Source organism: Anoplopoma fimbria, chromosome 6, assembly GCF_027596085.1.
Source record: "Anoplopoma fimbria isolate UVic2021 breed Golden Eagle Sablefish chromosome 6, Afim_UVic_2022, whole genome shotgun sequence".
Lineage (NCBI taxonomy): Eukaryota > Metazoa > Chordata > Actinopteri > Perciformes > Anoplopomatidae > Anoplopoma > Anoplopoma fimbria.
This window is the reverse complement of record NC_072454.1, coordinates 8,619,987-8,678,778: the sequence shown is the minus strand read 5'-3', so window position 1 is coordinate 8,678,778 and position 58,792 is coordinate 8,619,987. Positions and strand designations below refer to the sequence as shown.

The 58,792-nt window shown below is 40.1% G+C and overlaps 2 protein-coding genes across 3 annotated transcripts; one reads left to right on the top strand and one right to left on the bottom strand.

The window, feature by feature from the left end:
• The first annotated feature begins 255 nt into the window (after positions 1 to 255).
• rgs17 (regulator of G protein signaling 17) lies at positions 256 to 16,363 on the top strand. Its single transcript, XM_054600623.1, has 6 exons — positions 256 to 391; positions 3,580 to 3,913; positions 8,290 to 8,420; positions 14,775 to 14,849; positions 14,937 to 15,168; positions 16,142 to 16,363. Exons 2-6 carry the CDS (start codon positions 3,911 to 3,913, stop codon positions 16,328 to 16,330), a joined length of 630 nt encoding a protein of 209 aa, XP_054456598.1. The 5' UTR covers positions 256 to 391; positions 3,580 to 3,910; the 3' UTR covers positions 16,331 to 16,363.
• A 10,055-nt stretch (positions 16,364 to 26,418) lies between these two features.
• pcnx2 (pecanex 2) lies at positions 26,419 to 57,664 on the bottom strand. 2 transcript variants are annotated; one of them, XM_054600230.1, is made up of 40 exons: positions 57,512 to 57,664; positions 55,541 to 55,743; positions 54,715 to 54,832; positions 54,522 to 54,603; positions 51,982 to 52,490; positions 51,671 to 51,865; positions 50,521 to 51,003; positions 50,259 to 50,433; positions 48,882 to 49,032; positions 48,634 to 48,776; positions 48,004 to 48,082; positions 47,527 to 47,662; positions 46,843 to 46,985; positions 46,228 to 46,381; positions 45,873 to 45,905; positions 44,820 to 44,991; positions 44,614 to 44,724; positions 43,986 to 44,077; positions 43,459 to 43,568; positions 42,858 to 42,966; positions 42,298 to 42,390; positions 42,032 to 42,182; positions 41,265 to 41,406; positions 40,924 to 41,101; positions 39,893 to 40,001; positions 39,590 to 39,719; positions 38,133 to 38,191; positions 37,682 to 37,897; positions 37,307 to 37,560; positions 35,569 to 35,802; positions 34,951 to 35,054; positions 33,989 to 34,133; positions 33,567 to 33,797; positions 32,373 to 32,530; positions 31,273 to 31,389; positions 29,619 to 29,797; positions 28,484 to 28,650; positions 28,311 to 28,385; positions 27,533 to 27,709; positions 26,419 to 26,592 (listed from the first exon to the last, which is right to left on the bottom strand). In XM_054600230.1, exons 1-40 carry the CDS (start codon positions 57,662 to 57,664, stop codon positions 26,419 to 26,421), a joined length of 6,444 nt encoding a protein of 2,147 aa, XP_054456205.1. The 2 variants fall into 2 exon arrangements, with proteins under 2 accessions (XP_054456205.1, XP_054456206.1); XM_054600231.1 differs by having other exon boundaries at positions 50,241 to 50,433; positions 50,500 to 51,003; positions 51,997 to 52,490; positions 54,564 to 54,603.
• Between the last annotated feature and the right edge of the window lie 1,128 nt (positions 57,665 to 58,792).

Genomic DNA, 58,792 nt, shown 5'->3' with positions numbered 1-58,792 from the left:
ATATTCTGGTTTGTTGAGCATTTGTTTGTTTACCACATAATTCCATATGTGTTCATCATAGTTTGGATGTCTTCAATATTAATCTACATTGTAGAAAAAAATAAAAAGAAAGAAAAACCATTGAAAGAGAAGGTGTGTCCAAACTTTTGACTGGTACTGTACATCAAAACCTTGGCAGTGCATCTTCTCACCGACTCTGCAGCCACTGAGCAGCGGTGGCAGCGCGCATGCGCAGTGCATCCAGGGGCTCGGCGGCGTTCGGTGCTGAAGTGGGGCGGATGGCAGAGAAAAAAACAGCGGCGATGGACGTTTCACCGCAGGATTCACACCCACGATGTCGCTAAACAAGCATCGGGACACCCTGGGACACTGACAGCCCGACACCAAGAGGGTAAGATGCTGATTATTCTGCGCAAATCCTGCACACGGGCTGGCTAGCTGACGTTAGCACAGGCGCTAGCTTTCTGCAGCCGCCTCCTCCTCCTCCTCCTCCTCCTCCTCCTCAGAGATAGCGGATCTCGGACTGCTTTTGCTAAAGCTAGCATGCAGAAAGTGGGTGGTGTTTGATTTCTGTATAACCTAAAAAAATGTGGTGCAATAGTCTGTGCAGCCTCCTCTCTCTCTCTCTCTCTCTGCAGCCGTGGAGGAGGAGGAGGGTCTCCTCCTTCTCCTTCCTCCGGCCGGTCGGAGCTGCAGCTTCTGGGGCTCAGATGGGTCGGACAGCTGCAGGAGAAACCATGCAAAACACCCCCCAACCCCCGAGCAGCTAGCCAGCAGAGCTAGTGCACAGAGAGAGAGAGAGAGAGAGAGAGAGCAGGGTCCGATGAGCCTTTGCTTGCTTGTTATCTGGAGATATGCACAGGCCTGCAGGCAGATGCAACAGAGTACTGCGACAATGCATGCACCATAAAGTGTCCTGTCCACTTTAAAGTTCATTTTGCCACTGCCTTGACCCTTTTCTGTCCCCCTGCTGTCATGCACTGGAGAGAGAGAGAGCTCATGTCGTGCACAGCTGAGGGAGCACCCACACTGCAGGGTCCCATGGGTGTGTTGAGTCAGAGGAGGGTGACCCCTGATGAAGGCCACAAACTCTGAGAGAGAGAAAAGTTGTTCTTTATTGTGCAAGTGTTGCTTGAGTTTAGACACCATGAGTGAGAAGAGAACAGGTTATGTTGCAACAAAAGACTTCCTGGTTCATCTCATTCAGATTTAATACAATACCAGCTGTCTTATCAGCACATTTGAGATGTACAGTACCAGTTAAAAGTTTGGACACACCTTCTCATTCAACTACTTTGAAGAATCTGAAATATACAAAACATATTCTGGTTTGTTGAGCATTTGTTTGTTTACCACATAATTCCATATGTGTTGCTTCATAGTTTGGATGTCTTCAATATTAATCTACAATGTAGAAAGAAATTAAAATACAAATAAAGAAAAACCATTGAATGAGAAGGTGTGTCCAAACTTTTGACTGGTACTGTATGTTATGTGCTTGTGGTTCTATTTTAAGACGTAAACTTCAAACATTGAAACTCTATAGTATTAGTGTCTAAATAGGTTGTTAGGTCAGAGTTAACATGGCTAGAGTGTGTATTTCTTTGATGTTATGTGATGTGGACTCAAGCCTATACCATCATCAATAACATGATTTAACATTTATTAGCTAAACTGTATTCTGGTTCATTCTAGGGCTGCAAATAACGGTTACTTTCATTATTGATTAATTAGCTGGTTATTGCCTCTTTAGCCGATACGATGTCGGACAATAGTGAAAAATCATCGTCCCAGAGTCCAAGCTGACGTCTTCAAATGTCTTGTTTTGTCTGAGGAACAGTCCAAAACCCAAAGATGTCCAGTTTTAAAGTCATTTAAAGCCGATCAAGTCAGCAAATTTTCACTATTGAGAAACTTTTAACAACATTTTTGGTTGAAAAAAATGACTTAAACGATTATCAAAATACTGTAGTTTCCGGATTATTATTATTATGTCAATGTCTTAATTGATTTATTTCAGCTCTTAGCTCAGCGTGTTACTAAAGTGGCCATCTTCCTCCTGGGAACACACAGTAGAAACTCTCACAAGTACGACACAAAAGCCTTATCTTTTTCACACAGCTATGCAAAATCATTCTTCATAGACTAAATACACAAGGGGAAGTTTTGTTTTCAAAGTTATTGATGCCTCTGTCGCTAAGGGAATGGTTTAACAGTGGAACGGTATCGAGGCAGCGTGCTGTGTCATATGAACGGGATCGTGGCTACATGTGAACTATTAGTTTTGATTTGTGCTACAATTTCTCCCGCTTGACATCAAAGTGAAAATGCGCCATGTTCAGGCTACAGAAACAAAAAATTTAATTAAAGTTAGGTGTCACAGAAACATAAAATGCTGTGAACCTTCTGTCAAAATGAATGTTTAATGATATATCATTTTAAATATCACTCAGTTGTTTCATAAAAAATGATCTGTTCTCTCTTCCGGGGTTCTTCAACGTATTCTACTTGCTGGTTTTAGTCACTAATCTGCAGCAGACTGGTGATAGCTCACAACATAAAGAGTCTCCAGTGTTGAGGTCAACATGTGAACACTTCTGCTCTTATGAGGAAGCAAGTTGTTTGAACAGTAATTCCTGTATGAAAACATGCGGCGTGAGAGCGACCCAGGAAGCTCTGTCGCCTTCAGGCTCTCAGTCAGCTTCTGTCAGAGACTGAATCCAGCTAATGGCATCTGACTGTGATTGAGTGTTGGGTCGTGACACCGCCGATCAGCTTCATCCTTTTTTCCTGATGAGTGTTAAAACTACATGAAATGATGATGATACTGCATTTTGGTTCATTTCCTGATATTTTGTCTCGTTTTGACCACACCCCGTAGCTTATCACAGACATATCTGTGTATCAGTGCATGTAAGATGCGATAAGAAATTGCAGTGCAGAAATGCCAAAGATGTGTTTTGAGGTAGTAAAACCACAGTATAGGGCTTCAACAAATTAGTGTTGCCATTATTGATAATATCTTAAAATAACTTGCGTAAAATGTCAAAGAAATTACATTTTCAATAACAAAACAGAAAAGCCCCGAAATATTCACATTTTGAAAAGCAGGAAACAGTGGAGAAATAACTTGCACCAAAACAGTTGGAGAAAAAGAATTGTTGAATTACTTTTTGATTAATCAGCTAATTGTTTCAGCCCTTAAACAGTGTGACCATGACATCATTTGTCCACCATATAGCACTGACAAGTTTATTTTTCAACTTTTAAGTACAGTCCAGTCACAATTAATTTTTTAAAGGTTTCTTATCAAAGGTGTTCATGTTAATAAATTGATATTAGCTGATAGAGCCGATATATTAGATCATACGTGTGCAGTGATAAAGTATGTAGTGGATTTGAAAAGCAGGTCCTTCTCTCACTACAGCATTTGTCAGTGTTGTCACTTAAGTTATAACATAAGCAGCGGATATATTTCCGCACAGTTTTCAACAAAAATAAATTACTGCATTTATATTTTACTTGCTGTTTAAAGTGATCTTGTTGCGATTTTGACCGTTTCCCCTGTTTGCTTTCCAGATGCTGTACCTTCACTGCTCCCTGCACTCTCAAGTCCATAAATGACCCTTTCACCGAGATCTGAGAGGAGCGGGTTCAAATAAGGAAGCAAGGAGAGGAAGAAGTCCCATTTCATCTCCGCTCTCGTGTCCCATTTTGTGCCAGTCCATCAGGGATGGTGAGACCAGCAACCTCTCTTTCCAGTGAGCCAAACAGCCGGTCCGCTAGCCAAACAGACGCCCAGACAGCCCACCAGTCGGTCACTCCGTCAACAAGCCCGCTATCGTCCAGCAACCTATTACCTCACGCCATGACTGCTCTCTCTGACCTGTTTTTAGGAACTCACTAATTCATGGTAAGTTTGACTTCTGTCCAGTGTGATTGTGATGCTTTATTGTTATTAAGCTAATGCCTGAAGGAGACATTGTAGCTCCATGTCAACGTTGTTTGAATGAGAGTCGTTTGAGAGGGAAGTTATGATCACCTTTCTCAGTTTAAAACGTTTTAGATCAAAGACAAAGAATAAAGTTTGATGAAGAGTTGGTTTAAATTTCCTTATTGAGATACGAAATGTCTCAAACATTCATCCAAACCATCAAAGTAAAAACTAGTTTGGTAATTTCGGTACGACAAGTTTGTGATTGAGGTTCTGGAGGTTCTAGTTTTTTGCAGAACAACCAACATTTCTTTAGCGTTTTTCTTCCAGCGCAGAGCTTTTACACTCCCTATAAAGCCCAACTTATCAGATCAAATAAGAAAAAGAAAGAAAGAAACACAGTGGCTATTTGTATCCCTCTTGCTGTAGTCAACCTTCTGTTTAATATCACTTTAACGCTAGTTGAAAATATATAAAATTGCCTCTTCAATGCCTCTGTTGAGTGTGAAAGTGCATTCTTGACCTTGGAAAAAAATAAGTTAACTTTAGGTCCAATAAGATGCTTTTTCTAGAGCTTACAACCACATCTCGCAGTCTTCCTCAGTGGATGGAGTTTGCTTTTTTGTCATGGAGATATCAATAAAAGAATAACCAAAAAAGACCCACCATATCCTGATATATTCTTCGATAGGGAGACACAATCTTTTTCGATTTTCGCTTCTTGTCTGTGAAAGGAAACCGAGACATAAATATCGCTGTGTTTATCTGGTAAAACGTGAGAAGAGGCTGGTTTAGTTAGAAGAGCAGCAAACCGATATTAAAACTTACACGAAAGCATGATCTACTCGCACTAAAAGTCACGGTTCGGGTCGTATCACGGATCAGAGTCACGGATCAGGTAACAAATCGAATCAGCACAGAAGAAAAAAGAGGGCAAGTATCATTTTTGATATTTTTGATATTTTTTTGGGGAACGATACTAATTGCCGATCATTGATGATCCATATTGGCAGATACAGATCCCTTTGTTGTTTGATCAAAAAATAATTTCTACCACTCTGAATTCATTATCCTTTTACTTTGTTAGAGTAATTTATATTGTTGTTTTTTCATAAACATACAATTCAAATAAAAAGGAAATAACTGTTTGTATTTTTATTGATTAAAACAAATGTAGTCATTAGTAGTTTTATTGATGTATTATACGCTGCTTAGAGCTAATGTTAGGAAGTTAAACAGGTCATAGTTCATCTCTTATATCTATTTATCATCTGTACGGATCACAAATCGACAATGGTCCGTTACACCACTAACTCTAACTCATGGTCGCAAAGATACATTGCTGAATAAACCTCTTTTGCAAAGCCCTCTCAGTTCTGTATTCCTCAGTGGACAGGAGTCCTGCTCAGTGAGAGTGTGAAAGAATGTTCCAACCTATCTTCCCTAATTGAAAAAAACTCTGTTTGTGACTAGTACACAATGTTTTTCTGCCCAATTTTGCTACTTTTTGTACCATTTAAGTGGTCTCCACCTACCGCTCTACCGATGGACTATGAACCAAATGAATGTTCACTGTGCACTGTCCCTTTTCAAAAAAATAAACGTGCCTACAAAACTTACGCCTATATTCCAATAAATCTGTACCTCCCCTACAAATTCACTCCCGAGCTGAAAGTTAAAAACAAGGTTACTTTTATTACAACATGCTGGCTTTCATCATGTTTGATAAACAAAACTATAAGATGTTTATCTTTGCGGATCATCTCTTGGCTAATGACGTGATGGTGAAGTTAGGTAGAGGCTTCAAAGTAATGCTGGATGATTTTTATGTGCTTACAAAACAAGTGCAGGCAAGTTCATGAATGTACAAACCGCTAAGCTAAAACATTAGACAGAAACAAAGGGGACAAAAGCAATCTGAGGAGTATAAGCTAGGTTTAGACAGATCGGTATGTGAGTAAAAAAAAATATGATTTTGCCTTCTGAAGCAATTTTGAATTATGTCTTAATTAATAAAGTCTCTAAAAAGTGAGAAGGCGTCGTCTGAATACTTAACCTCTGCATCTCTGGAAGATCTTGTCAGCTCTCTTTTTATTTTTTTCCCCCATCACATCTGGGTGTATTTGTATTTCCACTCTATATTTGCATGTCCTGTCAATGCGGCCTCTTTCTCCTGGGTTTAGAACAAAGCCGTGCCCTCGCTGTCGTTTGCATCTAGCTGCCTGTTATTCCACAGATGCCGTCTGGTCGCTGATTAACTGATGGCCACTCCGGCATTCAGGGGACAACATTTGCATATCAGGCAGGTTGTCTGCTATGCACTGTATCGTGGCTGTAGTAAATGGCATGTGCCTATGCAGAGTAGAGGAAACCAGAGAGAGTACCCCTGTTGGTACTGGAGCGCACTCGTTTTTTTATTTGGATTTTTAAGTGTTTAATTAGGAGATTAATTTGAGCCATGGCTTTGCAGGTAAGAGTTTGTGGTCTGCAAATCATTAGTTCTTTTTTTTTTTTTTTTTATGTCATGCCACCCGGTGAAATTACGCTTAAATAGCCCAAATTGTGGAGTGGAGTAACAGGAGAAGAACTCACTCTGTCATCTGCTTCCTTGCTGATCTTCGCAGTGCTTCCTGGTTTAGACTTTGGCTGTTAAAGTTCTAGCGAGGTGAATGTTTTCCCGGCCTATTTAGAGCATTTAAAGCCAGCCAAGCGTTATCTTCTGCTTGGAGGAAGGTGAAAAATAGCATTATCAGACGATACTCTATGTTATTATCTCAGACATTAGAGTAAGTTCTTGGGAGTGTGGTATTTTTATTTTGAGTAGCCTAAAAAGGGTTGTTTGCCTTTCAGGGCCGTTGTGTGATGTGAAAGTGGCTCTTCACACTCCTTCTACATGCAAGGCCGAAGGCGCTTTCACCTTCAAAGCCTCTCTAAAGGCCAGGGGAAACCCGCGGCAATGACCGGCACAGGATCGTCCACAGGGACTCTTAAGTGAGAACAGACTGGAACTAGTGTGCAGTGCCGTGGCAAAGGAATAGCTCGAGAAAGTCTTTCTGGAAGTTTTTGGTAAACGCTGCTCAGTCCGTACCCATGTTTGTTGAATTGAAGAAGCAGCATTTATAAAATTCTAACAAATGGTTTTTCCCTGGGCACTTTCTTAGTGTTGAAGAACAAAACTGGCCCTCTTTTCCATCTGTAGCACTCAATAACATTATTTTGTATCTGTAATCTATTCAAAGCAACCAGACTCTTTTGACAAAAACATAAAATTGACCTCACAGAACACAGGAGATGCTGCCTTAATCGGTTAGTTTGTATGGTTATTGTGTGACTTTTTGGTAAATCAGAACTAAACCTTTAAAACACCAAACTAACACAAACAAACTAACTGATCAAGGCACTAATGTAAAAAAAACCCGATGTTTTCTCATACAGTCTGTCTTAATATACTGGTATTCATAATATGTCTGAAACTCTCCGATCTAGTGCCTGTCTCTTTAAGCCCTCATCCAGAACAACCCCAGTTTGCTCTGATTGGCTTGTGAGAAAAATATCTTGTATGACTTTGCAAAGGTAGTTTTCAGGCCGTGGGTGGAGATAATCTGATGGTGGTATATATTTTAATAAGCTTGCATCTGCCAAATCTGAATGGCTGATCTTATTTCACAGCTTGTGGGTTGGTAGGGACACCAGATACCTAAATGTTTGTGCACAAGCACTTTAAAAGTGAGTTTTTCATGATACACCCCCTTTAAGTTTTTGTTGTCCCTGCTTAGATCCTCATCTCCTGCCTGTGCAGAGGATGTTGCACATTCTAAGGCATGAGCGGGTTAATATGAGTAAAAAGTGATGATATGATATGTGCGCGTGAATTGGTGTGTATATAATGCAAACACTTGTCTGTCTGCGTGTGTGATTTGTGGACCCCGATTCTCCGTCTGTTTTCTGTGGACGTTGACATGAATGTGTAGTGTCTGTCAAAGCCAAGAGAACGACGGGCTTAATGCCAGAAGCCCTCGTACCGTACAAGGAAGGGAATCCTCGCTGTCCTGCTTGAGTGCTCTCTCTCTCTCTCTCTCTCTCTCTCTCTCTCTCTCTCTCTCTCTCTCTCTCTCTCTCTCTCTCTCTCTCTCTCTCTCTCTCTCTCTCTCTCGCTTCTTTTTCACACACACACACACACACACACACACACACACACACACACAAACACAGTTCCTTCTATTTTTCCCCCCCTCTAATAAGACATATTGCTAGCGAGCCAAAAGTAAAAAAAAAACTGAATTCTCTGTGTATATTATTATTAGTTTGAAGGGTATTTTAACAATGTGTGTTTTCTGTGTGTATCCGTTGTGTAGCCCCGTAGTGTGAGTGGAGTGGAGATGAGAAAAAGGCAGGCGGCGCACATCGAGGCCCCCCCCCAGGCCCCCGGACAACCCCGACCCAACACCTGCTGCCTCTGCTGGTGCGGCTGCTGCAAGTGTCTCTGGTAAGAAAATACTATACTATTATATACTACATTATAATGTCTGTTTCTGCAGAAGTATTTGGTATTTCAGGTAGACTTTGGCCAAGGATGAGAAAACTGTATTTAAAGCTGCTATAATCCAAAATGTTATAGAATATTTGCGTAAATTAATGTTTATTTTGCCCATTGATGACTGCAGTGTAGCCACTTGATGAAGAGTTTTACAAAAACAAGGGCTTGCAGGCTGTAAAAACTGTATGGTGTGATGTCATCTAGTGACTTTTAGCAAAGCATTTTTTATGGCCAGTAACTTTTCTTTAATTGAGAAGAATTGGCAATAATTATTTTGATGCAATAACTGCAGTTGGTCTGCAGCTGCCTTTAAAAAAAATAGAGTGGATGCTTAGAAGCAGGAGCATAAGTATACATTTAACCACCTGGCCAAAGCAACGTCTGAAATGAACTTATTTTATCATAAACATCATACAGATAGAGAGATTACCAGTTAACACCTTTAAGCATCAGCGTCAGTTGACCGGTACATTGCATTTATAGGTACTTTTTTTTTTTTTTTAAGTTTAAAAAAGGGAAATTGGATCTTTTTTCTACTTAACACAATTTTTTTTAATACAATGTTAGTTGCATTAGGATACAAAAAAATAAACCAAGTGCATGAAACAACAGCCAGTTGGTCCTGCAATTGATCCTGTTATCTAATCTGTGATGTTACGATGTTGAATTCTGTAGAATACAGACTTTATTCTGACACAGCACTGGAGCCTGATCTAGTGCTGGGAGGCCTGGGAGAATATATGACTTTCTACAAACCAACTATTATTCTAACAGTTTTCAGAGTTGAACAGTTTAATTAATAATTCTACAAGCCAAAAATAACAAATTTGGCTCAAGGGCTTCTTCTGTCTCAAGGAAAAAAGTCTCAAAATGACTGGGAAGTTGTCTCAACAAAACACAACACAAGCTGTGGTGGATCATGTAATTTTTTTTAAAAAAATCTAATAAAAAATGCCAAATTATACAGCAGTGAAAACTCACAGAGATCATCTGGAAATGTAATCAAGACCAGACACATCACCTGAATCCAGCCATTAAAATAAGCTTCATTCTTTGTATTCTACTTTTTGTTGTTTTAGTATGTTTTCCTGTCTCACCTTGGTTATTGGGAATGTTGGGGTCTTATACAATTTCCAGTCATGGATTCCCATCGGCCCTTCAGATTCAAACCCTGCAGGTTTAAAAAGGCCTTGCCAGATTTTGCAGTAACCAGGTTTTTGGCAGTTGAATGTAGGAAACAGCTCCTGCACGGTCAGCTTGTCTGTGGTAACGTGTCAGTGTTTGAAAGGTAATTATTGGAGTTTACAGGATGATTTTATTTTTTAGCTGTTGGTGGTTTTGTGTACTGGTTGCCGTTCTCCTTTACTGTATATAAACAATACTGCAGCACACAGGCTCTGTGATGTTAGTTTTTAAGTGACATGTTTCTTTGGTTTTTGGAGGAATAAAAATCAAATGCGGAATATATAAAATGTGGCAGCAGCAGCGGTTTGGTGTCTGATGATGTTTATTGGGGGTAAACTTCAGGCAGTCATCCTGAAGACCTCTCACCATTTGTCTCTTGTAGATGAATTAAATGGCCATCCGGCTTGTTTTGTTTCTGGTTTGCATACTCTTCTACTGGGTTTACTGGTGGATTACAGCCATACAAAGCATTAAGTGCCACGTTTTAAACAAACTAAGCTCTAGCTGAGTTTATTTTCTAGAAACCAGTTGATTGAAAGGAGCCTACTTTACATTTATTTTTCAAAAGTTTGTCTTAAATTTGTTTACCAATTGGATGGGTGGCTAAAAAAAGTGGACTATTCCTTCTAGAGATGAAAGAATTTGATAATTAATTGATTAGTGGATTAACAAAATATTGATCTGTAACAATTAGGCACAACTTTTCAAATGCCCAAAATGCTGTGGTTCCCGCTTCTATATTTGCTGTTTTTTCTTAATCCTCTGCCATTGTAAACTGAATATCTTTTGCTTCTGGAAGCGAAACAAGCAATTTAGATATGTCACCTTAGGCTTCAGGAGGTTATGGTTGGCATTTTGTAACATTTATAAAGCAAACTGTGCGGCTGTGGCGTAGTGGAGAGCAAGGTAGTTCTCCAATCAGAGGGTCGGTGGTTCGATACCCGGCTTCGGCAGTCGATGTGTCCTTGGGCAAGACACTTAACCCCAAGTTGCTCCCGAAGGCTTGCCATCGGTGTGGACTGGATGTTGCATGAATGTTAGTTAGAGTCTGATGGTGGCACCTTGCATGGTAGCCTGTCATCAGTGTGTGAATGGGTGAATGATATGTAATATACTACTGATTGTAAGTCGCTTTGGATAAAAGTGTCTGCTAAATGACTGTAATGTAATGTAATGTAAACTTGTTGATTAATCTAGAAAAAAGTGGGGCCGATGATTTATAATTAACTTAATCATTAGTTGCGTCTTACATTTTCAAATTAGAAAGAAAAAAAGGACACAACCAACACAACCAAAATGTCTCTCTGTGTGTTAATACTTACAGGTTACAAACTTTCACTTACTGCCCCTGAGCAAGGCACCGAAACCAGTTACTGCTGCGTAGCTCCTGCCGCTGCCTCTCTGTGGCTTCACTCTGGCCTGGAGAGGAGAGTGAATGAAACATTGTTTTCAGGCAGTGAATGGTGAATGTGCTGCTTCTTTCACACCACTTCATCTGAAGTGGTGGCAGCTTGTGGACGGGGCCTCCGTAGTGAGCGCTCTGTGACTCCGCTGGGTGTTTCTCAATCAAATGCTGGTGTCAGATTTCCAGAATGAGCCTGGAGATTTGTCTTCAGTACCCAAAGTTGTTTCTTTGTTTTAGCGTTAAAGGCTGGGAGTGACGATTTCCCTTTTTCAGTACAGGTTGGTGTGAGTTCCATGTAAATCAGTGAATACTCTCTGTGTCATCAGATTACCATCTGTGTGAGTGTGTTTGAATCACAGGACATGTTGTCTGCCGCTGTAGTAAAGTTTAGGGACTAAAGGAGAACAAAAGTGTTAATTGATCACTGGGCTGTCAAAATAAAGTTCAGATACGGTTCTTGGAAAAACACAGGGAAACACTCCTTTTTTTGTGCATTATGTCCATGGCAACGTGTCCTAATTGGCTGTGAGCAGCACTCCACAGTGAAATGGGCTGTCTTGAGCTTAACTTTCTGTCAGAAGCCTGTTTTCTATTTAGTTTTGTTGTGTTGGTCACTTTGAAATCGCCGCAGCGGACGAGGAACATCTCATTTGTGAAGTTAAAATAAGGAGTAACATATACGATATCTCCTCGTTTTACTAGAAAAACCTGAATAAAGAGGCAGCTAGCTGGAGGGAGATCGCCTCAAAGTTGCTGTCGGCTAAATTGTATTTAATTTCCAGTAAATATCAAAATATAAAACATTGTGTTTTCTGTCTAAAAGGTACAAATGTCAGAAGACAGCAATTATTACTCAACTTTCTTTTAAGTGGTTACGTCTCCAGTCTGATCTAGACATGTTTTATTTACATGACGTAACATAGCTCTAGCTGTTGGGACACGGTGTCTCACTCTCTGTGGGTGAGTTCTCTGCTATCATTACGTAATCATATCTATAATTATTGATCAAGGCTCCCAGTCTGTCCTTTAGCTCGCCTGTTTCAATTCAAGCAGATTCCCCCTCACTCCATTAATCAATACGTGGGCCTGCAACACTTTCCTTCCCCATTGGGCAGACGTTAAAACTATTTTGGTTCGGTAATTGTCTGCTGTCAGTCAGCCTGGTGAAGGAGTCAGTGTTAACGGGATGACAGAACGCTTACGGGCGGTTCACGTCTCTCTTCCAGCGGGGATTCCCAGTAAAACGGTACATTTCATTGACAATTAATGAGAGTGACATTGTTTGACTCCCATCATGCGGTGCATTCAGGGCGCGAGAGGCAGACAGCCGCAGTGGTGCTGTAATTCATTCATGATCACATTTAAAAAAAACTATTCTAATACATTAGTATGTTTGTGTTTGTGTATATATATATATATATATTTAGCATTATGCAACATGACTTTCAATATTAATGCCAATATTGCTCCCAATATCATGCCAAAAGTTTTCTATTTTAGTTTTTCTAATACACTTTATATTTTTACTCTTGTTCTTAATCTTATGTTATTCTATTTCAGTTGGATTTTTTTACTATATCTTCCTCACTCTTATTGTTACTCTATTTTGCAATGGTATCAGTATTACTTCTTATAATACTTATTACTCTTATTGTTCATATGTTTATATTTTGAATATATTGTTTCAATCTTCTCTGGCACAAGGATTTCCTTCTGAATTAATAAGTTTTAAAAGTTTTATTTTATCTTATCATATTTGAATTTAGAATATAAGTCGGCAGCCCTAATGGTTTCACAGCATACTGTTATATTTAGTGTTTTTATCCGTCCTCTTTTCTCTATTTTCTCTCTACTTTTCTAACCCCTCCTCATCCGCCCTCACACAAGGCCCTTATCTAGTTGGGGTGCCTTCTATTTCCATCCACACATCACATGCAAAACAGCTGTGAGGAACAGCCTGTATATTTCGCCGTATTGTGAGGGAGCCCACGGCGTCGGCTAGCTTAGCTTATTACTACGTACAATGGGGACTTTGACAAGAGACGGCAAGAGGAAGGAAAGATCCTCCATGGTGTGACAAAAATAGACAGCTCAGAGTGTGTTGCATTGTGGACTCAGCGTGTGTGACTGAGCTACGATAGACAGAGAGGCTACCGTGTGTGTTTCGAGTGTTTACATAAAGGTTTTCACTGTATGGACTTTGAACGGGTCGTTTCAAGCTCACACTGATGCTTCCGAGTGCAATTGATAGCTGGAAGAGATGAACATGTCTCAGTAGAACTGCATTTAACAGTTGCTTTCATTATTGATTTGTCTGCCCATCATTTTCTTGATCCATCGATTCATTGTTCGGGCTATGAAATGTCCAAAAATTGTAAAATGTGATCACTATCACACAAAATGCAGTCAATACATCCTCAAAAGTAAGTAGCTGTGACTAGGTAATATTTGCAAATTCGCTTGAAAATGACAATTATATAAATGGTTTCTGATAAATTTTCCATTGATCCAATAATTGATTAATCAATCAATAGTTTCATCTCTAGAACAGAGAGAATAGTGCACTCAGCTCTTTGGAATCTCTTATTGAATACCTAATATTAAATAGTGCTGACTCCAGCCCTCCATGACAGGCTGCATATGGTTCTCCAACAATTTAGTATTTCACTTTCATAAAGTTAAAAAAGTAAATAAAGTCCCAGATTGCAGAAATTGAAGGTCAAGATATCCTCATTTTTAGTCTTAAGGATGGGACAAACTCCAAAAACATGTGATCCTCCTTTTCACCCCCAATAGCATCTTTCATAAGTGCCCTGTCAAACTGCCCCAGTTTGCAATGCAGGGTTTGGTTTTTAAGTATTTCTCATGAAAAAGTAGAACATAAAAGAAAAAGAAAAAAAAATAATATATATATATACAGAAGAAACGTGTTTGAGACCAAAACCCAATTATTTCTACCATAGGAGATGTACATATGAACATTATTAATGGGTAACAGGCCATACCAAATAAATAATAATAAAGCAAAATTCCAATTGACACGTGTCTATAAAATGTTTGTTACTTCTATTTTAGAGGGAATTTCTTTGATCTCATGTTTGTTATTGTCATGTGAAAGCGTTTCTGTCCCTGAACCCTGATTCATGTCTGGATTATTGTGTCATTTTTTAACTGATCTGCTAATACTATATTTATATCACACAATTCATTTATCTACATTGTGCAGCTACACAATGGAAGTTAATCTTAGTAGTAGGAAGGTTTAGACAGCGTACAATGCTCAAACTTTATAAGATATAACTGTATTAACCCAAAGCAGGCATGTTGCTGCCAGGGTAGATATAATTAATCAAAACTCCTGGCTGACATCTATTTGCATTACATTACAGTCATTTAGCAGACGCTTTTATCCAAAGCGACTTACAGGAAGTATTTGCTTGTTGGCCTTGTGGTTCACCTGCTACAGATGCTGTGCATTTAAGGGATTTTAACAGAAATCATTTGGGCTGACGGTGTGTATAAATAGACAAACCTCTTTAGCCCTGATACTTACTGATAGTGATCCTGTTGATTGGCTCTGAATGTTCTTAGTGTGGAGAAAATAAGTTGATGCTCATTTATTTTAACTGGAACTCTCCCTCTGCAAGTGAATCTAATAATAACTCAAACTCATCCATTTCAAGTGCCAAAATCAAAGCTTGTCTCCCTTCCAGGAATGAAGACAGGTTGGAGAGGAGTGAACGACAGACCTGCACCAAGATGGACAGTATTGAAGCTGCGGATGAACAGTAAGTCCAGCGATCATCCCTCCTTTGTATGTTTGTGTCGGTATGATTGTGCGTCAATTTTCTTTTCTTTTTTACGTCCTACTGTAGACACCCCAGTCTAGACGAGGTGCTGTCGTGGGCACGGAGCTTTGAGATGATGCTGCGCTCGCTGGAGGGCCGGGAGGTCTTCCAGGAGTTCCTGCGCTCGGAGTACAGCGAGGACAACCTGCTTTTCTGGTTGGCCTGCGAGGAGCTGAAAAAGGAGACGGATCCCGTGGTGGTGGAGGACAAGTCCAGGATCATATACGAAGACTACGTGTCCATATTATCACCCAAAGAGGTACCGGCTGTATTTGTGTTGAATAAATAGAAGTTAGACACCACTGCCATGCTAGCGACATGGCTCCAATGATGGCAATGTCAGTATATTGTTCGGCCAGTCCACCACTTTGGTTGATAATGAAATATATGTTTGCTATGAAATATAATACAGACTTTATTTCTGACAGTAATGCTTTTCTATAACCTATGAAAGAGTGGTCTATTCTCATGCTCTGTTTGAGTATGACCTCCTGATATTTGGTTTTAGTGAGGCAAACGCTGCCTAACTTTACTTTTTACCCTTTCTCTAACTGGGAATGTTGGTCTTAGCAGTGGCAGAGGGAGTACTAAAACAAGTTTATTAAGTAAATCTATTTACCATGAAAAGTTTAACTATTAATACCACGCAGTAAAAGTCCAGAATTCAAATGTTTACTTTAAGTGAAGAGAGGCAACAGCAGCACAATGTGCTTACATTTCATTATCGTCTGTTCTAATATGATGATGGATAGACATATCCGATTGTTATATTTTGTAAGTAGAAGTCTCTACAGCTGAGTAGCATTTTTTTAAGTGCTTTGGGGCCTTTTATTTCGAGGTACAATGAGTTAGAATATTATACTACTATATTTTTCAAATCTAAACATCATAATAAATCTATAGCTGTTTGGGGCCCTTTTAGGAAACATGGAAGTGTGAAGTTGTATTTATGAGCGTTTCTTGACAAAGCTACAAGCAGCAACACCACAGGCCAAGCATGTCATTTACAGCATGTTAACATGCTAACATTAGCTGCACAAAGCTGTTAGCATGGCCGTGGACTCTTAGTCTTGATCTGCCAAGTTGTTGCCGGATAAATCTCATTTAACTGTTAATGTTTAGCACATCTTCATGTTGAGTCATCATTCATTTTAATGTATAACAACAACTTTATAGATCACTTAAAAAATCCACCATGGTTTTTGAATAGAATTTGCTTCTCCTCATCCCAGGTGAGTCTGGACTCGCGGGTCAGAGAAGGAATAAACCAGACCCTGACGGAGCCCAGCAACCTGATGTACGAGGAGGCCCAGTTCCAGATCTACACCCTCATGCACCGTGATTCCTACCCACGTTTCCTCAACTCCTCCGTTTACAGAGACCTCCTGGCCAACAGGAGGCGCACCTGCCTCGACCCCTAGACTCCTCCGCCCTCCCTCATCGCCATCGTACGCCAACGAGACTACTACTTAAACTTCAATTACTACTATGGTGCCAGAAGTCCGGGTTTGGAAAATCTCTCCCTCTTTTTTGATTGAAAAGACTGAATGACATCCAAGATAGCTGGTTGTTTTTTTATTTATATTTTTTAAGCAATTTATATCCAGTTCTCCACTGGAGCCAGGTCGGCCTTTGCTGGTTGGTTTATTGGTCAATTTAAGACCATTAATGCTGGCCAGTGATTGTTTTGCTAGCAATTTGTGCTGTTTGTTACGGTTGACTGGCCAACCCGCTTGTCAGCTGTCGGTTGAAACGGCCAACCCGATGGCCAGCTGCTGGTTAACTGTGGACAAGGACACCTCAGTCTGTGTGGACAGAAAAAGAGAGAGAGAGAGAGAGAGAGAGAGAAAGAAAGGACAAGCCAACTGTTCCTGTACTGTAATATTTAGACCTCATGCTTTCTTCTCTCACTTTGAATATTCTCTCTCTCTTACTCATGCTTTCATATTGTTTTGTTTTTTTTCCAATTCTGTCCCATTCCTCAGATGTGTACAATTTTTGTTTTTTTTTCTTTACCGTCCAAACGTGACACCTGGTTGTTGTTGGGAGTTGGGGCGTCTCTGCCCGTTTAACCAGTAGAAGCACTGGCTCTGCATGTAACTCTCTCTCTCAACAGTAGCTTGACGATGTAAGCCGCGGACTGCAACCGTTTTTTGAATATTGACATGTATTAAGGCAGGGGACCTGTCGCTCTGTTCGGGTGTCTTCATTCAGTGAAGGGAAAAAAAGTACACTTCTGCCAATTTTTGAGCTTACTGCAGTTTTTTATTGAGGAGATTTGATGGCTTCTGCAGCAAAGGCAGCATCACCTACTCAGTCATTCATCCATCCACCTGTCCATCCATCCGTCCGTCCGTCCGTCCAAGCACTGTCCTTCTTTAGGATTCTTTAACTGGGAGAAGTAAGGGCTAGAATTGTGGTTGGGCAGCTACATGTATTATTACTACCCATGAACTTTAGACAAAAAAATCTCACCACTGAGAAAATCACAATGCCTTTACATGTAAGAAAATGCAGCAAACAAGCGCTGCTGGAGTTTTTCTGGAAAGCAACCACAGTTTGTCCAACGATCCCTACCTCCCGCCTTTTATTTTTCCCCTCCCTCCCTCCCTCCGTCCTCCTCCTCCTCCCATCCAACTCAGACCATCGCAAGCACAGGTTCCCAATGTGGGGAAAGAAACCACCGGCTGGAGAAAACAAAAAGAAATTCGCACTTACTCCAAAATAGTCATCTACATTTTGAAATTCCTGCGCAGAAAAAGAGGGTTTACATTTTAGTGTTTTATGAGCATTATGGAAAGCTGGTTCTACTTTGGAGAACATAAGCAGATGCAGCAGGCACCGATCTAATTGAAAGGGTTTATAAAGCCCTGGCTTTTGTCTGTAAGGCCTTAGCTTTAGGAATGTAGGTAACATGACGGTCCCTGAAGTTGGACGTCCAGTATCACGCTGCAGCCACGTGACCCAGGTGCCAAACATGATGTCAAAGATGCTGTAAAGAGATATCGGATGTGACTTGTCACCAGGTGGTAGAGTCTTGGTTTTAACGGTGCATGTGTGTTTCTCCAGCAGATGGAGCTGGGATAGTGTACGGTAGTCCTTCAGTTAGCTACTGCCCATTAGAGACAGCCTTTTTTTAAACCAGAGCTAGTGAAGAGGGTTGGTATAATAATGCTAACCTGCTATCGTACTGGGCTAGCGGAGAAGTATGTATTGTCATGCAACATGCTAGTCCTCTCAACAAGGCTAACTAGGTCTCAGCATGCTGTAGACAAGCAGCCAGCATGCCTGTGCTAGCCATGCTAATCCTCCATCCCACTGCCAGCCCTCACACACTCTGCTTTGTTTTTTCTTAATCAGACGTTGACAGCATGCGATGATAACGGCTATGTGTGTGTAAGGTAGAGTTACACACTTAACAGAAAAATGTATTTAAAAAAAAAAAAAATTTAAGGGGGTCTTGCCAAATGTCCCATTAACCTTTTTAGTATATAAAAAAGACATTCTGTTTTTTGAAGATGTGAACATTTGAACTTTGTTCCTGGCCTGTGGATGTGCAGTAGAAAGTGCATGAGTGCAGTTTATGCTATTTTGTTTGATTAACTGGGCCTCGGAGTATAATCTTTGTGGATAGCTGACCTCTTGGTTTGGTGGCAGTCTAAAAGTGTCAATGAAACAGTGCCACTCCTCACTGATAAATGTAAGCATCCATGTTGCCATCTCCTTTAACTACCTGAAGTTCACGTGCCAAGTTTGGTCTAGATTAAATTCAAGAGTAGACGGTGAAAGATGACTAACATACTATTGAAATGCAATAGGATCTAGTTAGTGAGTATGGATCGGAAGCTTCTCTAAACTGTGTCCCGCCTTGTTAGATTGTTTTTTAATTGTCAGAAGTTTATCTTATACATTACTAAACACCACACCTTTCAGTGTCCTCAAAAGGTTTGAATGCCACTGTTGGTTTATTCTAGAGACTGGCTGCCTCTAGTTAGCATTTGCAAGTTTTACAAGAGATTTATACAAGAACACAGATAATTTGATTTATCTTTAAAAAAAAAAAGCAGATCCTCTGCTAGAGCTCAATGGGGAAAAAAAGAGTCCATGGAATCATGGGATTTGAGTTTTTCTCCGGACTTATATTCACTTACAGTATTAAAATGCTAACTTGATGAAAATGCCATTATATTACTAAAAGTGATTTCTGTCATAAAGTATTAGTTATAAATTTGTAAAATTGACACTGTAACGTCAAAAAGGCAAGTCTAAACCAATAATCACTAACAGTTTTGCAATGTTCCTTGGTGAAACTATACTATATTTAACCTTTGGCAATACAGTGCTCCCATACAGACTACACTAATACCCAAAAGGTCTTGTTTGAAAACGCTTATCTGCTGCAATGACGAGCTGTGCATGCATGCGCTCAGTTGATCAGAAGCATAAGAATGCAGAGTAATCAACCAACTCTCATTCTGAAGTATCAAACTTGTCAAACTTACTCTCTGGAGCAGTTTTCATTTCCAGGGATGTTTTATTTGGACAACTTTGTAACTTTTTTTGAAAGCCTGTCACTCGTAAGGCTCTCCCGCAGACAAATCCCTCTTCTGCACAGTACAGCTATGTTTCCTTGTTGCTGAGTCCACACAGTTATTAACACGAGAATGTTTCACCAAGAACCAGATCATGAAATCATGGTGCAATTAAACCAAGTTTACATTTATAAATTGTGAGATGCGTGTACCTTATTAAATACTCCGTAACCGTGGGGAGCTAACTGTCCCTAGAGTTAGCAGAGAAGCCAGCAGGTCTCTGCCCAGCGCTGACTCCAAGAGCACTTAACAGGGTTTACAGGGAGGACAGCAGAAACCCAGGTAACGGTGTTTTGCAGCGAGGACAGGCTTACGTCCTTTCCTCTTAATTTATTGTGACTTTTACACAGTGGGGAAAAGTACACGGTTGTTTATTTTTCAATAACTGCATTTCAAATGTAGATTTTACAAGCAATGATGATGATGTGAAGTGATATAGTGCCATCGCTGAGTTTAGAGTTTTGTCTTTAAATTTCCATGGGTTCCAAGTGAGCGTTTTTTTGTTTTTTTTTATGAAACGTGGCTGTGGTTTTATTGACTGCAAAAAAGGTTGAGAGCTGAAGTGTCCTAATGGGGTGGAGGAGGTTTGCGAAGCTTTGGCCTTACTGACACGTTTTATTTTTTTTTCTTTGTATAAAAAAACAACAACAACAACAACAACAAACGTCTCTGTAGGCTTTTCACTACCTCTCATGTTGGTTAATTTATTTCACATCTAGTTGTAAATGTACAAGTTGTTTTTAGATCTACTTGAAGCCTAACACTGTAAACAAAAAAATGTGCACAGAAAAATGACTATGTATATGACAGAGGGGTTAAAGAGAGCTTGGCTTAGTCAACATTTTTTTTTTGTTTGTATGTATGTTTGTTTTTAATTGTGCTGAGCTGAACTAGATTTTGCATCTCTATAAAGAATTCAGGAATCCACTGTCTAAGGGCTAATCCCATTTTTGCCTATGCAAATCTGTTACTGTGGGTGAGTTGGGAAAGGGCGAACTACCGTACCTTTCACCTGTTTAGATGGACCATGGTTTACAATGCCCTTTGCTGATATTCTTCAATCTTATTCAGCAAAAATGTACGCTTATTTTTGTTTCTATATAAATATTTTAGATATATATCTATATATAGAGAGAAATATATATATAGATATATATAGATACATATATAACAAGTAATATACAGAGAAAAATAGTATATGCCTTCGTGATGATAAAAAAGAAACCTTGCTGAAAACAAATAAATGTGTTGTTGTCTGACATTATGTGGCTGTGTGCTGGAGTCTTGGTAAGATGATATTATAGACGACTGGAACTCAACTGACTGTTAAGCGACTGACTAAAAAGTTGACTGACTTTCAGGAAAGACTTTCATTACTCAGGCTACAACACTTGTAGCTGACCCTGTGCAGTATTTCCTTAAGGGGGGGGTTATTTAAGGAGCAACTTCATCATGACTTTCTGTGACAGATATTGTTATCAAGCCCCAGCCTGTGAGGCAAATAAGGTAGTCGAGCCACCCAGGACTTGTCCTTGTCGTTTTTTCACTGTCACAGTTAGTCATTTTTAAAGCAAGACTATGTTACTTTTGCTAAACAAAGGTCATCATTGCAGCTAGTGACAGTGATTAAAACATTGTGTAAAAGTAGAACATTTAGAATGAAGTAATTTAGTCTGAAAACTGACCCAGTGATTTCATTTAAAAGCAAGATCTGAGCAAAGTTGGCTCGCATTAGCTCATATTAGCCACCAAAAGCAAATGGTCACACCCGGCCAAAGTAAAGCAAAGCAAAAACCTATGAGAGTATCAAATTGAGCAAAGGTGCTTTTTACTGCTTATGAATTCAATTTCTTACCTGGAAGAGTCAAGTTGTTTTAATTTGTCATTCAAAAGTTGCATAGTCTTACTTTGAAGGGCTGAGTTGGAGCATGTGCACTGTCCATATTGTACATAAGTCAAATTTTTAAATCAGTGATCCAATGATGAAATAAAAAACAAAAAACACTTTCCATGAAATAATTAACATTTTATCGTTTTTCAGTGGACACTGCACAGTTGTTGGTGTGGATTTGTAATTAAGTGTGTACAGCACCATGTCGTCAGCAAACAACAGCAACTTATTTTTCTATTCTTCAACTTCTTGTTCTTTTTGTAGCTACATCCGGTCAGACTGTCACTGTGCTAAAAGAGTAGCGTTGATGAGGAACACATCAGCAAAAGTGGGCTCACTGTTTTTTTTTTTTTATACTCAACTATTGATAGATGTAAGAAAAGTCAATAATACGTTACTTGCAAGACCATTCACTCAGCTCTTGAGGGCCACTTTAAGCTTTGAGTTGAGGGTTCATTTAGGTCCAAAAGAAAGTTTTTTAATTCTTTATAGAAAACTCAACTCATGAAACGAGACGGCAATGAGAATTGATGTTGTATAGATTTTGTCTCCACAATTCCTCACAGTGCATCGGGGCTAAAGAAACATAGGTTAATCAACTGATGTTGGTATGAAACTCAACCTGCTTTGTGTGTTCCCTCAGTTGGATTTGGTGCCTCTTTAAGCTTCACAACAGACCTCAAGATCTCTTTCTGTCTGTCTGTCTCTCTCTCCATGTACCTCAGTCTGTCTGATTTTCTCTCTCTGTAACATCACACATAAAACACTGTTAATAGCAGTTGGAGCAGAGACGTTCCCGTTTTACAGCAAAAATAACACAGATGTTTGTTCCTTACTGACACCCTCATATTGTCTCTTTTGTACCTCCTCCAGAGGTGTTTGTGCTACTTTAGGAAAGAGATTATATTTGTGCAGGTACCTGGTTGAAGTTGGTTTCAACAGTTTTAGGCAATCACTTTTCTCTTTATTGATTTAGATGCCTAAGCCTCTTGGTTCTTGTCATGCCGTTGTAGATATCACAGTCATCGAGAGATGATCGGCATGTGACAATATAAAGAATTTTACTGTCACTTTATGTGATTTAAAAAAGAAAAGTGACTTTTTTCTATTCAGCATGCTTTTTGCTAAATAAATGAAATAATTCAGTTATTTGCTATAAACGATACTGTATGAGTATGTTTTAAAGTACTGCAGTATGCAGACAATTAAAAATATCAGAAACTCTTTTGAGAGGTTCATATTTTTCTTCTAGTATGTTCACTAATATTGATGGTTATGGTTCTTAATTCTTGTTTCGAGTGTCTCATGAATTGCCAGAATGACAAAATGACCCTCTTTGTATTAACAAATATAGACCATGGTTGGTTGTTTCCACATACATAACTTGCAGAGCAATTTTACCAGGACAGTGATAGTGCAGCAGGCTTTTTTTTTCAAAGGTTTTGTCAGTTAAGCTCAACTTTTCACTGTTTTTCACTGGTTGCTTTACAATTCTTGATGACGACTGAGATCCTAATTGTTTTATTTACATCAAGGCAGGTTAAATAATATCCTTGTGCTCACTAAGGGTCAACAACGTTGTGGGGAGTAAAATGTATTACTTATTATTTTGCCACAAGAAGCAAATATGACCTCAAGGTTTCAGATTTTAAATGTTGGGATGAGAAAATGACAATGTGCTGCCAAAGGATCTGATTCGCTGTTTTAAAGCGCCCTGAGATGCAGTACTCCCTTAACTGTAGCATTGAAATTACTTTCTTATCTTATCAGTCCAACATCTAGCCTCATTTTACAGGGAAGTGACAGCACTGAGCATTAGGTCACTTGTTGGCTACATTGTGAGAAACATTTAATTATGTTGGTGTTGGCAATCTGTGCATGATAGTACAATACACGTGACTGTTGACTGTGAAGGCAGTAGAATCAAGATTAAAGAAATATTTACACCCAAGTCTTGTTGAGAAAATGTGGATTTATTTTTTCTTAAAGACTCATCTTACTTAAGAAATGTACAATAGCTATATACAATTGTAAAATACACTTTCCTTTGCAAGAGTATGATGAGAAGTTTGACACCATTCTCATATTTCTACGTTAACTATGAAGCTACAGCCAGCGGTCAGTTATCTTAGCTTAGCTTAGCTGGGACTAGCTAGTGAAGACTAATGGGGGGAACCACTAGTTTTGCTCTGACCATATCTAAAGTTTAATGAATTATTTCCTTTGTTTAATTCGTACAAAAACAAAGTGCAAGAACAGCTATTTATTGGTGTATGTTGGTTCATGCATCAGACTATCTCATAACGTTTCAAGAAATTGTTTTGCTAAGCTAAGCTAATTGGCTGCTGACTTCAGCTCCATATTTATTATACAGACTTGACAGTGGCTTCTTATCTAACTCTCTACAAGGGAAGTGAATAAGTATACTTCACAAATGTCAAGCTTTTCCTTTAAAAAAAAATTGATAAAAGAAAAAGTAAAATAAGACTATAAAATACAAAGAAGTGAAAACAAGGTTGAATTTGCTTGACACACTGATCAATGAAAGTGTCACAGGAAGAGCTTTGGTGGATAAAATGTGCCAAAATTGTCATCTACCTTCTGTTTCAATGTGAAGGAGTCAAAGGAGTGGCCTGAATATAAAATCACATGTTCTGTTGAACTCAAAATGTTCCTTACAAAACACGTTTTATTTGTCTCTTCACGTTGCTGTTGTGGGGTTTTTTGTCATCTCTCTGAATCATCCACATATAATCTACTTCATGGACATGTAACCCCACAGACCTGAAGACTTTGTAAACAGGCACTGAACATGTTGAGGTGTGACTGATGTGGATTACAAGCAACTATATCAGATCCAACTGAAATTGTAACAGTCACAAAAATCCCGCTGTTAACTATTTATTAACATGTTTTGTACTATTTTAATAACAGTTTTATATCAAGTCATTGTTTTCATTTTATTCCTTTATCTCAAAAGACACAAATATTGTTGTTCATCAGTCTCTAACGTCACATGAATCACCCTCACGTTTACAGCGTGTTAAGTTGTGGTACATTTTGATCTACGGTTCAGTCTCTCTTTGTTTACACAATGACATTTTGCATTTAGAGAAAACTCCAATCTATGGTAACTGCCCTTGAATATCTGTAATTTAAATAGTGCTGCTAGAGAAAGAAATCTTAATGTAACAACTTACAATAAATACTCAATAGATTTTTGCCAAATGTGACTGTGTCTTTCTTTGAATGGAGGTGTGGGAGATAATCCAAATATTTGTTAACATTGTACTGTGAGGGTGCATTTTTTAATTTTGGGTAACTTGCAACTCAACAAATAAAAAAGGTTTCTGCATTTCCTCACCCCTCATATCACTCGCTATGAAAAGGAGGTGGTGTAGCTCTATGGATGGCAGTGATGGTCTGTTGTCTGGTCATTCCTCCACTTTGGTCCAGCGTTAAGTATCTCCTCAACAATCTGATAATCTGGTAATTTTGTACAGACATTCATGGTCCCAAGAGGATGAATCTTGGTTACTTTGGTGATCCTTTCACTTTTCTTGAAGTGCCACCATGAGCTTGACATGTCTCAGGAAATATTGTATTAACTGACACAAAATTTGGTACAGACAATCACTTTCCCTTTAGGATGAATTGTAATAACTTTGGTGATCCCTTAACATCAGGTAAAACAATGTGTCCAACATACCAGACTGGTACATAGGCAATATCAAGGCTGCGCCCCTTTTTGGGAAATGTAAACCAAAGATTCCTATGCATTTCAATGGAATTGGACCTGTAATTGACCTTGTATTTGAAGTTTAAAAGCATTATTTCAAGTTAAACTATCGTTTGTTTTAAATACATGTCTTGGCATTATTTCTTTGGTCCAATGACCCAACTCAGTCGCTTTATATTTCTTATCTTACATCTAAACATATTTAATTGAATCACAAGTTATTGTCGGGCTAAATGTGTCTGTAAATAACCAGCATGTGAGTAGCCAACTGTTTTATCAAGGCTAGGATGAGATTAAGTATGATCCTGCTTTATTGTATGACTGCATACTGCAGTCGTGTCCCGATCATCTCCGTCGCCTTGTGGAGAAGTGAGTAGCTTAGATTTCTTAATAGAGGCCAAAATATCTCAGGGATCACACGGTGGTCAAGATGTCAGAAGATTCTGATGTACCATCTCCTTGCAGTTTTTCCCTGTCCATGTTCATATTCTCTTTAGCGTCTTCCTTTCAAAGAATAAGTAGCATATAGCAAGCCACACTTTCTTCAACTTTCTGGTTTCTTGTGTCTTTTTCTAGTGTTAGTCCACTCCCCTAGTTTATTGTCAAGGTAATAGATTACAGTCTCAAACCACATGGGACCAGACAGAGTTAAGCCTCGGTTATACTTTCCGTTTCGGCACACTGCTGCAGACATGTACAGGACATGCATTATACAATATACACATATACAGCATTGTTTCTTGGACATTGTCTGAAACTACATTGGAGGGTTTTTACTTTATATCCTTTGAAATGATACAGAAAGATTTAAGTGAAATATGGATGTTTGCCATTTGCAGGTAACACTTCTTCTATGGAGTCTTGAGAAATCAAGTAACAAAAAGTGATTGTCCTAAGTTTACCCTCCAATCATAACACACACATTTAAACAATATAGTTGACATGAGGCAGCCTCATTTAAAAACGTCTTTATTTCATCAACCGGATCCAAGATCATGTTTTCAGACTTGTTTACATTCAGACAACAAGGTGAGACCACATGCTGAGGACAGGAGAAGAGGCAGGTTCGTGTGCATGGGTGCTTTTCTCATACAATCCTCTGAATGTTTGTGTTTATGTGTAACTTTCCATACAGTCCTCTCTGTATATGGGCACGAGTATGGGCACTCTCATATGTGTATGTGTGTGTGTGTGTGTGTGTGTGTGTGTGTGTGTGTGTGTGTGTGTGTGTGTGTGTGTGTGTGTGTGTGTGTGTGTGTGTGTGTGTTGTCTCTCTCTCTCTCTCTCTCAGACAGTCTTTTGTTCAGTCGCCTCCGGAGCTGTTGAGACGGATGCTGAGTCCTCCTGGGTCTCGTCTAATCCCTGGCTGCAGCCTCGGTCACCTGACTGCACGCTATCTTTCACCGTGACGCCTGCGTTGGAGTAGGTTGCGTCTATACTCTCATATGGCTCTGATGTCCACTGAGGAGGTAGAAAGAGAGGAGGCAAGGAACAGCCACATTAGAGAAATATTCTTTGTTTATAGCCTTTACAGTTTTTACATCATTTTGCATCCCAAGTCAAAGTAAAAAAACATCCTAAATATGTGTTTTGATAAGATACTATCATAAGAATACTTTCGCCTTAATGGCTTTTAAAACTCACTGCAAGGTTTGTTTCACCTGCTAATCATAGACTGTATATAAAAAGTGGAGGGGGTCACCTTGAGGTCACCCATTGGTTTGTGGACGACTGTTTTAAAGTTTGGCATTTTGGCCGAAGCCATCTTGAAGCCAACTTTTAGCAAAGTTACAAAAGAGGGTGGAGCTAAGTACAACCGAACACTGAGTAAGGAATTTGTTAATCAATACTGAAAACTCACTGTCAAAGGGTTTCATGTTTTAAGATGTAAACACGGACAACTTCCAGTCAATCACAAGGCAGCCACACACTAAAGCATACCCTTCCATTAAAAAGAATGCAAGTTTAAGGCTCTTAACTTTTCATACCCGTTGGTTGCCGCCTGTTCCGAATTAAAAGTGTTGGATTCAACAAGAAACAGACTTCAGTAATATTTTGGAGCATTTTACGAGTAGTACAGGGTAGGAATGTACATTTCGTCCAGAGGGTTTGTCCCCTCTGGTAATGTGATTTTAAAATACAGGCCTCATTCTACCTGAAGTTCTTTGAATATGCTTATAATAAATGTAATGATGATCTGCCCATGATCTTGAAATACCTGTTCTCTTTTCTTCTTTTAATGCTGACAGTTAGATGTGACGATCAATACCACTCTCATGTCTGTACGCTAAATATGAAGCTACATGTTGTTCAGTATGCATTCCTGCAGGCTTGAGTGAATCTTGTAATGAGAGGACCACATTCTGTATAAAGAGGCAGGGACTTTGCCTTCGCTCCCTACCTGTGTGGCTCTGCTGCTGGACCTGTGCGACGGCCCCATGGCGATGTTGACGCTCGAGGAGGACTGCGTATCGGTGGTGTTGCCCCCTTCAGCAGCGGACAGCCCAGAGATAACCAGGCCGCTGGAGAAACTACGCTTCCCAAACAGCAAGCTGAGAGTGGACGAAGACGAGGAGACCTAGGGAAAGACAGCAGTGTTTAGAAATCACTGAGATGCGAGCGCAGAAAAACACAAACAAGCTCATGCACAAACAATTATCAGAGACAGCAGGCTGTGTCTGAGAATAACTTGTTGTCAATAATACACTATAATCACATGCTTTGGCCATCAGCTGTGGAATTGTTTCTTGGATTCATTTTTAAACTAACTAGTTGTAACAACATCAACTCAATTCATGAGTCACATGTAATCAGTAGTTTTACTGATAAACATAACACTACTAAAATAAAGTCGTTGCATGTCTCAGACAGGCACTTTATTAATAGTAACTTGGAAATTCAACTATTTGGCATGTTAGTATGTTTTTTCCCTAACTCTTGAATTTGAATATGTTGCATACAGTGTTTTAATTTAATGTGAATATTACCCTTTGTATGTGGCACCAGAAGTCTTTATATATTTGATTTCAGTCCAATACAATTTCTAACATGCCTTATTTGTGTATGTGAATCCAAGAATTGCAGTATGACCAGACTTCCCAGTTATGAGATCTTCATGTGCTGTAGTATGTTAGCTAACATTAGGTGTTAGATGTAGAGAAGGTGTGAGGAGATGGTACCTGGCTGGAGCGCTGCTGATGCTGCGCTGCCTGGAGCTGTGAGCTGATCCCACCTGCTCCTGAGAGACGAGGGACCTGACCAGAGAGAAACATCATTTAACATTCCCCAGTAAAGGCACACTAAAGCAAGGACGGAAGCTAAATATTATGTGTGTGTGTGTGAGTGTGAATACCTGGGAGAATATAGAGGCTATGGATGTGTTAAAGGACAGCTGACTGTTGGACAGACGCTGGACGAGCCCGTGGGTGGAGCCCGAGTCCAGAATAGGCCCTGATTGGCTGCTGACGGGGGGACGCTGACTCTGAGGCTGCACTGAGCGACTGCGGTACTCCCTCCTGGCTGCAGAGACACACAAAAACACAGAATTACATACTTTTAAAATCTGATATAAAAATAAAACAAAAACATAAAATAATGTAAAACCTGACTGAACTAACACAATGTTTTTGATGATATACAATCAAATAAATCATGTCTTTAGAGACAATAATATTATTATGTACTTAAAATAAACAACATTAAACAGATAAGGTCAGTTTAAGGTTGTCATAGTTTCTCTGAACTTAAGTTTCCACTTCCTGTTTTATTTTGGAATCCCTGCCTCACCTGTGATAATTTAGCTTCCTGTCTTTGTGGTTTTCCCCTCCTTTTTTCTGTGTATAATCTGTGTTGAAGCAGTCTGACCTAAGGTCTTTCCACCTGCTTGTTGTTGTCTGATTAGTTTCTTATTATTTACAGTCCTGTCTTTTTGCTGTTGGTTGTCGGTTTGTACTTACATGGAGTTGTGGCTGCTTGCTACCTTCCTACAGGTCCTGCCTGCTTTTTTGGACTCTCTGATTGTAAGTGTATTCTTTCATTAAATAATTTAACTGCACAAGTCTTTGCTTCCCATTGCTGCCTGCTCTCCAGATCGTGACAAAGGTAACCAACGTTTTAGAAGTGATAATGATTCATTGTTTGTATTACACAGTATCCAAAGCAAACATATTCAATACCGAACGGCCTTAAAAATACCACTTATACTTTAGGGTGCTGAATTGAGCAAAGTTCTTTTCAAACTTTTCATTTGAAAGAAGAAGCATGTGTCACTTAAACTAAAGTTTTTTTTAGTTTCATTTTGTAAATAAAGATGGAAAAGTATTTAAAAAGGAATAAAAACAACCGAAACTATAACTATCACTGTATATATTATCGTACCGGTTAGACTTGATTTTAGGATTATGGTTTGATTAAGGTTCTGGTTAAAGTTTCAGTAAGAGTCCCTGTAGTAAATGTGGTCAACATTTCAACACGCATAGTAAGTGTACCTGCGTTGTGGTGTCTGTGGCTGTGTGTGGTCCTGGCTCTGTGCTGGTAGAGGCTCAGGCTGTTGGACGTGACGGAGGAAGGGCGGTTGTGGCTCAGCGAGGACGAAACACCGGCTCCGCAGTCCACATCCTCCATGTTCACACCACTGTTGCAGCTGGTCAGGTTGTCCTTACGCACCCTGCAGAACACACACACACACACACACAGCTCTGATTTACTTATTCATGTCCACATCAGTGCAAGGGACACAAACTGGCAAAGGACCATCAAAAATTTAGCAAGCCTCGACTATTCCAGCTGGTTAACCACACATAAATAGAGAGATGTTACGTAACTGTGCTAGCATATGTGGCACACACTAGTGCAGCCGGCCTTCTTAAATTAGTTAAATGTGTTCTAGCTGGCGAGGCAAAGCCCATCTCCCCGGCTCCTCGGCTACTTACTGAAATTAAGACAACTTTAACTTAAGGACGATGAAACAGGATTTACAAACTAATCTAATCAAAGGAAAACTCTGCCTCTAAGAAGCTTAAGAGAGTCTCACACACACACATTAGCTGACCTGCAGAGGTTAATGCAGAGCCTGTACAATAAGCTATGCTGAAGGTAATGCGTAATAGAGAGACTGATAAACTAAAGAGAGGATGGAGGAAGAGAGGGAAGGAAGCAAGGAAGGAGTTAAAGCTTTTGGCCGCCCTCCCACTCTGCAGTCCTCTTTCTCTCAAGTTTGCACTCCCACTGGCACTCTGTCTGAATCTAAAACTACATTAAGTTTAAGGGGAAGTCTCTCCCCAGCACTGACTTGGACTAAGTCAATATCTGTAAATCCACAAAGAAGCTCTCACTCAACATTACGCTTCAGTTTGCACTTGATCCGAAATGATTTGCACCAAATACAACCAAATGAACAAAAGAACATTATGAGTTACTATCGTCTCGTGCGTCATCACAACGTTTCTCCTCTTGTAACATCATCTTAACTGGTGTCTTCGAGACTCTGGTGATTCTTTAACAGCTCAAAACACTTAACGTTGTTTTATCAGCTTGATCCTTAATGGCTTCCTAATTCTTGAGAATTTCTTACAAATGTGATGTTTTTTTAACTGAGCAGCAGTGACGAATTGAAACTTACCATTGCGGATGTGATGGACAAACAATACAGTACATTATGTGCTGGAAAATGCCGCAAGTAATAAGATGAATACAACCCACTTGCAGCAGTGATAGCAATATTTATTTATAGACTCCAAAATAACATCATATTTCATAAAATGATATGTCTACCCAATGCATCTTAGCTGCACAAGATAAAAGACTGAGCAATAACCCTCAGCTGAAAGTGGTTACACATGTGACCTGAGGCTGTAGGAAGCATGTGAGGTTTTTTTTTATCTTAAGTGTGTGCTCTAACTCCTGCCAAATAAAGTAAACTTATCCAGAGTATCTTATTCAAGGACCCTCAGAGGCCGATGGTTGTTCCAGGAACTGAACCTGGGACCTCTCGGTTACAGCGGCACTGTCTTTTCTCCCACCTGACAGAATTAAATAAAAAATGACGAGGTGGGATTGAGTCTGAGGAGGTAAGGACGAAAAGGCCGCACCCCTGACTGAGTAAGAAATAGTGTATGTTTTTATGTTTATTAAAAAACTGACCGTAACCATTTAGAGCAGAGCCAGGATCGAATGGCGTCCAGGCTTAAAGCACCTCCTCCGATGCTGCGGAGCGTCCGGTGGGTTCCTGCGTACGATGTGGTTAGTGGTGACACATACCTAGAAGACAATAAAATAAAAGTCATTCTATCAGCAGCAAGGGACCGTTGCACGTAGACAAAAGTTTAAAGATAGGAAGTTAAAGGTGCAGTGTGCTGGATTTAACAGCATCTAGGGATGTGGTTGCAGAATGCAAACAACTGAAACTTCTCTTGTGTGCCAAGCGTGTAGGAGTGCACCTGAAAAAGGCGAATGGCCATAGAGCAAGTGTTTGGTTTGTCCGTTCTGGGCTACTGTAGAAACAAATGGCAAGAACCTTCTTCATATGTAGATGAAGACAGCTCATTCCTAGGTAACCAAAACACAATGATTCTTATTTTTAGGTGATTATACACTAAAGAAAACATACTAATTACTATTCTTTCTTTTCTGCCAATAGACCCCCTAAATGCAACACACTGCTCCTTTTTTAATACAAAAAGTAAAAGATTTTGTTTCTCAGATTTCATAAACATGCATTCTGCAACAACATCTTTAGGCGCAGGCTGAAAACTCACCTCTTCAAGAAGTACTACCCTGAGCCTTCCTCGTAGCACTTATTGCACTCGTATTGTTGTTGCACTTACTGTATTCGTATCAGTTCGCTGCACTTATTGAATTTGTATTTGTTTACTGCACTTATCCTATTCGTAGTAGTTTGTAGCACTTACTATATTCGGATTAGTCTGTTGCAATTATTGTTTTCGTAGTAATTTGCCTCTGCACTATACTTTTGCTCTGGTTTATGCTTTAAGATGCTTGTTTAAGAAAGGAGATGCACTTATGACTTCTGGTGACTAGTAGTTCTCTTGAATACCTATGTTGAATACACTTCCTGTAAGTCGCTTTGGATAAAAGCGTCTGCTAAATGACTGTAATGTAATGTAATGTAATGTAACATAGAGACATTTTCATTAATGCAAACTCTAAATTCAATCGTAAACCCTTGTGATGTTATAGTGCCATGCTCTGCAGATCTTAGCATAGCTGTGGATGACACATACATGGGGTATCCCAGCGGCTGGTCACAGGACGAGTTCACCATGTTCCTCAGCGCCTGCTTCGAGTTCTGGATGCTGCCGCGTTCTGGGTTTCGGTTCCGTAGAAACACCAACTCCTGCTGCTGGCCCGCCCACAGACCTCGCACACACTCTTTATTTATCTACAGAAAGAGATCAGATCATATATTAATTATCCAAATTACTTTTTAAAGGACCATTAGGTTTTATCATCCTCTATTGGAAAACAAATAATTATGACAGATATTAAAATGAGTGAATGTATTAGTTTTAATGTCATCCTTCCATCACTAAACAGCTTAAACTGTATGTGGCAGCTAATTAAAAATAAAGAAGCGCACTAAACAAAGTAATTATGCAGAGTAAAAAAGATGAATCAATATTATTGAAACCCACACAGATAAGAAACTACTTAAAGGAACTTTTGGGGAATACACTTACTGGCTCTCTTTCTGAGAGTTAGAAGAGAAAATGGATACCCGGCTCATTTATTTATCTGTATGTGAAGCTACAGCTAGCTGGTGTTTCCCTCGTTTCCAATCTTTAAGCGAACCTGAGCAAATGGCCTCCAGTCAGAAGCTGCATATTTAAAGGATATAAAGGACATTTGGGCAGAATACTCTTATTTGCTTAAGCTTGCCCGGCCCTGTCTGATGGAGGCAGAGTCTGCACCTCTAACTAACACATAATATCTTGTTTGTTTGTAGCTGGATTTTAAGCTGTTTCCATTCTCCGCGCTAACCTAATTGAGCTGGCAGTAGCTTCACATTGAGTGGGAAACATAAGTGGTATCAATTTCCCTAAATGTCGGACTCTTCCTTTAACATCATGCTATAATATTGGAGTTTAAACTTCAAGAGCTGCGGGTTAAGCCGAAATTTGAGCCCTTTGCACTTGGTCATTTTGTTATTATGTTTGTGCTCATATTTATGCTCATTCATACTCATAGAAAAGGTCATTGTGATGGTTGTTTGGTACCACACCTCTCTGATGAACTTTTAAACCTTGTCTCAGTTATTATAGGTAGGATGTTTTTCATACTTTATGCACACTACAAAGCTCTTTGGCATTTCTCAACATCTCACTTTATTCTTTCACTTTGGGTAACCACATTTTCTCACCCTGAAATGATGAATACTTCTCACACATCCAAACCACAGACACCCTCAGCCCTTTTACCTTGATGACCTTGAAGCTGAGGTGGCGTTTGTACAGCATGATGATCTTGTACTCGTCCGTGCCGTCGTCGATCATGTGCCTCAGTGTGAGCAGAGTGTCGCGGCTGGAAAGCACCGCCTTACGCCATGCGGGGTCACTCTCGTGGCAGATGACCAGGCTGCTGCGGTAGTTTGTGATGGCTTCGTACAAGATGGAGGCCTCCTCTGTCTCCTCCAGGCAGGTGAAGTGATCCTGGAAGGACAGGGAAGGCATGATGGAGGAAAGTGGAGTTGTGATCAGATATTAGGGAAAATGAGAAACGACCATCAGGAAGATATCTTTAGAAACTTGATAGGATGCACAAGTGTGTCAACAATTTGAGATAAAGTTTTACAATCCCAGAGTTACAGCAGCAGACATTTAAAAAGCACATCACACTTTACCTGATGCAGTTTGAGGCTCATTCTGACTGCAGGAGCCACAACCTTCTGCAGGAGGTCAAGATCAGAAAAAACCCACTCGTCTTTGGTGGCGATGCGGAAATCTCCTTTAAACAGGGTGTTGAAACCGTACAGAAAGGATTCCAGACTTTGTGATTGAAGGGAGAGATTTGTGGAGGAAAAATATATATAGAGAGAGGGGGAGGGGGGAGGGGAGGGGGAGAGATTATGAAACTATTGAATATTTATAGAATATAAACCACACAAAGTCAAAAAGTCACAGAGTGCAGTGACCAGTATCTGTTAGCTGCCGATGCCCCCCTCTGGTGTATCTGTCATACTGCAGGTCTATATCTACTGCTAATGGTAATATTAATGGTACTTTTTCAGCACATTTTCAACCACTTAACTTGGATAACTATGTGTCAAATTTGCATTTATCTAATAAACATGAAACCGAGACAAAAACTAATTTTCATCATTAATGCAGAAAACCACACTAATACAGTATAAAGTACTGCATTAACAGTGGTATATTGTTATTTTCCTGATGTGTTTTGACATTTTCTGTGGATGGTTTTAAGTTAATTTGTATTTCATTAATCAGTTACTTAATAAATTCAAGTCAAACTTTCTATAAATCCCTAAATCATAAATTTGTCTCAGAGGGCTTTACAGATTTGGGTACATTATGGTCAGTGTTGCTTTCATTGTCGCTTGAAAAGAAGAAGGAAATTGTTTTCAATCGAAGGAATTTCTGCATAAAAACATACATGTCAAGACCCAATTGGACCCCATTAAAAGCACAATCATTGTTAGTCCATAGTAAGAGTTTAACCCGTGAGTCAATGAAATCCTCATGGCCTACAGAATAACTGACTGTTGTCACATGACTCGATCCAGAGAATGATAACAGGGATTTTATTAATAGTTCTGTGTTGCTCTTTGGTTTAAACAAGGTTTACCTGTTGGACATGTTGTGTGATGCCGTGCCGAGGGATCTCCTCCCCAGGACGGAGAGAGCGTAAGACAGGGTCACCAAAGGAGAGTCCTCATCACTGTCCACCGGCTGGACACAAACACAAAGACAGGGAGACATGAAGCTACTGGCACATGGGACAAAGATACAAAAGTTAAGTACAGATTCTGCTAATTTGTTATCTTCTTCTTATTCTTTTTACTGTAATGCACTCATTCCACATTACTGAATAAAACGCTGAAACAATTAGTCAATCAACAGATAAAAAATTAGCAATGTTATGCGCTTTTTGATTTTAGAGGAGCATTTTATTGAAGTTTTCCACTCAAAGTGGACTTTTTCCTATTTCATTTTTTTATTAAAATATTTGATATACAAAGTGCAGCGCTGTATATGTTTAGTTGTTGCTGTAGGGCAATAAACCGTTTGCGGAAACAACTATTTAAATATGTCAACATGGGCTTTGGGAAATTTTTATGGGCTTTTTTTCCACTATTATCTTGTATTTTTAAGACGAAACAATTAATTAAAGTGAGAAAAATAAATACCATTAGTCGCTCTAACCCATAATGAAGTGTGATAGAATAATCGTTAAGGGATATACCGTCTCCATCTTCCCAGCACAGTGCTGGATCCACTCCAGGTAGACGTTGCAGAAGCTGGCCCGTGTCACGCCCTGCAGGCAGTGCACGTAGTCTTCATCGATCTTCACGCTAAAGACCTGAGGGTCGCGCTCGATGTGGTGCCACTTGGTGTACGACTGCAGCGCCTCCTGAGCGGTGACGTCCTTGAGCCAGGTGGACAGTTTGGGAGAGTGGATCAGGTAGTAGATAATACTCTGAGGGGAGAGGGGGAGGAAGGGAGGGAGGGAGGGAGGGAAGAGGAGGAAGGACCAGACGAAAGCAAAATACTAAACACAAGGAAAGAACAAGAGAGAGAATTTGACTTTGTAGCTGCTGACCACATCTGGAGTTACTTTTGGCAAGCTGCCATTTGTAATAATGATTAATGCATAAGACACTGGATCATCCATTTAATAGTTTAACCCTTTGGCCGGCAAATCTTTAAGAGCCAGCTGAGACAAGTGGAATATTACATTTCAGTCCGCCACTGTAGAAAGAGTGATTGAATATTACAAAGGCTGATGCCTTATCAAAGCTGTACAAGGAGTCTTTCAATACCACTGACTCGGTATAATCAGAATAATTAAATGACAGCTTAAATAAACCAAAAAAGAGATCCTGCAGTATGATTGTGTGTTCTAACATTCTTTAATCAGAAAAAAACAGAACAAACGACACATAAAATAATAATAGTTTTTCAGGTTTATCTGGAATGAGTGATTATTTATTGCTATTTAGTTTTGCTGTGAAAATGTTTTGGCATCTACATAAAACTGCTAGAAAGGAAGAACTCCTACCACATATTAATGAGCTAAATTCAGCATATATCTTGATCTAGGCTTTTGTTAAAATGAGTTCATAATTAAACACTTGACTCGCTGGCATAATCATGGGAAGTTTATCTCAAACATTAATGTCAAGCTGGAATCTTTAAGTAGTAATGTTTTGCGGGAAAGAACACACACACTAAAAAATGTTATATACAAAATAACACATTCTCCTGCACTTTAGATATTTTACTCAGATAAATCTGAGCAAGTTACTACTTTGCAGTGTTCATTTTGACACAAAGTTGTGTATCGAGAGACACAAAATTTAAAAAAGGCTACAGAACCTGACAGACAAATGATAAATATAAATAGGTTGCCCAGTAAAATAAGTTTGCCCTGTTAAAGGGGCAATACTTTTTTCCATACTGATTACTTTAATTATCTCTTATTTTATTCTTTCTGCAAGTCAAAGGCTAAATAATGAATAACTTTGTAATTTTAATGTGATATTCTGTTTTTAGGGTGACTTTGTAACATCTGTCAAGGGACTACAGATGAAAAATCTTGACTAACTCTGGTGCATTTACAGAAATAATTTATTTACGTTCACTGTCCCTACCAAATAAACCAATAAATTAAATTAAATAAGCTTCAGTCATATACGGTACCAGTCAAAAGTTTGGACTTCTCATGCAATGGTTTTTCTTTATTTTTTTTAATTATTTTTTTTCTACATTGTAGATTAATATTGAAGACATCCAAACTATGAAGGAACACATATGAAATGATGTGGTAAACAAACAAATGCTCAACAAACCAGAATATGTTTTTATATTTCAGATTCTTCAAAGTAGTTGAATGAGAAGGTGTGTCCAAACTTTTGACTGGTACTATAATAGTACGACATCTGTAGAATGCACGTACATAAACAGATACAAACGAAACGTACTTTCAGGTAGTAGGTGATGAGTAGCTTCCGGAGATCGTACACCTGCAGCATTGTGGCGGCGTTGTTCTCACTGATGCTGTAACCCTCCAGCAGGTACTTGGTGGCCATCACCTCCCAGGCCAGCCAGCGCAGGTTGAAGGCCGCATTGCACGACAGCATGTGGGGCAAGTGACCCGGCTCACAGCAGCAGCACGCGTCGTCTTCCTCCACTCCCTCTGTGATGGCCTCCACCTCTCGCTGCTGGCAGTATGTACCTGGGAAGGAGAGCGATGGAGATACTAAGTGAAATTTGCGAGTTAGTCTATCATTCATTCAGAGAGAAGGGTGGAGAATGGGAAGGAGGTGTGAAGGGGCTGTGGATGGATTAAACTTTACCTCTGAACTCCAAACCCCTCAGCTGGAATGTGACCAGCCCGTTGCCGATCTCGATGAGGTGGACCAGGGCGTTGAGGTAGTCAGACGCCAGGATGAAACAGTCTCCGGCGCTGTAGTTTCCCCATCGGCCCAGCGTGAGGTCACCACACAGTGAGTGCTGCAGCGAGCGGGTCAGATACTCGTAAAAGATGGAGTTTAGGTTGCTATCGTCACATCCTGCGAGAAAGAAACAGTCAGATGGATGAATGAGTTTGTAGAAAGGACAAAAAAAAAAGAAACTGGCTGATTCTAAACTACAAGAAGTTAATTCGTACCTTTTTCACAGTATTGACACAGTGAAGATATCCATCAAACAATGTATCTCAATTCAAAAGCTTCAAAAGCAATCTTTCATATGTAACTGAATGATTTAGGGAGGACATTTTAAAAAGTGCTGTTAGAAAGAGCTCACCTGTCTCTTTATCTACTTGGGACACCAATCTGCTGTTAGAGTTGTCAATACGCTTTGTGCTGTAATAGAAGGAAGACAAAAAACTGTTAAAACCATAGACTGTTGAGCCCAAGAAGAAGTCAAAAGGTACCATTTTTGCTATGGTGAAAATTGGTTTCATGTAGAATAGGGTGAATAAAATGTTTCAAGTGACGTGCGAATGGCTATACATATATCTTCTTGAAATTATTTAGTGGACTGTATTACCATTGTGAAGTTTCTGAAAAATAAATTTCAAGATTAAAGTATTTGTCCTCTTGAAGATCTTAAACTGCATGTTATTCGATGCTGTCTACTGATCACTGTAAAAAAAAAAAAACTCCACAGCCACCAGAAAAACTTGAAACCAGATATTTGAGACTAAACTACTCTGTAGTCTCAGTTGTTGTCCATGTGGTATTATTTGTTGACATGTTGTTTGGCTGAGGTTCACTTTGCCAAGCCTGCACAACTACTACTCCCTAATACACCAACATCTGACCCCAGCATAGATGTGAGATATTAATGTCGCTATTTCCAGACAGCAGTGTCTAAATATAATCACAGGCTGCTTCAGTGAAGAACACTGAAGTTTACACAACAAAGCTGCAGGAGTATTTTTGGAGTGCTCTCAGCGAGCTGAAGTACAAACACTCTCTCACATCAACAAGTAAAGAGGAACAGAGGGGTTAGGTTGTGTAAATGCGAGTGACACAGTAGGAGGGTGTCTATCTGCTAATCTGTTTAGCTCAGCTCTCAAGGATGGGATTGATTTCTCTTCCAGTGAATAAAAATGTTGATGTTATTATTAAAATTTGTGAATTATATGAAAGAAAACATTAGCCAATTTCCTAACACTTTCCGACTTCCCTACAGTGTTCGTGGCTAGTATCACAATGCCCTTCATTTCAACTGAAGCCTTAAATCTTTAAAAGCAGGACACAAATACATGCTTTTATTTTAATTTTTTTTAAAGGCTCAGTAAGATCCTGAAACAGCGAGGCACTCTAATCTTTTGAAAACGTCACTCAAACAGGATGAAATAGTGCATTTGTTTGTGACTATTTTCAGCTGCAGATTAATACACATTTGCTGTGATAATGAGTATTTATAGCAGCAGGATGATGTATGTGAGATTAACTCAAAATAGTAATCATCTAAAGAAGTGCATCAGTGTGGCTCGTTCAAGTTTTTTATATTTTTTGTCAATAGCACAGAGTAATAAGCAACTGTATATCAGACTGTCTAAAAGTAGTTGTTAGTACTATTAACTTTGCATTGTTGGTTTGAGTCTGATCATGGGATTTGTTGACAATTTGGCCAGTTATTTTCTTTAACTAGCAAGCTTTTCAAGATTTCCTCAATCTAGACTCAATCATTTTCACACACCAGGAGGCTGTTTGACAAACTCACTCCACACTCACTCGTCGGGACCTTACTTGTAGTTTCGTTCCCAGAACTTGATGGGCCTCGGATATGAGGAAATGAAGATTGCGCTGCCCAGGAAGGGAGCCAGCGGGGTGTAGAAAACGGTGGTGAGCAAAGTCTGGAGCAGCAGCATGGCTGAGTCTGTACACGCACACACACCAGTAAAGGAAAGAAAAGCAGGTACTGATGCACTCAGACACACACACACACACACACACACACACACACACACACACACACACACACACACACACACACACACACACACACACACACACACACATATACATATACAGGTCTTAGAGAAAGGATACGAGGCACTGCAAAAGGCTGAGCAAAGGCATGAAAAGCGCTGCCCCAGGCGATCTGCCAGGGAGCGATGTAAACCAAGATGAAATGGAGCTTCAGCAAAAGCTCACGCATCTGTACAGAAACAGAAACAACACAGTCAGTGGCCAACAAACAGAGCTCAACAGTTATTTAACTCAAACAACCGTTGTCACATAGCCAAATGTGACATATATTTCATCTCTCCACAACACCATAAAGGTTGATAAGACCTCTGTGATCAAACGCTGGCCTGTACAACTAATCTCCACCACTGAAAATGTCATATATTCATGGTTTCATACATTTTAAGTCAAGATCTTCAAAAAAGTCTTCAACAGAAAGTTGCGCGAAGGACAAAAAAAAAGAATTCAAAGAAAAAATATGGTTATGTTACTTTTAATCAGATCACAATACAGTCTTCATTACTGATTGTTTTTAAAGGAGTCGTCATTTGTGATTAGGTATCGCACTCCCATAAAGTTGAAGTACTCAGATGAGACAGAATTAGAAAAGATAAGATTTTAGTCCCCTACATCAGTCAAACTGCCAAAATACCTGATCCTACAATTCCCCTCATGCAACTCGGTAGCATCTTATTGTTAGACCCTCCATGACACGTGAACGCCCACGTCTTTGTAACAAAAACTTTCTGTCAAACGTGAACAGTTTCATGCCAGAGAAGAAGTAACCTTGATGACATCACTATGACATCATCGTTATGTTCCCAGACTTAATCAAGGACATCACAAGACTGGGTGGGACCCTCCATGATGAGTAAATGGATCTCTGTTTAAAAAAAGTGGGAGAAGAGTCCCTTTAATTTAAATTGTTTAATAATGACAAAGGTCAGGGAGAAATCTACAAATCAGGACTGAAAAAGAGGTAAAGATTTGATGATCAGAATGTTTGCCCTCATGTCTTTCTTTCTCTGTGAACTTCACTTGTTCCTATTTCTGAGTACCTTTTGGTTTCTGTTCACATTTATCACTGTTTGTGTGTGTTTGTAAGATTCTACCTTATGGAAAACAATAGACATGATGAAGAAGTCCAGCAGGAAGCTCTCGGAGGCGTGTGGACAGTCGAAGTGGAAAAAGACGAGTGTGAAGAGCAGAGTGAGGAACTGGAAGCTCGGGTCGCAGAACGATGTACGCAGGAGTTTCAGTCCAGCAACTGTTGTCAGGAGAACATCGCAGCTGCAGGCGGCACAAACAGGGGTTTAGACATCAGATTCACCAGGTGGTTCACCACACACACACACACACACACACACACACACACACACACACTGGATAGACAAGTAGACATATGTGTGTGTTATGTGATGCTGTGTGTTTGTGGCTGCGTGTGTCCACTCACTGGATTCCCAGCTTCTTGCGATGACTGAGGGCGAAGCCGTCGTTAGTGAGTGCGCTCAGCACGATGGCGGGGTACACCACGTACTTCTCAAAGCACAGGAGCCCCACGTACAGACGCTCGAACCACATCAGCACAGCGTCCTCTGCAACACAAGCAAGAATAACGAAATAACACAAGCAGATCAGAATCACAGCTTTATAGAGCAGAGAGAGACCTAGTTCAGGGTTTCCTTAAGCATATATTTGTTGTTAATTAATCATTACAATCATGATGACAAGAGATTTTGAAAAGGAAAGACCCTTAATTCTGCCAAGAAACCAACTTTTTTCCAATGAAAGTTCGCCCTGACCTCCCTCCAAAGCTACTCTTGTAGTACTACTTGTTATGATCATAAACATATCATATTTTATGTAAACAACAAACATGGCTATCCGGGACGAGTTAAATGATTGGACGGGCTTCTCACAGTCCTACACAGCCACAGATACCAGATTTTTTTTTGTCAGAGCATTTGATTCATTGATTGCTGTCAGTATATCTTTAACAGAATATCTCAATAACTACTGAAACATTTTTGTGAGATTTGACATTTTGAATTATGCAAAATTAGATGCCATTTCATCAGTTCGTGGTCAGGTAAAACATTTAGAGTACAGTGTGTGTGGCTTTGATTTTTGTGTGTGCCCTCTGTTGCTTTCTGAACGATCCAGGTAACTACATTCTTATTACTGTATTTACTCTGGACTCTTTACAGTAGGCATGCTGACCTCTGGGTTCAAACTGATGGTACTCCTTGGTCTTGAGAACCGGATGAGAAATCCACAACCAAGGGTGATGCTTCCTCAGCTGGGGGATCAGGTAGTGGGTTACAAACCCCACAGTCCCCGCCAGAGCGTACAGCACGATGGTCACAAAGGGCTGAGGACAAGTTGGTATGTAAGGAAAGAAACGTGATAAAAAATAGATAATTAGACAAAACACAAGAATTAGTATTCCTGCAAACAGCGACAGAGATCAAAATCGAGGATCTCACCTTGAGAGACAGAAACACAGTACTTGCAGTGATGGCGAAGGTTAGGATGTAAGCAACAGAGCACACGACTACGTCCGACAGCAGAATCTCCTTCTGCAAAGCACAATAGGGAGAGCAGCAATCATTAATAATCTACACTGGATGAAAACACATTCGTTTATCACCCTCATTAAGAGGTGAGATTATTTCTGTCTGATCGTTCTGAGCCTTCGATTTCTGGAGATCAAATAAGTAGCCGCTCGAGAAGATTTAAAGGCTTCAAAATCCCCATTAATACTGTAAAGGCTTGTTTTTCCTCTGATTCATAATTCCCTGTAATCACACACAATGATCGACAGGAAGAATTGTTTTATAATCTCGCCTGCACGCTGAGTTACAACACTCTGCCCTCTCATGCACTGTATTTATGAATTCCACAAATCAGGTGCATAGTGATAATTAGCAAACAATAAAAACTGTTTAATTACTGGTCAGAGGAGTAAAAATAACACTCATCATCATCTTATCTATGACACAGACACATTCAATCAGTTTATTTCTACATATTCCTCTTTAGTTACCATCGAGTTCTGCAGTTTCTCAGGCAGTGGGTCTTTACTCTCTGTGTCTTCCTCCTCCTCTTCCTCACTCTCCACCAAAACCGGCATTATCTTTGACTTAACCAGAGATCTGTAAATAAAAGAGTCACATGTGTAGGAATGAGAGGATGCTATTTGTTGAGTAACATACAGAGATTGCTGTTACAAACCTTAAATCAACTGACAGCAAAAATAAAAAGAGGAAAAACATTTGATTTTAATAAAAAACATAGTTTGTCTTCTTATTTTGTATTTCAAACATTTTTTTATTTGGCTTTTAACTGCTTAAAAACTTGCCTACTTGAGCAGAAGTCATGAAAGTATTCAATAAATGATAAAGAGTTTAGTATAAACATCAACCATCTGCCTTCGTTTCTTCGATTAATTCAGCTCTATTTTTTCCCATGCACCTCTCTAATCTTTACATAAAAGAACAACCGTAAGCCAGTGTGGGCATGCAAACACACACACACACACACACACACACACACACACACACACACACACACACACACACACACACACACACACACACACACACACACACACACACACACACACACACACACACACTGATACTCACAGTAGCACGGACGGATCGCTGCTTTGTCGACTTAGGTGGTAGGAGAAGACCACCAAAAGGCCACAGAAACCAGAGAACAGAGCTGGAGTGTGCTGCTCATCCCACGGCTCCTATAACCAGACACACACAGACACACACACACACACACACACACACACACACACACACACACACACACACACACACACACACACACACACACACACACACACACACACACACACACACAAACACACACACACATACCATACCGGTATGAATCACAACATCATGCACTTTTAAATCCAGAACTGCTGCTTTTAGATCTTCACACTTTAAGAGCTTCTTCCCTCCAGGTGCAATCGTGCAGTCACTTTTGAAGGATGACTAGCAACACTTTGTATGTTGCTGCAGCTCTATTTGGATACATGAGTAAAATTGCCTTGCTGCACGTAATTTATAACTGAACTCCCTGTCATCTTTTATTATTTGAAAAAAATGTCTCTTACCTATGCTCTGTTTTGTTTTTACATCCAGTTAATTTGTACCTTGAGAGCTCCGAAGCAGAAACCGTAGAGCAGAGACAGAGCCATCAGACTGCGTAGGATGCCATAAACTGCAGAGATGAGACTCGTAGCAGCTGAGACACACAAATGAGAGTGAAGATGAAAATACATGAAGTATTATTAAACAGTGATAAATATAGCATGTACTGTCGTCTTAGTTTTATGTTTTTTGAAAGCACTAAGAGGATTCCCCTTTACTTAGAGGCCCTGAAAATGTATTTTCTCTTTCACTAAGATTTACATTTTCAGGGGCTTTAAACATTGAATACATATTAAACCGGTTTAAGATAAAATAAAATAATCCTTTAGTCCTACAGTGGAGGAATTTGCATTGTTACAGCAGCAAAGGGAATAGTGCAATAACTAAAAACATCCTAAAAAACACACACACACACACACACACACACACACACACACACACACACACACACACACACACACACACACACACACACACACACACACACACACACACACACAGGCATCAAACCAGAGCCACAAATCCACAAATGCATCCAGCAATTACAGTTTACAGTAAAAACAGAAAATGTAATTGGTCCACCAAAGCAAGCATTACTGTAATACAAAGATTAGAAACAGTTTTACCAACCTGTCCCTCCAAAAAAGTGCATGTCAATCTGCTCCAGCAGGTAGATGGTGAAGGTGTTGATCTGAGGGAAAAGGCCCACCAGGAAGGTGATCGGGAAGCAGTAGGTAAAACCTGTTTAATGCATTAAACAAAAGACATTTCTTAGTATCTGCAAAAGGTAGAATCAAATGATGTTACTGTGTCTCTCCTGGCACATTTATCCTTACCCACTAGCAGATCTCGCAAGAAGCCCAGTGCGTCATGGCAGACGATGGTGACCCCGTACAGGGTGGAGACGGGCAGGTCCTTCCTCCTCAGCAGCTGCTCCAGCGTCCAGATCAGAGCACAGAAGATGCAGAAGTAAGCCGCTCGGCTGTAGGCCACCAGCTGGTTGTGACCCTGGAGACACACAGAGGAACACAAACAGGTTAGGATGCTTTTAAATGCAACTAATACAGAGTTTGGTCATGTTGGGTTGAATGCCTGTATGTCAGAAAAATGAGACAACAAAGAGGACTCCAGAGTGGGCATATGCTCTGTAGACACATTTAGGGCTGGGTAATAATTTAATTTGATAATGTATCGTTTATTAATGATATTGAATCATGATGGAATCATATATTGAGATATCATGATACACAATTACTTTGTCTAACTTGATAATAACAACCACATACTAATTCAAATGTTTCAGAAAATCTGATTAAACTCAGTTAAATCCCTAATCTGATTACTCTGTATTAGTGTCCATGCATGTAAATACAGTAAGTCTAAATCTAGAAAGACTTGTGTATCTTTAACTTCACTTGAACCTGTTACGTTCATTTTGCACTTAAGTTAATAAACAAAGGAGAAAATACTCAGCACTTTTCATTGGTCATATATTAAAATTCACACAGGAGTATACAACAATAGGCCTAATTCATGTGGTTATTCAATATGGAGAATTTATTGATTGAATTAGCAGGAAAAAATGCTATATTATGATATATATTGTTATGGAAATATGAATTGAAAAGATTTCGTCCATATCAACCAGCCTATGTCAATAAAACATAGCAAAAGTATAAAATTGAAAAGGGAACCATTTTCAAATTCACAACCTGATACGCCAACATGCATCAATGGAGAGGTCACAAATTGAAAATAACCACTGGAGGCATAATGGATATATGCATATAAGTTAAACAAATATTGGTAATTATTATTGCAACCCAATATGATTATTTCAAAGAAGTTTGCTTGGTCTTTATTCTGATAATATTTCCTCTCAGACTCACATGTGTCGGTGAAGCTGCATCTGGTTGAACACTCTGGAAAACAAAACAAAAGAAGCCAATCACCATTTGTATATTAACATAAAAAAAGAAATAAAACAGTATTGTTACATGTCGTGCGTGTTCAACAGAGAGGAAGTGAGGAGGAGCAAATAGGAACTGGCAACTCCATGGCCAGTTTTACTTTTCATCTACATCAGGTCACCATAAGCACATTTTGAACTCACAAATCATTCATTCCTCAACGCAAGATGGTTTAAGAAGTGAAATGGTGTTCCTTAAAAACACTCAAAATTCAGATAAATTGCTCAAAGCAATGGTTAAACAACCTTCTACTGAGATTTTGTATTTTTCTTACCTTCAGTAAGGAATACTGGCAGCTGGCGATGACCAGGCAGAACTGGAAGACCCAGAAGTCTTTGAAGCAGCCGTGGTTTAGAAGCACGAATCCCAAAAAGGAAACCAGAAAGGCCATGAAGACTGCAACTAGATTCTCCACAACTTCTTGGTTTCTATACAAAACCAGCACACACAAAGGCATACAGAGGTTAAACTGGTGCATTTAGTAGCTTATTGGACATCCGCTTTATAGCACATTCTTTAGCAAAATTGATGACAGGTAGACATTCGAAGATGGAATTACTGCTCAACTGCTGATTAAAGTGAAAAGACATGATGCTTATTTATCTAATTGGAAAGATATAAAACAAAAAATGACCTAAAAGGACGATGTTCTGAAGAGTTTCGAGTGTTTTAGAAATAAAGAGACAAGACAACAAATATCCGGTGACTGACCTTCTTGTGGGTGAAATCAGCTTATTCAACAGAATTTGCAATAGCTTCATCACAAATGTCTCCAAAATGCTGTTGTTTCTGAGCTGAATAACATGTATGATTTTATTTCTAGACTCTGGATTTCTAAACTTGTGGAAACAACGGTGGAAAGAGTTTGCAAGCAGTTTTTGAGTATTACCTGTCCAGGAGAGCAAGCAGGGTGAGTCGGTCATATAAAAGGTTGATCACTTTCCCAGGAAACACTTTGAGTTTGTAATAAATCTTCCTGGTCGGTTTCTCCTGAGTGGACGTCTCCGACGACTCGTCCAACGAGTCCTCTTCCTGACACACACAAAACACAGTCAATTCAAAACACAGTTAGGATTATTATAAGTAGACAGTAGAACAACGTATTTTTCACTATGTGCAATACCCACAGGGTGGTGCATTAATGATTCAGCAGAGAGTCTGTGTCTGCATCCAGCAGTGATGTAGACTGATTCAGGACGGTTTATTTGGTTACTGTTTCAAACAGCAGCAGGGTCTCGTATTTAAAACCTTAATCGTTTACATCCATGTGTCCTTGCTAACAACCTTCTTGTTCACTCACTTTGTTGGCACATTAATACATTGCTTGGCATGTTTTAACCACCAACTGTTGATTGGTGCAATAGCATGAAACAATCCAAAGCACTGTGTATCAAGTCAACCGCGTGCATTCACGTGCACGTTGATCCTTGTGTGCATGCACAAAATACAACAACAAAAAAGTGACCCACTTCTATGGACTACTAGTGGTCAAAAACCCACAGGGTACCTCTAAATAATATTGGAAGAGCCCTAACTATTGGTATGCAGAGCAAAAAAGAAAGCAGATGGACACCTGAAATATCTCGGGGTGCGTCCTTCGTGGCCGAAGCCTGTGTGCAGGGATGATGCGTCGCTGGAAAGGGCAGTCAGCATGACCGCCTACCAGGGCGTCCTGACACTCCGAGTTGGAAGAAGTTGACAGCAGGTCACTGAAGACACACACACACACACACACACACACACACACACACACACACACACACACACACACACACACACACACACACACACACACACACACACACACATGCTCATGTTAATCTGTGGAATAAACCTGATTACATAGGCAGTGATGATAGTTTAGGAGGAGATGGAAAAGGGCAATAAGGTAAGAGGAAGTTAAGAAAAGCATGTTGAAATAGTGGAGGAGAACATGCAGGTAGACAAAGCAGGAAAAGGAAAAATGGGGTGAATATACAGTATGGTATTATTTGTTACAGGTAAAGGAAGAGATGATGAAGAGGCAGAGGAGAAGATTAAACAGCAGTACCACATGTTGCCAGTGATGAGCTCTGCTCCTAGCGGGAGGTTGAGAGCTCTCTCTGCATACAGCTTACGAGGCCTGTCTCCTGGTGAGTCAAACACACACATTCAACTTGTCAGTGTATTTCTCTTTGGATGTGCGATAACTGACATCCAGCTGATGAGTGGCTTCATTTATTGTGTGGGATTTCATTTTTTGGGGGGGCGCTACAGACAGATATCTGAGAGACTGAACTATAACTGTAGCTGTAAAACTAAAAACTCAAAAGCTGAACATCTTGGAGCCTTTTCAGAAAAATGTAATTTAATCCACAAGCTTTTGAGCTGACTCAAAAGTGGAGCCATCAGCTACTGGCAGAGACTCACACACATACTGTGTATTTGTTCAAAAGATCAAAATACTATCAGACTGTCCAGCACAAATAGACTCCTAAATTATGGATGGAGTCTATTTGCTGCTGCTGTTGTTGTTGTTGTTTGGATGTCCAGGGCAAATGTATAGCTGGGACTCTCTTAAATCTTATTTTAAAGCTTATCATGGACCTGGATGACTGCTAGATGTGACTCATGAGTTTGCCTCCGGCACAAAAAAACCCATTTAATTTTTACCCTTAATAAGTCAAGGGTGTCTACTTACTGTGTACAGTATGGAAGGTGTAGGCATCTTCTTTGTTGGTGGCCTCTGGTCTGCAGATGACCTGCAGCATGGAGCTCTCTGACTGAGAGGTTTGTGAAGGCAGTGAGTCATAGTCTGGATCCTTCTCTCTGTCTGTTTGAGGACTGCAGACAGAAAAAAACACAATCAACTGGTCATCCTGGATGGACGAGTGAATTCAGCTATGTGCATATATATTTTGAAGCATGTGGGTGTGCAGGCATGTGTACCTGTCAGGGGAGACTATTGGGATCTGTGTGGGTGGTATGGCCTTTAGTGTGTCGGTAGGCAGACTGGTGGGTGGTTTCGGTCTCTCTGGTTTGTTTTCCGTGTTGGTCTCTGTTATCGTCTCATCTTGTCTGGAAGTCACGCTCAGATTCTCTGCAAGAAAATTGAAAGTTGATGTTTTTTTATTAAAATGACAAACTATTAGTTTTTATACCAGTAAATGTAAAGCCTAAATTCCTATTTCTTTAGCATTTGATGAATATCATTATGTTAATAATGAAGGAGTTGCTAACAGTGATCAACCCACAGACAGTTATCACCAAACTCTGCTGTTTCTCTCAGCTCTACGGAAATTTGACCTTCTCTCTCTCATCATCAGGCTGCTGTTTAAAGAGAAATAGCTCTGTATGCTACCTGCCCAGCACCAAAGCAGACAAAAGTTAGCGACGAGCTGGTGAACACAGTGCAGCATTTAGCACGCTAAGAGGTAAATGGAGTTGGTGGAGACCAAAAAAAGAGTTTAAAGGAGGGTAAAAATTGGACTCATCAGGTGACGAAAATGTTAATTGTGCTACATATCTGCTGGATCTGCAAATTGGCAACTGCTCTATAACATGTTCACCACATTATACAAGTAATAAGGCAATGCTGTGTTAACAGCTTGTTCAGCTGCCCTAGAGAAAAACTAAATCAATGCAGATTCAAGGAGTCACCAGTTAAACAAGATTAAGTCTACAAGCCCTCTAGCTGCTTCTACAATTTATGTTGCTTGATTTAACCCCTTTGACCAAAATGGTTTATGAGCAAATGAGTGACCTCCTGCCCAACATTACCATCCCTAGAGCCTACTGGGGGCAAAATCACCCTAGTAATTTGAATTAAACAGAACATGTTATTACAGTTAATGCATCATAATGACATATCTACATTAGTATAGTATTAGTCTGGAGCTTTAACCTTAAATTGCTGATGCCACTATGCTCCAACAGCAACAGTAGGAATCTATTTAAACTTGTAAAACAATGCTGACATTGCAGTCCTTTCTGCACTTATACAGTACCAGTCAAAAGTTTGGACACACCTTCTCATTCAACTACTTTGAAGAATCTAAAATATAAAACATATTCTGGTTTGTTGAGCATTTGTTTGTTTACCACATAATTCCATATGTGTTCCTTCATAGTTTGGATGTCTTCAATATCAATCTACAATGTAGAAAAAATAAAAAATAAAAATAAAGAAAAACCATTGAATGAGAAGGTGTGTCCAAACTTTTGACTGGTACTGTATATAAAAACATCTGCATTAACTCTGACCCTATGACTCAGGCAGATAAGGGACGTGGAGGTAAAGAAACCAACCCTCTTGCTGAGTTTCACCTTCCTCTGCAGCTCCCACTTCCTCTGGGCGTTCTGGCCTCTTGTCTTCCTGAGTGCTGGCTCCTCCCGCTCTGGTACTGAGAGACCCCAACAAGGAAACAAACTCCAAGAAGTTTGATTCGTTGGGAATCTGGCCCTCCTTCGCCTCCAGATCTGACTTGGAACTGGTCATGGTCTGACAAAGAGACAAATGTTTGGATGTATGAATGGACAGAAGGATGGAGATAACAAAAATAGAGACAGTGCTTAACTGCCAACATACTGTGTTATGTGAGCGGTCTGAAAGCAGCACGGCGTCTTTCCCACTGTCCATGCTCAGCCCGCGGATGTGAGTCCTTCCTCCAGGCCCGTAACGGCCCAAAGCCGGCGGCAGACGCAGGAAACCTTGTGAATCCACATTAGGATCCAGAGGGTCGGTGTCATCGTGGTGGGAGTGAATATCGATACCCGATGAGCTGTTATCGTTCGTCAGCTGCGGGCTCTGTGTGCTGTCATCAGTTATCTGAACACCAAGATGTTCCTGGTCTGGGTCTGGACACTCCAGTGTGGTGGACTCGGAGGTGGTTGTTTCTCTACACAGGTGAAACTCTTCACTTTGGCTGGCTGTCTGTTGCTGTTTCGGGGTGTTGTCATCTTCCGAGACGGCCGCTTCCTCTCTCTCTTTCCCCTCCTGCTTCTCCTTCTCGGGGGAGTCAAAGGTGATGACGGGGATCTTGATGTGACACTCTCCAGCATCCTTCTGAGCCTTGTAGGACACACAAACACACACAAACTGTATTCTCCAAATGTAACAACACCTCAGACATAAACCTGTTCATCATTTAGGGAACAATCATGAGCAGCAGTCATAGAGACATGAGCTTAAACTTCATGACAGGACATTAACATTTGGATTCAGCAGAAGATTTTAATGAATTGTTTTACCACAGGAGCTTTAGTCTGATAGCTCTACATAAATATAGGATAAATAAAGCCGTGTTAACAATCATCAATTGCTGTCACATAATCTTGCATTTTGCATAATTTCACTTAATTTTATATAATTTAAATAAACCTAGCATATGGCTGCATACATTTTAGGGGTAAAGGCAGGTTAATGAATAAAAACATTGCAAACATTACATGACTTCTTCAAAACAAACAATATAATACGTTGTTAACCCACAGAAATGTATTTCACATTATAGTGGAGCTCTTAAAGTTTCCAAAGATACCAAATATTACTGGGCAAATTTTGTGGAAATGGGTATGGTAACATTTGAAAAAAATGATTCAGCCATAAAATCAATGTAAAAATGATGTAACTTTAATAAAGTGCCGAAACAGGCTGATACAGAACACATATGTTTTACCTCTAGTAAAACGTGATCGTTAAGTGGGTTAAAAGTGTTTCATGTAGAAAATAAAACTACCTGTGCATTTTCCAGGAGGCTCTGCTTGACGCTCTCCTCCAGCTGAGCAGCAGTCTGCGGGTCACAGCTCATGGTGATGATGATCTTGACTGTGTCGCTGTCGTCCAGGTGAGCCGACACCGGCCTCGGTCCAGAGCTGTCTACCAGAACCACCTCAATCTCATCAGAACAGTACGTCTCCTCCACCAGCTCAGCCTGAGAAAACAAGAGGAAAGAGGTCGTACAAAGAAATCCCAATGCAATGATTTAATAATAACGATGATTCTAATAACAAACTCTTCAAATTTAGACATCTTAATGTAACGACTAACTTCTGGGAGGCCTACCTGTGCAGGAGAATCTGGGGTGTCGATGAAATCAATCTGGTGGTCTTGAGGAGTCCCCAGTGAGTTGTTGTTGGCATCTGAGGGTTCTTTTTGCCCGTCATTCTCCTCCTCGCTCTCATCTTCACTTCCCTTGGAGGGAGGCAGACCTTCATCAGCTGTTTCTCTGTCTGCGCTGTCTTTATCCTCACGGTCTTCTATTCTGTCTTTCTCCGCTGTTCTCTCCTGCTCTGATTGCTCTCTCTCAGCCAACGAGCTCTGAATGTCCACTCCTTCTTTCACAGCCGCAGTTTCAATTATTTCCGCGTCCAGTTTCCCCGTCGTACTCGCAGATCCAGGCCGCGACTCTCCCCTCTCAGCCCGGGACGGGGTCCTCTGCTGGGCCTGCAGCAGTGGGGCAGCCTGGTCCTGGTTGGGGCTGGAGAGGTCATCTGGAGATGGGCTTGGGTTCAGGCCTCCCTCCACAGGCCTCTCAGCTGCAGCACTCTCACCCTGTCCTGGAATGAAATGAAATGCCAATCCAAATAGTTGATTTTTTTAGTGTAATATTAATAAAACTTGTAATCCTGAAAATCCCTTCCCTTTGAAATAGTGTTTTCTCGTATTTGGCTGCAGTGACAACACACAAAATCCACACTATTGTCTACAGCAGTATTTGTCAGTGACAGTGAATATCTTCCAATTGCAATACAATGAAAAGCAGAAGGGTGGGGAAAGCCACCTGCTATTAAAAACGGATACATTTTGATACGTCTGATGCAACATACCACAGTGTTTATATCCCTTTTTTCAGTAAGCTGACATTGTTCTGTCCGTGCATTAGGCCGTACATTTACTGGAAGCAATCAGCTGGTTTTGTTGGCTGGCTGCTAGTTCTGTGCTCTTCTGAGCATATTTACAACAATGATGTGTTTGCAGAAAAGGAAGTTGTCAATCTGCACCGTCTAAGGAGGCATCGAGTGCATTAGGGAAGAGGAACAGAGTTAGCTTCCAGCACAGATTTATTCCGACTATACACAAAACACTTGTTCCCCTATAGGCTTATGACATGCAAGGCCTCGATAGTGACAACTAGAGATGTCTCTCTTTCTTCATGCTGTCTTTATTCTGAAGGTGTTTACTTATAACTTTGACATATTGTCGGCGTCATTTTTAGCATTTCACAGAATCACTAGGAAGTAATCTCTCTAGGAACTGATAAAGTCTTCTGTGTGTACCAATCATTGTACCTTGATGCCAGGCTGATGGAAATATTTCTGCAGGCAAACTGCTGGGAATGTCAGCAGCCAAACTGACTTTACAAATGTCAGTGAAAAATCAGCGTCATGTAATCTAACGTTTAAAAATACAAATGCAAATGAGAAGAACTTAGTTCCCTCTTTCTGTCGACTCCGCTATTTGTTCTTTTTCCCCCTCATCTCAGCAGAAAAACATTAATAAGCACGCATTTCAAGAAAACTACAGTGCCGGGCTTCAAATGTGGCCAGTTAATTAAAACCCTACATTCAGAGAAGATTTGTAATATTCCACAGAATTGTGCAAATATAATCAAAAGATATACAGGGGAATGGGCTTGGTTAGGGTGACACACATCTCTGCTCTTTTCCCCCCATATTCAGTTATCAAAGTTCCTGTCTTTTTGAAGGTGAATCATCATTTTTATCTGTATATGAAGCAAGCTGCATAACAATATGTAAATAAACCCTTTGCAAACATTCAGCCAAACTAACCCAGATTGAGTTTCCACAGGCAGTAAACAATGAATCAGATTGTGCAGATTTACCTAATTTCATTATAAAGTAACAAAACCTGCCGACTTCCAACAACGTTTCAAAGGAAATAAAATTGGCTCATTTAATTATTTTAAAATGGAGCATATACTCAATTGTGCAGAACAGCACCTACTTTACAGAATAACGAGAAACCAGAACAACTCCAGTGCTCCTTGTGAGCCTCTGAAGCACTATTCATTCAAGATATAATCCCTCCTTCGGTGTTTTGATGATGGCAGTAAACGACGCTGTCCAAAATCTCCCTTAGATGTTCAGTTGGGTTTCAAGGATATTTTAGACAGACCTGTCGTGTTAGGCCAGTCTTCATTTTGCTCTTGGATTAGTTTGATGCAAGTTAGACTGTGTCACAAAAAGACTTATTTTAAGACTATGCTCTGAGGTAAGTTTTCATGATCAAGGCTCTTAGCTCAGATCATTGAAACCTGCTTACCGGTTGCAGCAAATAGAGAAGAAAAGTGGAATTAATTTGCCAATTTCTTTTAGTAAATAATAAGAACGCAGGGAGTTTTAGACAAGGCAGTAACTTGTTGGAAATATGCAGCAGTCAGACATTTTAAACAAAGGAAACTGCCCTGAGCCTGACTGATGAATTAGCAGAAACACTAAGTACTGCCACATTAAGAAGCCACAACATCTTCTCTCTGCCACAGATTGCCTCGTGGCTTGTATGGAAGCATCTGCACTTGTCAGGCTTCTCCACTCATTTATTCAGGATTTCTTTCCTTTAAAAGCTACCTATCTGTATCTCAGTCGAACCCAGAGAAAGATCAGCTTTACCTTCCACTGTCTTCCCCTCCTCATCTGACTTCGAACAGTCCTGCATGAAAGACAATTCAGGGACAACATTAGGACATCATTTAGGTCAACACAGTGTTTTCTGTGTCGTACATCCATATTCTCAGGTGTCCGTCATTTAATCGTCACTCACCACCCCGATCAGTCCAGGGTCAGTTTCAGTCTGTTTCACCGTCACCTGTATCACCGGACTGGTACGTTTCAGAGCCAACATCGTCATGGCAACGCTGTCTGGAACTGTGCTGCTCTTCCTATTATACAAAAGATAAGAGACGGGGGGAGGAATTAGATGACGAGGCGATAGAGACAGAGAGATAGAGATACAATAACATGTCTCTTTCAGAAGAATCAGCCGCATTTCATTCCCACCCTCTGTTTTAAACTAAAATCAACATTTATAGGGATGAGGAAGCTGTAAAAAGGTCAATTGTGTCTGGACTTGCTGTTTCATCTCTCGGCAGGCACCGAAATAAAGAAAGAAATACAGTCTTACAGGGAACAGGAAGTGATGGGTTTTTCTTTCACGAGTCTCTGTGCAGATCAAGTGTGTCAGAGCGGAGTGGCCAACCCAAGATCGCTGACCCCCCTCATTAGATAGCTCAGTCATCGAATTCAAGTGGAAAGAGTCTACATCCCACTCTGAAGCACTTGATCACGAAACCAATCTGATCTCAAAGAAAGAGACGACTGAGAAAAATAGACTCATACGGAGAGAGAATTGGAGACACATTTTTGTTAGAAAGAGGACGTTCAGTTAAGTCCAAATGTACAATTTCACATTAAAAATTAAGTTGTATCATTAGTGATTTAGCCCTCTGGCCTAGAATAGAACATTTTCACACGCTGTATCTCTCTCTGAATGGCCTCCAATACATCCATAAAGGAGAGACCACTTTGGGATTTTTCCAGCTACTTCTGACTGTATTTTCAGGATTATAAACGTGTCTGTGTGGGTTTACCTGATGTTGGCGGGCAGGCAGGAGTCCGACGCATTACTTTTCTTCTCTGCAGCCTTGCTGAGGTCAGAGACGCTGCTGCGGACCACCGCCTCTCCCTCGTCGAACATCAGGTGCAGCCGATAGTTGGCCAGCTTGATGAAGATGAAGAAGACCGTGATGGAGGTGCAGTAGATGCTCAAAGCCATGGTGGTGGGGGGCAGGGCCTGTGGAGAGAAGAGGAGAGGAGGTTCATCATATTCAAAACAACATCTCTAGAGTCCTGACTCCACCAAAACAGGGTTTGATTGAATGCTTCACGCTGTGGTTTTTTCTTCTCATCTTATTATAAGTAGGTGAAACTCTGCTAAAGGTAAAGCTTATTTGCAGCCTCACACATCGGCGGGTGTATCGAAGGCTCAGTGAACCACATGATCTAATTAGATTAACTGGTGGATTGATGAAGATTATTGATCCCTGGGGGAGGAATGGCCCATAAAGAACAGAAAGATCAAAGACAAAGCATGAGCATCATGCTGATACACGAGTCATACTGATTCTTGCTGTGTTGAATATGGACACATATCCCTGTCTGCAGACACGGATGTATAGTCCGGTGTCGTTACACGCTTACATTTGATTGTTCTTCCACCTCCACTATCCGGTGCTGAGTGTCATCTGCGACTTTCAGATAAAATAGCTAAGAAACTTTTACATTTTAACATCTCTCCCGGAAAGCTTGTTATTTTTTGTTCAGGAAAAGAGTGGGTGTTTTCAAACAGACTATTAAAACTGTCAGCAACAGCTTTTTAATACAACTTTGCTGTCAAAGCTCTTGGTTGTCGGAGCCGTCGCTCTCCGACAACCTTTTTCACAACATTTCCTACAAATAAACCCTGATTTATGTACTGAGACGGGAAAGCAGGGGAGTGGGCAGCAATCACATCATATAATCTGCAATATATACAGTACCAGTCAAAAGTTTGGACACACCTCATTCAATGGTTTTTCTTTCTTTCTTTAATTTTTTTTTCTACATTGTAGATTAATATTGAAGACATCCAAACTATGAAGGAACACATATGGAATTATGTGGTAAACAAACAAATGCTCAACAAACCAGAATATGTTTTATATTTTAGATTCTTCAAAGTAGTTGAATGAGAAGGTGTGTCCAAACTTTTAACTGGTACTGTATATATTATCTAATCTAGATAAAACTGGTTACTGATAATCCTCTGTTCCATACAAATGTTGTCAAAGTTTTATTATTATATATTCCTTTATTGACCCCCATGGGGGAAATTCAAGTGTCAAAGTTATTTATTTACATGCAATAACTTCCAGAGATCTGCCATAAGATCATTTATTGATCACCCTTTCAGTATGGCTGTTGATGGCTGTTGTTGCCGTGGTACTTCATCACAGCTAAGGTCAAGGTGTTTGACCTATGGCAGCAATTATTTCCTTCATTCATACCACCATGTCCTGCTGTATGACTATGCCTGTATCGTCCTCTCTTCCTCCAGATCTACTGATCTCCACATATCCTACAAGGTAAACATCTGTAAACATATCCCAGATGGAAGTTCCTCAGTCAGGTTATCATCACTGGGAGTATGTCTCCTTTTGTTGCAGCTATTTTCAAAAAGGCCATGACACGAAAATATCATTGAACCGAGGTTTCACGCCTCCTGGCTCTCCCACTGCCACATCCAGGAGCAGCCATGCGTTCCGTCACCGCATGCAGGGTAAAATATACTGCGACAGTGTTGTTTCCTCTGGTATTGCCCTCAGTAGCAATCAGACAATCAAGGGGAAGTCAGTGTCCTCACAGAGCCAACGCACGTTTATCCATGAAAGGATAAAAAGCGCGCATGATAAATAATAATAATAATAATAAAAAAAAATAAAAAACGCTACCTATGGCACCGTGAGCATCTCACACCCCCTTCGCGGCCTTGGACGTCATGTCCCCCCCTCATACACACTCACCAGATGGAGAGACAAGGGTAACATCAGGAGAAATATCCACAGATAGAGGTGGCAGGAGTTGTTGAATTTGTTCTGGTCCGGGTCGTGGTACCAGCCCCCGGTCACAGATGCCCAGACTCCCTGACGCAGGGTCTGCACAACCTGGGAGACCATCTCTCCTCCTCCTCCTCCTCCTCCTCCTCCTCCTCTCCTCCTCTCCGCTCAGGTTGGACGGACGGATGGTGCTGATGGTGCTGATGCTGCTGCTGCTGCTAGGCTACAATGGGATGATCTCCTCTAATGCATGCTACTGTCGCTACGCCTCCATGTTGGGGCGATGCAGCACGTCTCCTGAGCCTTCTCTCTCATGCCGTGTTGCTCTCCATCGCTGCTGTCCTCTCGTCTGCCTTTTCCCATCCCGATGTCGTTTCGTCCATTGCTGCTGCCGCGGTCCTCATCTTGTCCTGTTCGTCTCTCTCCTTCTCCCTCTCCTCTATATGCACAGATGCGCAGCTCCGACCGCCTCCCCTCCCTTCCCTCTCCTCCTCTCCGCCTCCCTCCCTCTCTCCCTCCCTCCCTCTCCATCCTTTCCTATTATATGATTCGCACACACGCAGCCACAGCCACATTGTTTAAAGGAAAAATTCACTTAATTAACACTTAATCCACATTGTGCATAATATGTATGTGTTGGTGGCCATATGCAAGCCTATATATATATATACACGATCTATAGGTTATGCATGCTCAGAGGAATTATACGAGTCCATATTCATGTACGTTTCAATATGAATGTATATTGCAATACAAATACACTGTGCAATAATATTTATAATAGTTATTCTGTCTGTATATATAATATTTCACTTATTGTGGCTTCTTTACTGTTATTTTTTATTGCTCATTTGCTTTTGATCTTGTTTTTTTTTTTACTATGTCTCTTGTTTGCACTATCCTCTATGCTGCTGTAATCCTGTAAATGTCCCCGCTGCGGGACTAATAATAAAGGATTATCTTATTTTATCTTATCTTATCTTATCTTATAATCGAATCCATGAAGAAAATACACAATTTCTAAATAGGCAATTGCATTATTATTATTATTATTATTATTATTATTATTATTATTATTATTATTATTATTATTATTATTATTATTATTTTCATTATTATAGTTACTATGTTTATGTTTATCTGTGCATGTCTTCTTTTGTAAGTGACACCGAAGTTAAATTCCTTGTGTGCGTAAATACTAAATATAAGATAAGATAAGATAAGATAAGATAAAATAAGATAAGATAA

Bases quoted from the DNA above. Each gene is read 5' to 3' on its own strand.
- pcnx2 (XM_054600230.1), bottom strand. From the start codon at position 57,664: ATGGTCTCCCAGGTTGTGCAGACCCTGCGTCAGGGAGTCTGGGCATCT. The intron at 55,744-57,511 runs GTGAGTGTGTAT...TTCTCTCCACAG, and splicing joins TACCCTTGTCTCTCCATCTG to GCCCTGCCCCCCACCACCAT. The intron at 41,407-42,031 runs GTCAGCATGCCT...CTTGTGTTGCAG, and splicing joins CCATCAGTTTGAACCCAGAG to AGGACGCTGTGCTGATGTGG.
- rgs17 (XM_054600623.1), top strand. The intron at 8,421-14,774 runs GTAAGAAAATAC...TCTCCCTTCCAG, and splicing joins GGCTGCTGCAAGTGTCTCTG to GAATGAAGACAGGTTGGAGA. The intron at 14,850-14,936 runs GTAAGTCCAGCG...GTCCTACTGTAG, and splicing joins ATTGAAGCTGCGGATGAACA to ACACCCCAGTCTAGACGAGG.